The 53,130-nt window shown below is 42.9% G+C and overlaps 1 protein-coding gene across 6 annotated transcripts; it reads left to right on the top strand.

Annotated features, from left to right (window-relative positions):
- The first annotated feature begins 11,024 nt into the window (after positions 1 to 11,024).
- Positions 11,025 to 42,221, top strand: LOC147375279 (cytochrome P450 4A11-like). Of its 6 annotated transcripts, none has more exons than XM_086387004.1 (15): positions 11,025 to 11,115; positions 11,615 to 11,684; positions 21,432 to 21,547; positions 31,291 to 31,432; positions 32,740 to 32,784; positions 33,217 to 33,344; positions 34,290 to 34,414; positions 34,764 to 34,918; positions 35,365 to 35,471; positions 35,556 to 35,746; positions 35,844 to 35,977; positions 38,097 to 38,161; positions 38,306 to 38,382; positions 41,213 to 41,385; positions 41,746 to 42,221. In XM_086387004.1, exons 4-15 carry the CDS (start codon positions 31,363 to 31,365, stop codon positions 41,751 to 41,753), a joined length of 1,278 nt encoding a protein of 425 aa, XP_086243130.1. In that variant the 5' UTR covers positions 11,025 to 11,115; positions 11,615 to 11,684; positions 21,432 to 21,547; positions 31,291 to 31,362; the 3' UTR covers positions 41,754 to 42,221. The 6 variants fall into 6 exon arrangements, with proteins under 6 accessions (XP_086243130.1, XP_086243140.1, XP_086243121.1 ...); XM_086387014.1 differs by lacking the exon at positions 11,025 to 11,115 and adding an exon at positions 20,925 to 21,000; XM_086386995.1 differs by lacking the exon at positions 11,025 to 11,115 and adding an exon at positions 20,925 to 21,114 and having other exon boundaries at positions 11,636 to 11,684.
- The last annotated feature ends 10,909 nt before the right edge of the window (positions 42,222 to 53,130 follow it).

Here is a 53,130-nt window from a genome sequence, read left to right as displayed (position 1 = left end):
AGATGCTTGTGACAAAAAGGCCCATTAAAATGGTTCCATCTACCAGTGACCCCCCCCCCCAAAATAGTTTTGTCTTATCCTAGCTTGGTGACACAATTATAAAAGGTAAAAAAAAAAAAAGTAAAACTTTTTTTTTTTAAGTAACAAATATAGTGATTCCATTTAATAATGATCAACTACAATTTCTTTTACAAAATAGTGATGATTGACAAGTTGCCCTGATAGATTTCAGGGGTCAAATTTTGTTTCATTTACCCTCAAGCCCCCTTTTTACATTTTTTAAAAACACATTCTGTGATTTTTCCAAAAAAATTTTCTATTCAACCTTTGGATGGGGCAATTTTAGTTTTCACAGATGGCTCCTCTAATGGTAAAGCAGTTACAATTTTAATAAAAAAATCCCATGTTCAGATAACTAAAGAGACATCTGCCCAAAGAGCTGAGTTAAGAACAATTATTTGCGCTTTTCAACATTTGAGAGACCATACCTTCAATCTTTTGACTGACTCCCGATATATTGTAGGGTTGTTTCCTCATATTGAGACTGCTAATATCCCCAAAAATAAGACTACCATCTTCTCCTTGTTGTTTAATTTACAAAAAGAGATTAAACATAGAGATAAAAAATATTTTGTGGGACATATTAGAGCCCATTCCGGCTTGCCCAGCCCTTTACATTAAAAAAATGTTTTGACAAATACATTAACTAAGGTAATTGCTTTAAACTTACATAAAAAGATTGACAAGGCCAAAAATTCTCACAAAATTCACCATCAAAATACAGTTGGTTTAAGGTATAAATTTCATATCCCTAAGAAGACAGCTAGACAAATAGTTATGTCAAATTGCCTAACATCTACTCCATCTCTACCATTAGGAGTAAATCCCCAAGGCCTTAGGCCTAATGCTCTCTGACAAATAGACGTAACTCATTCCCTGGTCTTTAAAAAACTGTCATTTGTACATGTTACCGTAGAATACTTTTTCTCATGTTATTACAGCCTCTGCTAGATCAGGTAAAACAACAAAAGATGTAATTCAACACTTGTTTCAATGCTTTTCCCAAATAAGACTCCCTAAACAGATAAAAACAAATAATGCCCCAACTTATACTTCTGCTTCTTTTAAGAGATTTTGTCAACAATTTTCTATAGTACATTCAACAAGAATACCTTATAATTCCCAAGGCCAAGCCATAGTAAAAAGGACACACCAGACTTTAAAAAATCAAATAACTAAATTAAGGCAGGGAAAATTTAAGTATTCTTCTCCACATCATGTTCTACACCATGCTTTGTTTGTAATTAATCATTTAAATGTAGACACATAGGGACAGACTATAATGATGAGACACTAGATTCCTGAAGGGGCTACGACTTGGCCCCTGGTCAAGTAAAAAGACCTCCTTACCAAAAAGTGAAAAAGGCCAGATGTGCTGTTAACTTGCGAGAGAGGGTATGCTTGTGTGTTTCCACAAAATTCCACTTCTCCTGTCTGGATTCCTGACAGACTGATTTGACATGTCCAGTCCCATGAGATCTCCAAGATCACAAAGACCCCTGAGGTCACTGAGATCCCTGGAGTCCTAGAGTCCAAGAAAAAAGATGTGGAGATCAAAAGCTCATCGAGTCCAGACCTGAGAGAGCCAAAAAAAAAAAAAAAAAAGGCCGAAGGGCGAGTGACCCTTCACCTGAGGCTTCACCACTAATGCATCACTTCAGACACCTGGTGCTTCAGGAGAGACATGCTGATCGAGTCGAACTGTATTCTGCTCCATCTCGTTGCCATCATTGTACTCAAACAACTACCTCCAACACGGTGCCAACTTGGGGCCAGCTAAAACATCCCGCTCAACAGGCTGAAAAATTAATACAAAGGGAGACACATGAGGCCACTCCTATGGTAATGTTTGTGGCTATGCTTGCTGTGTGGGCTTGTCAGCTGAGGCCCTCCAGCACAGAAAAATTTCATTGGGCCTATTTGCCTAATCCACCATCTTTCCAGCCTGTTGATTGGATAAATGAGCCCATTCGTGTGTTTTTTAATGATACTCATCTTTTGGGCAGGGCTTCCATCTATCCTAATAATGCTAAAACAGTGGTCAGCGCTCCCTTCAATTTTTCAGTCATGTCCATTTATCCACCTATTTGCTTTGCCATACCTTCCTCCTTACAAGGATCAGCTCTGGTTTTGAATGGATGTGTTAGCACTTCCTTAAAAGGCATGCTTACTGATTCTCCGAGAGAGACAATGGCAAAAGACTTTTGGTCCTTACAGCTGCTGATGCCAGGGACACACACACAAAAAACCAATATGATGCCATAAAACAGACAGCCCCTCATTTAAAAGACTTTCCAAGTGGTACACTGCCCCCTCCAGATTCTGATAAACGAAGACTACAGGCCTAAAAAAACATGAACAAAATTTCTGGCTTTCCTTGTTAAAAAAAAATACATGTATACCCTAAAGTTATCTATTCCCATTGTTGCCACCAGACATTATCTGATCAAATGGGGGTGTCCCTATCTTTTGGATCAACGATTAAACTTGATTTTTAAAAAAACCTTATAGATCCATGTAAAATGATTCATTCATCCCTTATCCTTTAGCAATTACTAGGTGACATGTTAATGGATGGTTTCCTCCTTGAGTGAGTTTCGATGAAACAGGTCCCATACAACCTAAATTATGGAAAACATTGGCTGCTATGACACCTGTGATTTTACATAGACCTTTAAATGAACAAAGATATATTGTACGGGCCTGTGTACATTCTCCCTACACCTTTTTGTTGGCCAAAAATCAGAGTGATTTGGGAGTTTTTAAAAGAAAAACTGTTTATAATGTCAAATGTGTAAATTGTTTTATATCAAGTTGTGTTGATAGAAATGATTATAGTAATTATAAGACTGTGATGATTGTAAAACAACCACCATATTTGATGGTTCCTGTAAAATTAGAGGGACAATGGTTTGATAATTATGCATTAAAAATTTTGTATGAACTTAATGGCTTAATTTCTTGATCTAAGAGATTATTACAGCTCTAATTGTGGAAATAACTGCCTTGATTGCCATAATTGCTTCAGTTACAGTTTCTGCTATTGCTCTGTCAAAAAAAGTACATACTGCCTCATTTGTTGATCAGCTGTCCAAAAATGTCTCTGTAGCTCTTACTACACAAAAAATTATGGATAAAAAAATAAGAAGTAAGGTCAATGCTTTAGAAAAAAACAGTCCTGCTTATAGGGCAAAAAATTACAAATTTAAAAATTAAGTTGTCTTTAAGGTTCCATGCTGAATTTAAATAGATGTGCGTTACCCCTCTACAAGTAAATAATTCCATACATTCTTAAAAACACATTAAAAATCATATTTTAGGCGTCTAAAATCATTCAGATTTTAGTATTGATATTTCTAAGTTACATCAAGATATTCAAAGCATGAAACAGGCAGAGTCTGACTTTTCCTCTCAATGGCTTTCTAATTTCCTTTTTAAAAATCTAGAGGGGTATCTTTCCCATAGATCCTTTTTTACAATAATGATCAATGTGGCCGTGTGCTTATGCCTGTTGGTTCTGATTTGTGTAATAGCCCCGTGCCTTTTCAGAATACTCAACCAAAGTGTTTCTGCTTTATCTACTGAGTTTCATACTTATGCTCTAAAAAATAAAAAAGGGGGAGATGTTGGGAGCCACGTTAGACATTACTGACAAAATGGAGGCACGGCCCCAGCCCTCTCTCCTCATTCCGCAGGCACGGTCCCAGAATAAAAGAGTTAAGTTTTGTGATCTTGACTTGTTCTTTCCTTTCTTCAGTTGAGTTGGCTAGAAAGAATGTTAAGGTGCTTCTTGTTCTTGAAAAAAAAACATGAGAAAACACAAAGCCTTCTGCAGTTGTGCCCAGAAAATAATCTATAAAGTAACCATTGACATTTGTTCAAAGATTTTTACAAAAAATGTCCCAAGATGAACAGGTAGGCCACAGCTTGAGGCCATGGGAAAGATTGTTATCTGAGACCTGTTTGTGAGGAAAGTGTTTATGGCAAAGGAAGTTTGCTGAGTTTAGGGTTTAAAAATAATTTAAAATAATTTTAAAATAATTTAAAAGCCTTTTTAGGAGATAGTGAGCTTAAGATACTAGGGGCAAACAAGATTTAAAAAAATAAACTGAAAAATGTGGTATGTGGCCCAGACATAAACATGAGTTACAATGTAATCACAAGTAAACACGATTCTGAGAGAATCGCTGAAACAGGAACTCTGAAAGACAACAAAGAGATAATAAATCTGGGTGAGGGGGAGCTAAAAATGTAAGACCTCTGACCTAATACTTTTGAAAAAATAAAAAAAGACCTGATGCTTAAAATAAACATGTAGTCCAGTATCTCGAATCAGAGACTACATCATTTCCCGCAGACATCACTCATCCCTTCAGGCTGATTCCCTGGCTGCTAGAGCTACACTCTGACAAAACATCACTCATTATCAGAGAAATGCAAATCAAAACCACAAGGAGGTACCATCTCATGCTGGTCAGAATGGCTGCTATCAAAAAGTCTGCAAACAATAAATGCTAGAGAGGATGCAGAGAAAAGGGAACCCTCTTACACTGTTGGTGGGAATGCAAACTAGTACAGCCACTATGGAGAACAGTGTGGAGATTCCTTAAAAAACTGGAAATAGAACTGCCATACCACCCAGCAATCCCACTGCTGGGCATATACACCAAAGACACCAGAATTTAAAGAGACACGTGTACCCTAATGTTCATCGAAGCACTGTTTACAATAGCCAGGCCATGGAAGCAACCTCTAAGTCCATCTGCAGATGAATCGATAAGAAAGTTGTGGTACATATACATAATGGGATATTACTCAGCTATTAAAAAGAATGCATTTGAATCACTTCTAATGAGGTGGATGAAACTGGAGCCTATTATACAGAGTGACGTACGTCAGAAAGAAAAACACCAATACAGTATATTAACGCATATATATGGAATTTAGAAGGATGGCAACAATGACCCTATATGCAAGACAGCAAAAGAGACACAGGTGTAAAGAACAAACTTTTGGACTCTATGCGAGAAGACGAGGGTGGGGTGACTTGAGAGAATAGCATTGAAATACGTATATTATCATATGTGAAATAGATTGCCAGTCCAGGTTTGATGCATGAAACAGGGTGCTCAGGGCTGGTGCACTGGGATGACCCTGAGGGATGGGATGGGGAGGGATGTGGGAGGGGATTTCAGGATGGGGAACACATGTACACCCATGGCTAATTCATATCAATGTATGGCAAAAACCACCACAATATTGTAAAGTAATTAGCCTCCAAATAAAATAAATAAATAAATAAATGTAAAAAGGACTGCACTCAATATATCAGCAAATTTGGAAAACTCAGCAGTGGCCACAGGACTGGAAAAAGTTGGTTTTCATTCCAATCCCAAAGAAGCGCAATGCTAAAGAATGCTCAAACTACATACCATCATGCTTATTTTAAGATTATGCTCAAAATCCTTCAAGTTAGGATTCAGCAGTATGTGAATTGAGAATTTCCAGATGTTCAAGCTGGGTTTAGAAAAGGAAGAGGAATCAGAAATCAAATTATCAACATTTGCTGGGTCATAAAGAAAGCAAGGAAATTTCAGAAGAACATCTACTTCTGCTTCATTGACTACGCTAAAGTGTTTGATTGTGTGGATCACAAAAATCTGTGGAAAATCCTTGAAGAGATGAGAGTACCAGACTACCTTACCTGTCTCCTGAGAAACCTGTGTGCTGGTCAAGAAACAACAGTTAGAACTGGACATGAAACAATGGACTGGTTCCAAGTTGGGAAAGGAGTACGTCAAGGCTGTATATTGTCACCCTGTTTATTGAGTTTCTATGCAGAGTATATCATGCAAAATGTTGGGCTGGATGACTCACAAATTGGAAACAAGATTACCAGGAGAAATAACAACTTCAGATATGCAGATGATACCACTCTAATGGCAGAAAGTGCTGCTGCTGCTAAGTCGTTTCAGTTGTGTCTGACTCTGTGCAACCCCAGAGACGTCAGCCCACCAGGCTCCCCCATCCCTGGGATTCTCCAGGCAAGAACACTGGAGTGGGTTGCCATTTCCTTCTCCAACGCATGAAAGTGAAGAGTGAAAGTGAAGTCACTCAGTCGTGTCCGACTGTTAGCGACCCCATGGACTGCAGCCTACCAGGCTCCTCTGTCCATGGGATTTTCCAGGCAAGAGTACTGGGTGGGGTGCCAGAAGAGGAACTAAAAAACCTCTTGATAAGAGTGAAAAAAAAGAGTGAAAACACTGGCCTGAAACTCCGTGTTCAAAATACTAGGATCATGGCATTTGGTGCCATCACCTCATGGCAAATAGAAGTGGAAAAAGTGGAAGCAGTGACAGATTTTATTTTCCTGGGCTCCAAAATCACTGTGGATGGTGACCACAGCCATGAAATTAGAAGATGCTTGCTCCTTGGAAGGAAAGCGATGATAAACCTAGATAGTATATTAAAAAGCAGAGACATTATTTTGCCAACAAATATCCATATTGTCAAAGCTATGGTTTTTCCAGTAGCCATGTGCAAATGTGAGAGTTGGACTTTAAAGAAGGCTGAGCACCGAAGAATTGTTGCTTTCAAATTGTGGTGCTGGAGAAGACTCCTGTGAGTCCCTTGGACTGAAAGGAGATCAAACCAGTCAATCCTTAAAGAAATCAAGCCTGAATATTCATTGGAAGGACTGATGCTGAAGCTGAAGCTCCTGTAGTATCACTACCTAATGTGAAGAACAGACTGATTGGAAAAGACCCTGATGCTGGGAAATATTGAGTGCAGGAAGAGAAGGGGGTGGCAGAGGATGTGATTTTTGGGTACCATCACCAATTCAATGGACATGAATTTGAGCAAACTCCAGGAGAAAGTGAAGGACAGAGAAGCCTGGCATGCTGTAGTCCATGGGTCGCAAAGAGTCAGACTCAACTTAGCAACAGAACAACAACAACATTGCTACTTCATGCCCTAGACTGCCTGTGTCCTCTTTACCATTGACCACATAGTCGTTAGTGTCTTTCCAACTGCTTCTATTAGATAACCAGTTCCATCCAGAAGCCAATTCAGGAAACTTATCCTTAAGATTTTGCTCCTCTACAACCATTATGGGTAGCAAAATCTGAGTTATTCTGAGTTCTAACAGAGAAACAGAACCAGCAGAATAGACGTCTACACAGGGAAAAAGACAAATGCAGCAGGAAAAGGTGCCTGAATACTGCTTCTCTGCTCAGCCACGAGCTCTCCTACCTCCTTCTCTGTCATCCCACTAGGAAGCTGAGCAGCTGAGCTTAAGAAGGGACCATGGGGACCAGGCAGTCCGGTGGATCAGATGACTGACTGAGTGGGAAGGGCAGGGCAGGGAGAGACAGGCCAGGCAAAGATCCTCCTCACACAGCACCAAAGGCGAGTGGGAAGGGCAAGGAAGGCAAGTGCTCACTCACCAATCCGCTGGAAGAAGAAGTCATGTATATCTGGGCCTTAGGATCTTCAAGAGACAGAGAAGACTGAGTCAGGCAGAGACTGAGGGATTCCCAGAGGAAGCCAGGTGATAAATAGGATGGGGACATCCCCTGCCTAGACTTAAGGTGCAGGCCCAGGATCCCTCCCCACATGGCACCCTGAGCCCTTTGCTCTCACGAAGCTTCAACTTCTCCCAGGAACCCTTACCTCCTCGAGTGTATACAGCTTTGGCATAGTTAGTGTCATATATGTTCAGGAAACCAAGGAACTCTCCAAACCAGAGTGGGTGGAGGTAGGGGAACTGGTGATCCCAGAACAACATCTTGTTCAGCCTCCTGGAATGCTGGATCTGAAATAGCAACAGAAAACCTGGCCACTCAGGAACACAGTGTCGCCAGTGAAGTCAGCAGGGAAAAGAGGAGGCTGCCTGGGAAGATGCAAGGAGCACCCCTTCTTCCTCCTTCATGCCCCTCCCAGCCAGTCACAGTCCTACACATCTTTGGGCTCAGTCCCCCACCCAACCCATAGCCACTGCTCTAAATCCAAGTCACCCTCACCTGGGTGAGCTTAGAGACCCCAAACTAGCCAACCTACTTCCACCTGGTACCTGCCACCATCCCCCATCTCCACTGCAGTCAGAAAGATATTTTTTTTCAGCATCAAAGTTTTTCGTTAGAAAGAAAATTCCAGATTATTGTTCAATACAGAAACCACCTTGATCTCAATTCTGTTAGGTCATGGGACACATTTTTATTGAGGACCTACTATATGCAGAGTACTGTCTAGATGTCTTGGGGAATAAGATAAACATGGTCCTTCCCTTTCATTCTGTGAGGGGAAGACTGATAACAAATAAGCAAACAATGAAGTAAAATGACTACAGACTAAAGTGAGTACTAAGAAGGAAATAAGCACAGTGCTGGGAGAGAGACTAACACGGAGGCCCTGCTGGATAGGGTGACCAAGGATGGGGTCTTATTGGAGAGGACATTCATGGTCAAACTGAAGGATGTTAATGGAGCTGACCCTGTGAAGAGTAAGAGAAGAGCGTTCCAGGTAAAGGGAGCCCCAAGCAATGTCTGGAATAGGAAAAAATGTGGTGTCTCCCAGGAGCTGCCACTAGATGGGGCAGTGGCCTGAGATAAGTTTGGAGAGATTGTCCAGAGGGTGGTGTATGTTCTAGGACAGAGAGTATAGAAAGGATGATATAGAGAAAGAAGCTGGCATCATGCCAGCACATAGCAAGTAGATACAAAATGAATGAGAGTCAAATATTAGCAAAGTTGGAGTTAGAAATTTAAGGTGATGGTCTTAATTCTGACACTTCATTTGCGTCTTGAAAAGTGCAGTATCCCTGTTTTCTTGTCTGTAAAACAAGGTTAATAACACCTGGTAAACTGAGGAGTAGTTGTGATTGTGCTTTGGAAAGTATAAGCACTATGCAAATATTGAACAGAGAGCTTTGAAACCTTTACTGCTTTTACTCCCAGAATCGTGCAGGGTACAGGATTACACCGTGTAGGAGTAAGGATAACTCGCTTTCTCAGAATCATTTCTGTATTTAATTCCAGGCAGACAGTGGTGATACAGATTTGTCATCGTTCAGTGTCTGACTCTTTGAGACCCCATAGATTGCAGCATGTCAGGCTTCCTTGCCCTTCAGCATCTCCTGGAGCTTGCTCAAACTTATGCCCATTGAATCAGTGATGCCATTCAACCTTCTCATCCTCTGACATCCCTTTCTCCTCCTGCCTTCAATCTTTCCCAACATCAGGGTCTTTTCCAATGAGCCAGTCCTTCATATCAGGTGGCCAAAGTACTGGAGCTTCAGCTTCAGCTTCAGCATCAGTCCTTCCAATGACTGATTTCCTTTACGATTGACTGGTTTGATCTCCTTGTAGTTCAAGGGACCCTCAAGTGTCTTCTCTAACACCACAGTTCAAAATATCAATTCTTTGATGCTCAGCTTTCTTTATGGTCCAACTCTCACATCCAAAAATGACTACTGGAAAAACCATAGCTTTGACTTTACGGACAGTTGCTGGCAAAGTACTGTCTCTACTTTTTAACATACTGTCTAGGCTTGTCATAGTTTTTCTTCCAAGGAGCAAGTGTCTTTTAATTTCATGGCTGCAGTCATCATCCAGAGTGATTTTGGAGCCCCCCCAAATCAAGTCTGTCACTGTTTCCTTTGTTTCCCAATATATTTGCCATGAAGAGATGGGACCAGATGCCATGATCTTTATTTTTGAATGCTGAGTTTTAAGCCAGCTTCAATGGGGGTGGTATATATGACCACAGGCTAAATAGAATTGTTCTGTGACTTCCACTGCATGGTGAAAGCAAACAAATATATAGGCTTGAAATACTTCTCCTGGAAGTTGCTGTCTTTATATGAGCACAAAAATAAACAAGATATGATAACTCGAATCAGCATCAAACCCAACTTTCTCAAATGCAGAGAACAAGAAGTGCTTGTGACCTCCACATAGCAGTAATCACTTCAAGTGGCTGTCTTGAGAATCGACTACATTCCCTCTTCACCTTTCTACTGCCTATAACCTGAACCAGGAAGCATCCTGAAATAAAAATATTAAGTTCCTTGTTAAAATATGGCACTAAAACTGACCCGTCTGCTGAAGATGATGATTTAACAAGTCCAAAGTTACACTTCCTCCCTCTTTCATTCATTTATCAAATCAGTAAGTGTTGGGAGCCGTGTTAGGCATTACTGACAAAATGGAGGCATGGCCCCAACTCCCTCTCCTTGTCCTGCAGACATGGACCCAGGATGAAGGAGCTAGGTCTTGTGATTCTGATTTGTTTTTTCCTTTCCTTGGCTGAGTTGACTGAAAAGAATATTAAGGTGCCTATTGTTCTTGAGAGGAGCATGAGAAGGCACAAAGCCTTCTGCAGTTGTGCTCAGAGAATAATTCATAAAGTTAATCATTGACATTTGTTCAAGGATCTTTACAAAAGAGTGTTCCAGGATGAGCACATACGCTGCAGCTTGAGGCCATGGGAAAGATTGTTATCTGAAACTTATTTGTGAGGGAAATGTTTATGGCAAAGGAGATTGCTGAATTTAGGGCTTAGGAATAATTAAAAATAGAAGCTAAAGATTTAAGGAATGTTGTAATGTTAGCATATTTTACTATAGCTTATAGAGATTAGGAACCTTAGAGAGATTAATAGCTAGAAGCCTTTTTAAGAGATAGTGAGTTCAGGATACTAGGGGCAAACAGGATTTAGAAAGATAAGAAATAAACTGAGGTTTGTGGTATGCAGCCCAGATATAAGCACGAGTTACAATGTAATCACAAGTTAAAGTAAACACAATTCTGAGAGAACCGCTGAAGCAGAAACTCTGCTTGAAGGACAGCAATGATTTATGGAGACAATAAATCTGGGTGAGGGGAAATTGAAAATGTCAAACCTCTGACCTAATGCTTTTGTCAAAGTATAAAAGAGAATCTAAAGCTTGAAATAAACATGCAGTCCAAGAAAACTGAGAGGCTGCATCATTACTCGCCAACACCGCCCATCCCTTCAGGTTGATTCCCTGGCTGCTGGAGCTGGACTCCGCAAGTAAGTATTTATTGAGGATCATCAGTAGGTACTGTCTTCTGGTCCAGGTTATGGAAATTATAAGGACATAGAATGCTTAGTGACAACTTTCAAGGAGTCCTTGGTTGGGTTAGGTGAGTACCAAATGAATGGGAAAAATATTCACTGGTTAATAAATATTAACCACAGCTGACATACTTTTTTTAAAGAATTTAGCTCATGCTCTACAGTTGAATAGTCTCACTTTGTAATAAGCTCATCGAAAATTCTCCACAAACATCATTTTCAGTGATTGCTACATCTAACCACAGAGTTTGCCAACACTTTCTCACAAAGGCAGCCCTGAGTAGTGAGGCTGAATTTATACCAGTACATGGAACTGATAACCTGAAAGACTCTCCTGCTACTCGGATCACTGGAAAACAGATCAAGCATGAAACACTCTTGGAAAATTAGGCTGCATTCATATATGGATGGCAGTTCAACCCACTCATTATCTTTTTATGCTCATGGCTAACAGCAAAGTCTCTGGAGCCAGACTGCCTGAGTTTGAATCCTGGTTCTACCTCTCACCAACAGAGTGACCCTGGGTAAGCAGCCAGCCTCTTAGTGCCTTCATTTTCTTGTCTAGACTATGGGGATTTTAAAAATGTGTCTTATCTATCCATAGGTGTGAGTGGGGTATTAAAGTCTCCCACTATTATTGTGTTATTGTTAATTTCTCCTTTCATACTTGTTAGCATTTGTCTTAAATATTGCGGCGCTCCTGTGTTGGGTGCATATATATTTATAATTGTTATATTTTCTTCTTGGATTGATCCTTTGATCATTAGGTAGTGACCATCTTTGTCTCTTTTTACAGCCTTTGTTTTAAAGTCTATTTTATCTGATATAAGTATTGCTACTCCTGCTTTCTTTTGGTCCCTATTTGCATGGAAAATCTTTTTCCAGCCCTTCACTTTCAGTCTGTATGTGTCCCCTGTTTTGAGGTGGGTCTCTTGTAGACAACATATGTAGGGGTCTTGTTTTTGTATCCATTCAGCCAGTCTTTGTCTTTTGGTCGGGGCATTCAACCCATTTACATTTAAGGTAATTACTGATAAGTATGATCCCGTTGCCATTTACTTTATTGTTTTGGGTTTGAGTTTATACACTGTTTTTGTGTTTCCTGTCTAGAGAATATCCTTTAGTATTTGTTGGAGAGCTGGTTTGGTGGTGCTGAATTCTCTCAGCTTTTGCTTGTCTGTAAAGCTTTTGATTTCTCCTTCATATTTGAATGAGATCCTTGCTGGCTACAGTAATCTGGGCTGTAGGTTATTTTCTTTCATCACTTTAAGTATGTCTTGCCATTCCCTCCGGCTTGAAGAGTTTCTATTGAAAGATCAGCTGTAATCCTAATGGGAATTCCCTTGTGTGTTATTTGTTGTTTTTCCCTTGCTGCTTTTAATATTTGTTCTTTGTGCTTGATCTTTGTTAATTTGATTAATATGTGTCTTGTGGTGTTTCGCCTTGGGTTTATCCTGTTTGGGACTCTCTGGGTTTCTTGGACTTGGGTGATTATTTCCTTCCCCATTTTAGGGAAATTTTCAACTATTATCTCCTCAAGTATTTTCTCATGGTATTTCTTTTTGTCTTCTTCTTCTGGGACCCCTATGATTCGAATGTTGTAGCGTTTAATATTGTCCTGGAGGTCTCTGAGATTGTCCTCATTTCTTTTAATTCATTTTTCTTTTGTCCTCTCTGATTCATTTATTTCTACCATTCTATCTTCTAATTCACTAATCCTATCTTCTGCCTCTGTTATTCTACTATTTGTTGCCTCCAGAGTGTTTTTAATTTCATTTATTGCATTATTCATTTTATATTGACTCTCTTTTATTTCTTCTAGGTCCTTGTTAAACCGTTCTTCCATCTTCTCAATCTTTGTCTCCAAGCTATTTATCTATGATTCCATTTTGATTTCAAGATTTAGGATCAATTTCACTATCATTATTCGGAATTCTTTATCAGGTAGATTCCCTATCTCTTCCTCTTTTGTTTGGTTTGGTGGGCTTTTATCCTGTTCCTTTGTCTGCTGGGTATTCCTCTGTCTCTTCACTCACACCTATGGATAGATCAACTAAACAGAAAATTAACAAGGAAACACAAACTTTAAACGATACAATAGACCAGTTAGACCTAATTGATATCTATAGGACATTTCATCCCAAAACAATGAATTTCACCTTTTTCTCAAGCGCACATGGAACCTTCTCCAGGATAGATCACATCCTGGGCCATAAATCTAGCCTTGGTAAATTCAAAAAAATGGAAATTATTCCAAGCATCTTTTCTGACCACAATGCAGTAAGATTAGATCTCAATTACAGGAGAAAAACTATTAAAAATTCCAACATATGGAGGCTGAACAACACGCTGCTGAATAACCAACAAATCACAGAAGAAATCAAAAAAGAAATCAAAATTTGCATAGAAACTAATGAAAATGAAAACACAACAACTCAAAACCTGTGGGACACTTTAAAAGCAGTCCTAAGGGGAAAGTTCATAGCAATACAGGCATACCTAAAGAAACAAGAAAAAAGTCAAATAAATAACCTAACCCTACACCTAAAGCAACTAGAAAAGGAAGATATGAAGAACCCCAGGGTTAGTAGAAGGAAAGAAATCTTAAAAATTAGGGCAGAAATAAATGCAAAAGAAACAAAAGAGACCATAGCAAAAATCAACAAAGCCAAAAGCTGGTTCTTTGAAAGGATAAATAAAATTGACAAACCATTAGCCAGACTCATCAAGAAACAAAGGGAGAAAAATCAAATCAATAAAATTAGAAATGAAAATGGAGAGATCACAGCAGACAACACAGAAATACAAAGGATCATAAGAGACTACTATCAACAATTATATGCCAATAAAATGGACAACGTGGAAGAAATGGACAAATTCTTAGAAAAGTACAACTTTCCAAAACTGGAACAGGAAGAAATAGAAAATCTTAACAGACCCATCACAAGCATGGAAATTGAAACTGTAATCAAAAATCTTCCAGCAAACAAAAGCCCAGGTCCAGACGGCTTCACAGCTGAATTCTACCAAAAATTTAGAGAAGAGCTAACACCTATCCTGCTCAAACTCTTCCAGAAAATTGCAGAGGAAGGTAAACTTCCAAACTCATTCTATGAGGCCACCATCACCCTAATACCAAAACCTGACAAAGATGCCACAAAAAAAGAAAACTACAGGCCAATATCACTGATGAACATAGATGTAAAAATCCTTAACAAAATTCTAGCAATCAGAATCCAACAATACATTAAAAAGATCATACACCATGACCAAGTGGGCTTTATCCCAGGGATGCAAGGATTCTTCAATATCTGCAAATCAATCAATGTTATACACCACATTAACAAATTGAAAAACAAAAACCATATGATTATTTCAATAGATGTGGAGAAAGCCTTTGACAAAATTCAACATCCATTTATGATAAGAACTCTCCAGAAAGCAGGAATAGAAGGAACATACCTCAACATAATAAAAGCTATATATGACAAACCCATAGCAAACATTATCCTCAATGGTGAAAAATTGAAAGCATTTCCCCTAAAGTCAGGAACAAGACAAGGGTGCCCACTTTCACCATTACTATTCAACATAGTTTTGGAAGTTTTGGCCACAGCAATCAGAGCAGAAAAAGAAATAAAAGGAATCCAAATTGGAAAAGAAGAAGTAAAACTCTCACTGTTTGCAGATGACATGATCCTTTAGATAGAAAACCCTAAAGACTCCACCAGAAAATTACTAGAACTAATCAATGATTATGTAAAGTTGCAGGATATAAAATCAACACACAGAAATCCCTTGCATTCCTATACACTAATAATGAGAAAACTGAAAGAAAAATTAAGGAAACAATTCCATTCACCATTGCAATGGAAAGAATAAAATACTTAGGAATATATCTACCTAAAGAAACTAAAGACCTATATATAGAAAACTATAAAACACTGGTGAAAGAAATCAAAGAGGACACTAATAGATGGAGAAATATACCATGTTCATGGATTGGAAGAATCAATATAGTGAAAATGAGTATACTACCCAAAGCAATTTATAGATTCAATGCAATCCCTATCAAGCTACCAACAGTATTCTTCACAGAGCTAGAACAAATAATTTCACAATTTGTATGGAAATACAAAAAACCTCGAATAGCCAAAGCTATCTTGAGAAAGAAGAATGGAACTGGAGGAATCAACCTACCTGACTTCAGACTCTATTACAAAGCCACAGTTATCAAGACAGTATGGTACTGGCACAAAGACAGAAATATAGATCAATGGAACAAAATAGAAAGCCCAGAGATAAATCCACGCACATATGGACACCTTATCTTTGACAAAGGAGGCAAGAATATACAATGGATTAAAGACAATCTCTTTAACAAGTGGTGCTGGGAAAACTGGTCAACCACTTGTAAAAGAATGAAACTAGAACACTTTCTAACACCATACACAAAAATAAACTCAAAATGGATTAAAGATCTCAACGTAAGACCAGAAACTATAAAACTCCTAGAGGAGAACATAGGCAAAACACTCTCCGACATACATCATGGCAGGATCCTCTAAGACCCACCTCCCAGAATATTGGAAATAAAAGCAAAAATAAACAAATGGGACCTAATTAAACTTAAAAGCTTCTGCACAACAAAGGAAACTATTAGCAAGGTGAAAAGGCAGCCTTCAGAATGGGAGAAAATAATAGCAAATGAAGCAACAGACAAACAACTAATCTCAAAAATATACAAGCAACTCCTACAGCTCAACTCCAGAAAAATAAATGACCCAATCAAAAAATGGGCCAAAGAACTAAATAGACATTTCTCCAAAGAAGACATACAGATGGCTAACAAACACATGAAAAGATGCTCAACATCACTCATTATCAGAGAAATGCAAATCAAAACCACTATGAGGTACCATTTCACGCCAGTCAGAATGGCTGTGATCCATAAGTCTACAAGCAATAAATGCTGGAGAGGGTGTGGAGAAAAGGGAACCCTCTTACACTGTTGGTGGGAATGCAAACTAGTACAGCCACTATCGAGAACAGTGTGGAGATTCCTTAAAAAACTGGAAATAGAACTGCCTTATGATCCAGCAATCCCACTGCTGGGCATACACTCTGAGGAAACCAGAAAGGAAAGAGACACGTGTACCCCATGTTCATCGCAGCACTGTTTATAATAGCCAGGACATGGAAGCAACCTAGATGCCCATCAGCAGATGAATGGATAAGAAAGCTGTGGTACATATACACAATGGAGTATTACTCAGCCATTAAAAAGAATACATTTGAATCAGTTCTAATGAGATGGATAAAACTGGAACCTATTATACAGAGTGAAGTAAGCCAGGAAGAAAAACACCAATATAGTATACTAACGCATATATATGGAATTTAGAAAGATGGTAACAATAACCCTGTGTACGAGACAGCAAAAGAGACACCGATGTATAGATCAGTCTTATGGACTCTGTGGGAGAGGGAGAGGGTGGGGAGATTTGGGAGAATAGCATTGAAACATGTATAATATCATGTATGAAACGAGTCGCCAGTCCAGGTTCGATGCACGGTACTGGATGCTTGGGGCTGGTGCACTGGGATGACCCAGAGGGAGGGTAGGGGAGGGAGGAGGGAGGTGGGTTCAGGATGGGGAACGCGGGTATACCTGTGGCGGATTCATTTTGATATTTGGCAAAACTAATACAATATTGTAAAGTTTAAAAAAAAAAAGAATGAAAAATGAAACAAACCTGAGGGACATTAAAGATTGTCAACAGATCTGAAATATAATTTCTTAGAAAGATAGAGATTACCAAATTGTGTGAGGAAAAAGGAATTAAGCAATAAACATTAAATGAAAAATAAAATAAAATAAAAATGTGTCTTGTAGGATCCTTGTGACATAAAACATATAATGTTCTTTGCTTAGTGCCCAGAATGTAGGAGGTGCTCACTAATGTTAGCTACTATCAAGCATTTTGAGCCCAGCTGTATAGAAGAAGCCAAGGACTGAGGGAGGGAAAGGGTAATAACCAGAATTCAAATCCAGCTTCTCCCACTTCAGAGTTCATTTCCTTACTGCCCCTATGCTGTGGCAGAAAAGCTCAGTGCTGAGCCAAGTGAGGGAAAGAGTCATAGTCCAAGAGTCCTTGTGTGGGGTCACAGGGGGATGGAAGGCAACCAAAGAACTAGGTGAAAGTGGAGAGGAATGAGTGTAAGCGGTTACATGCCCTGGAGTTTGGACAGAGCTCAGGATTTAGGGAAAAGAACTCTGGCCTCATGGGTTGTGTAATAAATCCCCTGTCTTCAAGATGGGCAAAGGAGGAGGGTGTTGGGAGTAAGAGGTTAAATAGTTCAAAGAGCACGTCTGTAGGAAATGGGGCCCCTTTGGGAAAGCTTTCCAAAGAATCCTTCCTGAAACATGTGGTGTTTTACTTTCTGTGTTATGGGCCTTACATATGACCTAGAAGGAGATAATCGTGGGAAAAGTGAGAGGCGTGTTGAGTTGAAGGTGATGTCCTCACCCCTTGCTTTTTCATGTATGACAAGCATGGATTTGCCAATACTTGGAAAATTTTCCTAGCGTTTGCCAACTTGTGTTCTCCTATCCAACCTCCAGACATCTTTATTTTTTAATTTTCTCCTTCCCCAGTGGCTCAAGCCTACTATTCATTCCTTCAGTGCATCCTTTATCATATTTCATTGAACTAATTCATTTTTCTGTCTTAAGGCACCAAACTGTGAACTCAAAAGATACTAATTTTTGAGTGAATGAATGACTCTGAATGAATGAATAATTGTGTGAGGTATTCAGAGAAAGGATTACCATCCTACCTTTATTAGTTTTGCAGGAGAACTGTAGCAATTTACCAGAAACTTGGTGACTTCAAACAGTATAAATTTATTTTGCTATAATTCCTGGGGTCATAGTATGAAATCAGTATCACTGGGCCAAAATCAAGATATTGGCAGGGCCATATGCTCTGTGGAATCTCTAGGGTGAATTCATTCCCTTCCCAGCACCACCCCCATAGCTGCTCCTAATGTACCAGTTGTAGGCATATTTTGAGTCTGAAGCTCAGTCTGACCTTAGGATGGAGTACAGAGCTAATTTGTTATTGGTAGAATAAATCACATCCTAAATTTTATATTAATTAATGGATGTGGTATGGGTAGAAGAATTCAATGTGTTAATATTATGACAAGCAATGAACTGATGCAATGGTAAATATTAATACAGAGGAAGCTCATGGGTATAATAATTATTTAATAATTTTATAGCCTCATCAATTAGTATTGGTATTCCATAGAAGACAATACACTAGATCCTTTGTGAAGTTCTGCACACCCTAAACCTTGTGTACCATGAATGTTAGGAGTCTATGGTAATTAGACAGGAATAGCAGTCACAGGGCTTCCCAGGTGGTGCAGTGGTAAAGAATCCGCCTCCCAGTGCAGGAGACGGCAGGAGACAGGTTTGATCCATGGGTTGGGAAGATCCCTGAAGGAGGAGATGGCAACCCACTCCAGTATTCTTGCCTGGAAAATCCCATGGACAGAGGAGCCTGGAGGGCTATAGTCCATGGGGTTGCAAAGAGGTGGTCACGACTGAGTGACTTGGCACACTGGAGCACGCAGACAGCTAATAACATGTCATTACTAATGAACATATTGTTAAGAGGAATTGCCCCTCTGAATAGAAAGGTTTAAGTGATATACAATTACCAGGCTTTGCTACCCTAACAAATTCATTTTGGAGTATAGCTAATGTATTGTTTCTATTAATATGATTTCACCTATTTAATAAAAAACTTTCAAAAGATAGGCCTTACTTCTGTTGCCCTTTTTAAATATAGAAGCCTGTCAGGAATGGTATGTCTGTTAGTGCTAGATTTCCAATATTTAGCAAACATATAGGCAGAGTTTTAAATGATCATCCTATTTTTTGCAGATCTTTCTCATCATTTAAATTACGAATAATGCATACAAAGCATAATTTAATCCACTGGAGTGGGTCGCCATTTCTTCCTCCAAGGATCTTCTCAACCCAGGGATTGAGCCAGAATCTACTGCACCTCCTACACCTTAGGATTTACTTATTTTATAACCGACAGTTTGAACCTTTTGACTCAACCGATTTTGCCTAACTCCCATTCCCACCTCTGGCAACCTCCAGTTTTTTCTCTGTAAGTCCAGTTGTTTTACTTTATTTTGGATTAGACATTTAAGTGAGATGATGTCTTACTTGGTCTGACTTATTTTTGTTAGCATAATGCCCTCAGGTTTCATCCATGTCACAAATAGCCAGATTTCCAATCTCTTTTATGTCTGAATAACATTTCAGTTATACATATATATATATGTATGTATATACATATAGTCACTTCAGTCACGTTTGACTCCTTGTGACACTATAGATGGTAGCCTACTAGGCTCCTTTGTCAATGGGGATTTTCTAGGCAAGAATACTGGAGTGTGTTTCCATGCCCTCCTCTGGGGGATCTTCCCAACTCAGGGATCGAACCCATGTCTCCTGTGGCTCCTGAATTACAGGCAGATTCTTTACTGCTGAGACACTAGGGAAGCCACACCCCCTCTTTATATATATATATATATATATATATATATATATATATATATATATATAAAACGTCTTTTATCCATTTATAAACATTTTCTGTATTCATCCATCCATCCATTAATACTTGATTGTTTCTGAAACTTGATCGTTATAAATAACATACTGTTTTCCATAGTGGTTTCAACAAGTTACATTGCCACACATAGTGCACTAGTGTTCCCTTCTCTCAATATCCTTGCTAACACATTTCTTGTCTTTTTGGTAATAAGTATTTTAACAATTTGAGGCAATCATTCATTGTGGTTTGACTTGCATTTCCCTGATGATGACTGATATTGAGCACCTTTTCATGTGTCTGTGAGCCATTTATGTTTTCTTTTGAAAAATGCCTATCCAGGTCCTCTACCAATTTCTAATCAGATATATAATTCTGCTATTAATTTTATGAATTCTTTATCCATTTTGTATACCAACCCTTTATCAGATTTATGAATTGCAAATATTTTCCCCATCTGGTAGGCTGCCTCTTCATTTTGTTGATCACTTTCTTTGCTGTGCAGAAGCTTTTCAGTTTGACTTATATGTTATATCCCACTTGGTTATTTTGCTTTTGGTGTCAAATCCAAAAAATCATTTCCAAGACCAGTGTTAAGGAGGTTATCACCTATGTTTTCTTCTAAGGAGTTTTAGGATCTTTTGAGCTTATGTTCACGTCTCTAATCTATTTTCAGTTAAGTGTAAGATAGTGGTTCCATATCATTATTTTGCATGTTATGGTCCAGTTTTCCCAACACCACTTATTAAAGAGATTGTCTTTTTCCCATCGTATATTCTTGACTCCTTTGTCATGAATTAATCAACCTTATACATGTGGGTTTATTCCTGGCCTCTCTGTTCTATGTCAATGGTCTATGTGTCCATTTCTATGACAATACTGTATTGTTTTGATTACTACAGCTTTGTATTCTGGGCTGAAGTCTGGGAGCATGATACCTCCAGATTTGTTCATTTTCTCAAGATTGCTTTGGGTATGTGGGGACTTTCATGCTTCCACCTTTTAAATTATTATTGAATTCAGTTTGCTAATATTTTGTTGAAGATGCTTGTGTCTATGTCCATCAGATATTGGCCTGAAAGTTTCTTTTCTTGAGATATCCTTATTTGGTTTTGTTACCAGGGTAATACTGGCCTCATACAAAGGGTTTGGAAGTGTTCTCACCTATTCTATTTTGAGAAGAGTTTCAAAAGGATCGGTATGAATTCTTCTTCAAAGGTTTGGTAGAACTCACCAGTGAAGCTGTCTGGTCCTAGACAATTTGTTTATCGAAGGTTTTTGATTACTGATTCAATCTCCTTACTACTAATCAGTAAGTTTAGATTTTCTCTTTTCTTCATGTTTCAGACTTGGTAGGTTGAACAATTTTAGAAATTTATCAATTTCCTCTAGGTCATCAAATTTGTTGGCATGTAATTGTTCATAGTATTCTCTTATGTAGCTTGTATTTCTGTAGTATCGTTCTAACATCTTTTTTTTTTTTGGAGAGTCTAGCTAAATTTTCTCAGAAGAAAGCAACAAGTTTTAAGATATAATTTTTTTTGTTGTTTAAGAACAGATTGCAACAAACCGTATTAAAGGTTCCAAGGAGTGTAAAATCCTTAATTAAATAACTGTTTTCTTTCATAGTATAAAAGGGAATTACTAGAACTACTCCTGCTACAAGTGTAGTACTTCAGTGAAGTAGGACTGAAACTGGTGTTGGATCCTCCAGGGTTGATGGAAAGTGAAGGGTGTCGTCCAAGGTGAGCACATTTTCTGGTCGCAGCTCAAAATAAACCTATTAGTAGGAAAATACCATAATTAATATCAAGGATAAAACTTTGTTGAAATTCTCAAGTATCTGAATGGAGAAGTAATTATGTATTGATATTGGAAAACCAATCATTCCAATGTGATCATAGGGCTTCCCTGATGCCTCAGACAGTGAAGATTTATCTGCAATGCAGGAGACCCAGATTTGATCTTTGGGTCAGGAAGATCATCTGGAGGAGGGCATAGCAACCCACTCCAGCATTCTTACCTGGAAATTTCTATGGACAGAGAGGCCTAGTGGCTACAGTCCATGAGGTCACAAAGACCCAGAAAAGCCTTGCATGCCTAAGCGGTCATTGCAATGTGATTATAAAAATGTGCTTAGAGGTTGTTATTTAGCCTCAGTCACAACCAGCAGGTAGGTAGCAGGGGAAGAACAGGGGACTGAGAGGGGCCAAATGGCTAGGTGCTTAGAGTAAAGCAGAAACATCACTTTGCCAACAAAGGTCCGTCTAGTCAAGGCTATGGTTTTTCCTGTGGTCACGTATGGATGTGAGAGTTGGACTGTGAAGAAGGCTGAGCACCGAAGAATTGATGCTTTTGAACTGTGGTGTTGGAGAAGAGTCTTGAGAGTCCCTTGGACTGCAAGGAGATCCAACCAGTCCATTCTGAAGGAGATCAGCCCTGGCATTTCTTTGGAAGGAATGATGCTAAAGCTGAAACTCCAGTACTTTGACCACCTCATGTGAAGAGTTGACTCATTGGAAAAGACTCTGATGCTGGGAGGGATTGGGGGCAGGAGGAGAAGGGGATGACAGAGGATGAGATGGCTGGATGGCATCACTGACTCGATGGACATGAGTTTGGGTAAACTCCGGGAGTTGGTGATGGACAGGGAGGCCTGGCGTGCTGCGATTCATGGGGTCTCAAAGAGTCGGACACGACTGAGTGACTGAACTGAACCAAACTGATTGATGGTCAGCAAGCCCACAGGACAAAGTCTTGTTGTGTAACAATCACATGGTTCCTGGGGAAAAGCCAGCTAACCTCTCAGGTCTTAGCCCCTCACCCAGTCCTGGGAGCTCACTCCTCTTCAGGCCCTGTGCTGACAACCTCGGGTCTGTCAGACACCCCTTCCTTAGGGAAATCTCAGGCTGTCCTGACAGCCCGGCCCTTTGAAGACAACAGCTGTTCCTTCCTGAGTCTCCCTGTTCTCCAGGCTGAGCACCTTCAGCTGTTCTCACAGGCATCTGGATGCTTCCCTGCCCATTCTTCAATCCCACCGTCCCTGCCTGGACCTGAGCTTGCCTTGGACACAGACATCAGTCTGATGGGCCAGCCCTGTGGGTCCACTGTGTGTGGAGACAACAGACAGGAATCTAAGATGGTGTCATGTCAAGGAAAAGAAGCTCACCTGCTGTGTGGGGCGTTTTGTCAGGTAGAGCAGGCCAACTGGCTTGATTTTGTGGAACACAGGACTTTGCTTAAAACTGACATTCCCAGACAGAATGACCAGCCTCAAGGATGGCGTCTAGCAAAGGGTGTTGATATTTGACTTGTGCCCTTAAACTGGGTCTGGTTATCTCTGGGTGTTCTTCCCTCATACAGTGTGCTGTGAGTTTCCTGGGGCTGAGGTATCATCCCCTCCCTGTACCCTTGAACTCAGCACAGAGACTGACCTGGAGGGATGCTCAGCCCAGGTGTGTGGAGAGAGAGAGGAAGAGAGAAATGAGCCGCTTGCAGGCTGGGGAAGCGCAGCATCGACCCCCTGAAGGAGGCAGCACTCAGCCCTGTGGCGGGTCGGGGCTGGGGGGTAGAGGGGGGGAGGGCACACTGTGGGGCAGGTCTTTTCAAGAGAAGGAGTCTCAGTCATTATCAGCAGAGTGGAGGCAAGACGGGGACTGTTAGAATCAGCCACAGGGAGATGCCAAATCCCAGTTTGTTCACAGAAGTTGTTGTATTAGATTTCCAGAGTATTTTGATTTTGAGAAACTGTGGTCTTTTCTTGGTGCAACTGTCACATTTCTGAACTAAGGGTTGACACATGAAACCACTAAAACACTTCCATTGCTGTTCCCATTTCACTGTTTGCCATTACATAATATTTAGACTCTGTAAGTAGATAATTTCTCCTTTGTCAATTGTACTATTCATGGGGCTTCCATAATGGCTCAGATGGTGAAGAATCTGCCTGCAATGCAGGAGACCTGGGTCTGATCCCTAAAATGGGAGGATCCCCAGAAGAAAGGAATAGCTACCACTCCCTTATACTTTGGATATATTGGAGAATTGCAATACTTACGAGAATTCCAGGGATACAGGAGCCTGGCAGGCTGCAGTCCATGAAGTGGCAAAGAGTAGGACACAACTGAGCAACTAACACACACACACACACACGGTGCTTAATCATCTCTCAATTTCTGCTGGTCTAGTATAGCAATTGCAACCAAATATTTCTAGCTGTTATAATACACAGATTTTTTCAATACTTCTGTTATTGGCACAGTTAGGAATTAGAATGCCAATTTAATTGGGTAGAACAAAGGACATGACCAGGAAGAAGAATTTGCAGGCATCTGGCTTTCTTGGGCACCAAGCAATCAGAAAAAATGTCCAGGACCTCTGGGTCCTCCAGAGGAGATCCAAGAAAACTAGGTAACATAGCTGGAATTTTAAGAAGCTCCTAAAGGTCAGTCCATGCACTGGATGAGAAGAACAGGACAGAATAAATAATGGTCATGACTTTGGAGCACAGAGCTGCCCTCAGAATGCACTCAAGCAGAACATGTCTCAGTTCAGGGCAGGATTGTCAGCCCCCACTAGAACAGGAGCTCCATGAAGGCAAGGATTCTGTTGCTCACTGCTGAATCTCTAGCTCCTAGGATGGCAATTGATCCAAAGCATGTACTCAAGATATAGGTATCAAATAAATGAATAACTCAGCTCCTCTACCCACCCAGTCTTTCATGTACTTGACATTCACTATGGTGGAAACATTATGGGATGTCTGCCCAGCTCACTTGCTCCGAGATCTCTTCCCTCAAGAGGGTGGGCCTTTGGAAGGCCTTCACCCCAGCCACAGTTGATTGTAACAGGTGGACACCTTGGCCATGATATAAGAATCAGAGTCTTAGAATAGTATTCAACAGGTCCCCTCAGGCTTAAGGGTGGCAGAATGGGGAAACGTGCCAACCCCAGAAAGGTAGACATTCTCTCCTCCACCGCCCAGACCCACCTGTGCAAGGATAGGAACTGTTTCTGTTGATTCATGACTGTATCATCAACTCCTAGAACAGTGTCTGTTCAAAGTAGAGCCTCCGTAGACACTTGCAGAGGGATGACTGCGTGGATGTACAGAGAGAAAGAATGGGAGACACAGTCCTGGCAGCCCTCCAGTCCCTGATTCTTCCCTTCCACACCCTGGCTGCCTCTCCCCTTGTGCTCTATGAGATGCCCCTAAGCCCCAGCTTTATTTTTGTGCTTCCTTCTTTCCTACATTAGCTCTGATTCTATCTGACACTTGCAAACAGAATTTTGTATTAAACTCACTCATCACTCCTATATGTACTCATTTCTTCTTCATGAACTTATTGCTTCTTTGAAAACTGAGGCTTAATCCCTATGAACATGCTCTACACTCACTCTAAAAACAGATATGAAAGGTAAGCCTATGAACACAATGCTAAGCAATTAGAATATTGAATGGAAACGTGATAAGAGAGGCACCCAGGGAGTCTTGGGAATCCTGGGAAGGGACACCTTGGGGTCAGCAGCTTTGGGTTTAAATGATCTCACCTGGGTATATATCCTTTACATGGGTTTCCTCATTCTTCAGTGAAACATGATTGAGTAATAATCTCCCCTCATACAGGTTTGCCTTGAGTTTTACATAAGCCTATGAAAATGTTTTGTACTCCATGGAGTTAATCCCTGAACATTTATCAAGCATTCACTGTGTTTAAAGTTCTAATGGCAGTTCTGAGTGAGAAACAAACAAGGAAACTAAATCAGATCTTAGGAAACTAAATTAGAAACAAAAAGGAAACTAAATTAGATCTAAATCAGATCTGCAGGCCAAGTTCTGGAGAGATATTAGAAGTCTGGATCAGAGTCTGACTCAGCAGTTCTAGTCTTTGATCTCTGTGGATACCTTCAGAACCATCCCACCATGCCTGTGCAAACATTCAGCCTTACCTCAAGCACTTGACCTTAAAACAGAGTTGCTGCTGTTTTTTATTTTTTGCTCTTTTTATAGATCCAAAGGATAGAAACAGCAACAACTTCTGAAAAGGACAGAGAAATTCCCATGTATTCCTGTTCAGTTTCTGTGGGTGAGCAATTTAGCCCTGTGACTCTGACCCTGACAACATGAAGGTGGTCCTGTGAAGGACAGGTGGAGTGAAACCCACATGCCAGCAGGAGCAAATCTTCCCTCTTGGGTACATGCCCTGGGTCTGGGAAATTCCTACAGAGACTGGCCCTTCAGCATCAGTATGTGACTCTCTACCAGCCATCCTTGAAGCCTGAGAGAGTCAGGGATGGGAAGCAAGTTTGTGGTGACTGAGACAGATTGATAGCTGAGAGTCATCAGGAAGGGAAGGCAGTTCATTGTATTATTCTTATTAAAAATAGTCATGATAGTAGCAACAACCCTCTGAAGTATTTTCTAGGATCTAAAGAAGAAGAGATAACAAGCACTCTTAGTAACACGAACTCTTCTTATTAAGTGCCAGATGAGTTCCCCCACCTGCCACAAATAGTGAAAGCCTGCATGTAGCAACGAGGATCCAGCACAACCAAACATAATAAAATAAATAAATAATTTTTAATTTTAAAAAATGGCCCTGTATGCTGCCCAATATTATTCTTCATATACTAGAAAGGAGGAGATTGTTTCATGCCTATCACGATGGATAAAACTTCTGAGATGATCGGTTTTCTTACTTTTTTCTGAACAATGAATAATTAATAACAACTACCAAAGGGAAGAGATTATTAAATGTTTTCAGAGTGTGACTATATTTCAAATATATACGAGTTTTTATAACTTATTGTTAAAACCTTTTATTGCCATGTCATTGATTTACCCTGTTCTGCAGTGTTAGGTGTACAGCACAGGGATTCAGATCCTTTTCCCTATAGGTTACTACAAAATATTGAGTGTAGTTCCTCATTTTTTACTGTAGGTCCTTGTCTCTCCTACTCTTTTTTACCCTTTATCTGAAACTGTCACATCTTAATGGAACAGCCATTTTGGAAATTCACTTTCCAGAAATGTACTGGCCATGCTGAATTTTCTCGTGCCATATGGCCTTCTGACAATCTTGGTTCCTCCTATATAGTCCCCAGTCACCTCTCTGGTCCAGTCTCCCCAACACACACCCATCTGTGGCCTAGGAAATGGTTCTCTCCTGTTGGAGGGGCAGATGTGGTTCCAGTACCAGTGGATGCTGACCCCAGCCTTCTACCATGACATCCTGAAGCCCTCCATGGGGCACACGGCCTACTCTGTCAACTGATGGTGGTGAGTCTACCTCTGTTTCATCTGCTCATTCTCACACCAGGCTCAACCCACAGTTCACTCTCAAGCAGATATATCTATCAAACATCCATCAGACACAGCCCCCTAGAATAATATGCTCAATCCCAGAGACAGGCACATTAGACACTATAGTGCATAAACACATTGTCAAGTGCTGAAACTCCCTTCTACAGCCAAGCCTGTTCCCTCTTTCAGAAACATGGACATATTATTACCCATCTTATGTGGCACACACCTCAACATACGTGTGCTACTGCCACATGGAGATAAGAATTTGGGGCTATGGTGGGGCTGCATCTGGGCCCCCAGAGTCCTCATCCCTAGCTAGGAACCACTGTTCTGGGACAGATGCAGTGATCAAGGAGAGGAAGGCTCACCTGCAGAAGGAGGGACAGCTAGAGAAGGAGAAGACTAGGAGGAATGTGAACTTCCTGGATGTCTTCCTCTTTGCCAGAGTGAGTGTGGGCAGGAGAGGCCTGAGCCTTTGGGCAGAAGCACACAGGAAGGGATACGTGCACTCTGGCCCTGCCTCCGTAGATGGAGAATAGGAGCAGTTTGTCTTACGAGAATCTGTGGAAGTTTCAGTTGCCTTGGATAAATGAAAATGATTCATGTTGTCAAGCAGGGTATTTCAAGGCTATTTATACTAGAGAATTAAACCTGATTCTGAACAATATCACACTGTTATATAAGACATCACAGGGATATGCTATTCAAGAAAGCTTTTTTCTTATTTTTAAATCAGTTTGTTTGTTTGTTCTTTAACATTTTGTATTTTTTACTAAAATGAAAGTCGCTCAGTAGGGTACAACTCTTTGCAACCCTATGGACTGTAACGTGCCAGGCTCCTCTGTCTGTGGAATTCTGCAGGCAAGAATACTGGAATGGGTAGCCATTGCTTTCTCCAGGGCATCTTCCTGACCAAGGATCAACCTGGGTCTCCTGCATTGCAGGCAGATTCTTTACCCTCTGTGCCACCAGCCCAATTTTTATTGGGGTACAGTCAATTATCAATGTGTGATAGTTTCAGGAGAACTCTGAAGGGACTCAGTCATCAGGAAGCTTTTAAAAATATTTACTTTTCTGTTTTATTTCAAACTGTCTAAAGGTTTCAAAAATGTAAGCATATGATAGTTTCCAGTATCCTAGAGAAACTCAAACTCCCATATCAGGTTACAAACATTATCTTCTCTTTATAATACTTACATTTTGTAACAAAAGAGAGATTGGTTTAAGAAAAACAAAAAAAAAGAACAGCAAATCTGGAGGCCCAGGTCTGAGCTCTGCCTTCACCTTCACCCTCCCCCAGGTGGGCGGGGACATCCTCCCAGATCAGGCTGGCTGCTCAGGGGAGGTCAGCCACAGTCAGGGACAGTCAGCGATCCAGAAGCCACTGCACCATGAGTGTCTCTGCACTGAGCCCCTCCAGAGCCCTGGGCGGTGTCTCCGGGCTCCTGCAGGTGGTCTCCCTGCTCGGCCTGGTTCTGCTTCTGATCAAGGCGGCACAGCTCTACCTGCGCAGACAGTGGCTGCTCAAAGCCCTTCATCACTTCCCATCTCCTCCTTCCCACTGGTTCTATGGACACAAGCAGGAGGTAGGATGGAGCTGGATGGGGGAGTGGGAGGGTCGGGAGGGCCGGAGATCTAGAGCATGGTCACACTCAGCAAGTTCATACCTGGCCCTGTGTTTTCCTGAGAGCACAGATGTCCAGTCTGATGGATCAGCCCCGTGGGTTCACTGTGTGTGGAGACAACAGACAGGAATCTAAGAATGTGTCAAGTCACAGGAAAAGAGGCTTACCTGCGGGGTTGGGTTATGTCAGGTGTGGAGACAGAGCGGCTTGGTTCATTCAGACTAAGGGATTTTCTAGTCCGGTAAGGTCAGTGCCAGAAACCCACACCAGAGGCCACACACAGGAGTGAAGTTCCCATGATGGGGCCAGGTGAGGAGAACTGCCTGTTTGGTGTCGTCTTTCTGAACTATGAGCTCTTGGAACTGAGCCTGTAATCCTCCTCACCCTCAGTGCCCAAAACAGAGCCTGCACAGAGCGGTGTCAGTCCATTGTGTGGAGGGACAGGCAGGAGGGAAAGGAGCAGCTTGCAGGCTGGGAGGGGCAGCACCAGCCCACCCAGCACCGGCACCAAAGCCTGGGGGTGGGGGAGCTCAGAGCAAAGTCAGGGGCCACATGGAAATGGGTCACCAAGGGTCTGTGGCTTAAACAAATTTTAGGAGATAATCACAGGTTGCAGAGAGCTGAGGTCTCTCTCAGCAGCACGATTAGAGCAGAGTGGAGCCAAAGACAAGAACTAGAAGCAGCCCAAGCCCCATGCAGGCTGGCCCAGTACCTCTCTCCCCTCTCCTTCCTAATCTCCTGCACCCCAGGTCACTCAAGGTCCTTCCCCCCTGCCTGTGCATTCCAGCCTCTGGGACTCAGCTCCCATGTGCCCTCTCCCCGGAATGATCTCATCCCTCCAATGAGTGTCTCACAAGTCCCATGCCCAAGTCATTTTCATCCTGAATCTCCCAGGAGTGGAGAGGACACTCTTTTTCCCTTGGATGTCCTTCCCTCAAGTCAGTGCTAACTAGATGCAGCTATTTCTCTCTGCAGATCATAGCAATGAGCTTCTTCTGGGAAACCTTGCCTCTGGTTCATGTTTCTATCCTGAAAGCATCTTGGTAAATTAGGAGCCAAAGAAAAAGCAAGTGCAGGAAGACTTCCTAACATCCAGGTCTGAGTTAGGCCCCCTTCCCCAAAGCTTCCTCATAGGCTTTGTCTTCTGTCCATCACACATTCATGATGCCTTCCGCTTATGGCCACTTGCTCTCTCAGTCTATTTCACGAGCCTTCAGGCCACAAACAGACAAGCATCTTGAGCCGCTGCCTAATTTAGTGCCTTCAATCTGTGTCTGGCACAGAGTTGCTGCTCAGTAAACACAAGCTCAGTGAAGGAACGTGACCCAGAGTAGCCAATTTGCCTCAGAGCTGGTGAGTCTTGATGGTAGAAAGATGCTGGTAGAGGTCAGATACCAAAGTGTAGAGGGTTTGATCTGAGTTACACAGAAGCCATTGAAATAAAGATGATGTGACTATTTGGAACTTGCCTGGGATCAACTGTTGACCAGAAATCCAGAGGTAACAAAACAAACTGAGTCTCCAAAGTAGAGGAGAGGCAGTTGCTCTGTGGTAAAGATGACAGGCCACCAGGTAGAGGGAAGAACTTGAGCAAAGACACGGAAGATGAGCAGGTGGACCCAGTGCAGGAAGCGCTGGCAGCAGCATCCTGGGGGCAGAGCAATGGGTCCTGTGGAATCGCCAGCCTGTCAGGGCAAGAAGAGAGAGGGCAAATTCAGAAAGGAAAGGCCTTTGTGGTCCACACTCAGGGGTGTACAAAGATTCCACCACAAGACGGGAAGTGCACAAAAGTTTCTGACAATTAGTCAACGAAAATGAGATCAAAACTCCACATATCAAAATCTTATTTCAATACCATTCTCATATGTGTACATGCCAAATCTGACCTACAACTGTGCACACACTCAAGATGGAAAATTATATCACACACAATGTAATATTTAATTTTTTTCACTTAGCCAAACACATTCCAAACATTCTTTCATACCCATATACATTAAATGTATGCTGGGATAACATCAAACATATATATGATCAGGATGGCAAATGAAACTAATGTATACATTAAATTCTTAAAATATTTATCTCTTCTATAAATAAACCAAATAATATGAAAACTTGCTTACTTTCTCCAGGGGATCTTCCCAACACAGGCATTGACCCAGGTCTCCCACTTTGTAGATAAATTCATAATACCTGAGGTGCCAGGGAAGCCTACAAAGTGATACAAATTATCATAAATTGCTCAAGTAGTTTTCTGACTGTGTGCAAATTATTTCCAAATGTTTCACAAGCCATGGAGTTACCTAAGATTCTGTAGGCAGTTTGTAGTGTTGGCCCATAACTCTACTTGACATGGGACAGAATCCGATCTTAGGAGAATGGTGGACAGCCTGCAAGGTTGGATGAGATTCCAGGTCAGAAGAAATCGTTCTAAACTCTTAGTTCTGCTGATGGCTGCAGAGTGACCACCTGGTGCCCTTGCAGGCCTTCACCTCCACTCCTGCTCTGGAACTAAAAGAAAGAAGTCACTGACTTGTCTTTCCCTTGGTGACAGTACCAAGAGGAGGGCGAGCTGCCACACCTACTGAAAAGGGTAGAGAAATACCCAAGGGCCTGTGTTCGCTGGATGTGGGGCACGAGGGCCTTGTTATTGGTCTACGACCCTGACTACATGAAGATGGTCCTGGGGAGATCAGGTGAGAGGGAAACCCTCAGCCGGAGACAATCTTCCATTTGAGTACATGCCCCTGGGTGTGAAATTCCAGAAGACACAGGCACGTCAGATGCCAAGGCCTGAATTCCTCCAAACACCCTCCCAACCAAAGCCAGATAGGACTACATTATTTACTATTATTAAATGCCTTGCTCCTGGTGGGGCTGGATTCTCTTTTACGTCTCTTTTCTTTTTACAAACAAATTGAGATGATCCCAGACCTGGAGCCAATTCCTTGTCCACACTGTCCTAGGTTGGGCACCTTTCACTGTTGCCTGTCCTAGGTCTTTTTTTTTTTTTTTATTAAATTTATTTATTTTAATTGGAGGTTAATTACTTTATAATATTGTATTGGTTTTGCCATACATCAACATGAATCTGCCACGGGTGTACACGTGCTCCCCATCCTGAACCCCCTCCCACCTCCCTCCCCATACCATCCCTCTGGGTCATCCCAGTGCACCAGCCCCAAGCATCCTGTATCCTGCATCGAACCTGGACTGGCAATTCGTTTCTTATATGATATTATACATGTTTCAATGCCATTCTCCCAAATCATCCCACCCTCTCCCTCTCCCACAGGGTCCAAAAGACTATTCTATACATCTGTGTCTCTTTTGCTGTCTCGCATACAGGGTTATCGTTACCATCTTTCTAAATTCCATATATATGTGTTAGTATACTGTATTGGTGTTTTTCTTTCTGGCTTACTTCACTCTCTATAATAGGCTCCAGTTTCATCCACCTCATTAGAACTGATTCAAATGTATTCTTTTTAATGGCTGAGTAATACTCCATTGTGTATATGTACCACAGCTTTCTTATCCATTCATCTGCTGATGGACAGCTAGGTTGCTTCCATGTCCTGGCTATTATAAACAGCGCTGCGATGAACATTGGGGTACACATGTCTGTTTCAAGTCTGGTTTCCTCGGTGTGTATGCCCAGCAGTGGGATTGCTGGGTCTTGAGATGGCGAGACTACCACTGACTATAGAAAAATCACAGATTCTGTCTCATTCTATGGCACTGAACAGAGTTTATGTTTCAGGGCAATTCACCATCTTAGTCCTGTGGGTGTTCTGCTCTGCAACACTGAGTCTACTTTCCTGGGACCACAGTGACTATCAGGACAGAGAGAATCAGGGATGGGAGGCAAGTGGGTGGTGACTTCAGAGTGAGTGCCATTTGGCAAGCACCAGGAAGGGAAGGGAGCCAAGGTCTAGACCTCAGCTGCTGTAGAGGCTGTCTCCGTGTTTGGTCCCATCCATCTTCCCTCCTTACTTTTCAGACCCAAAGGCTCAAATTATCCACAGATTCATAAAGCCCTGGATTGGTAAGTACATTTAAATAAAACTGCAAGCCACCCACCCGTTAGGTTAACCAAGAGTGGTCGTTTTGCGTAAATGGAGAACAGGTGCCAGGCACCCTCATCTCTGAATCAAACCTCATTTTTCTAAAATAACATCAGTCTTTGTAATGGCGCTGTAGCCCTCCTGAAGCCTAGCTGCTTCTTCATCACTTCTCAGTCTTTTCTAATGTTCCCTGACTTTTTGATAAGTTCTTTTATCACCTGCCCCCTTACAGTTTTTTGACCTCATTGCTGTCATAATCACATGCTATGGACAGACATACTGGAAATTCACATCCCTGAAGTGTACTGGCCTTGCTGACCCTTGCCCATGAGGAGACTTCTCCTGACACCCTTGGTTCCTCCCAAGAGGGCCTTAGCCTCCGCGACACCCATACACACCCATCTGTGGTCCAGGGACAGGTTTGCTGCTATTGGAGGGGCAGACGTGGTTCCAGCACCGGCGGATGCTGACCCCAGCCTTCCACTATGACATCCTGAAGCCCTACGTGGGAATCATGGCTGACTCTGTCCGAGTGATGCTGGTGAGTCCATCACTTGTCACCATACACACTAGAATCCAGGACAGCTGACAAAGTCCACTATCAGACACTTATGTCCCTCAGACACCTATTGAATAGAGCCACCCAGAATGATGCACTCATGACTTAGTAGGAGACAGCACTCATTAAAGCCAGGTGGGTCAGAGGAACATCTAAGCACCAACCTGGATCCATACTTTTCTCCTCACCAAGAGAAATAGGGCCACGGTGTATTCAGGGTCCACTCTTCTCCCATCTCCATGTTTGAACACAGGGGAATAGATCAAGGAGGTCAGCTCACAGTGGCCCTGTCTGGCCTGGGCAATGGCAGCTGTGGAGGCAGAGTGGAAATCCCAGGATGTCACACAGGTGGGCTCTGGCCTGGGTTTCATGGCTTCTGCACATCACTGAGCCACTCATGGGAGGAAATGAGGCCAGGTATACATTCACAGAGCTGGGTCTTCACAAACACCACCTCTGATCCAGACCAGGTAGCACCTGTTCTTAGCTAACATTAGATGAACGAAAGCAATTGAGTAGCTCATGCCCCATTAGAGCCATTTTAGCTTTTCCTTGCCTTGAAATATTTGCTTCCTTGTGTTGGAAATCACCTATCCAGATCTGACATCAGGACACAGAAGTTCTCCCTTTGTCGCCTGAGAAACTATGCTTTCTGCTCTGCCAAAAGTGGTTATTTTCATAAATTATTCCAAATATTCAGAATTACTTAGGATATTAGGGGAGAATATAACTGCATATATAAGAAAGATTCAGAAAAAATAGGCATCACATTACACACGGGTGTTACAGGCCTAAGTTGCTAAAACATGTCTACTTAGAAAATGGAGAAATCTCATCTGAAGATGTAGAGACAGAGAGAAAGCCTGGACCTGGCAGCACAGGTCTTCTAGGGCAGCAGAGCAGGGCCAGTGCCTCCTCCCTCCACAGGACAAGTGGGAGGAGCTCGTCAGCCAGGACTCACATCTGGAGATCTTTGGACATGTCTCCTTGATGACCCTGGACACCATCATGAAGTGTGCCTTCAGCCAACAGGGCAGCGTCCAGACGGACAGGTCAGTGACAGCTCTTCAAGGGCAGGGTCCTGTTTTCCCGAATGGGAAGGACTTACCTGAGAGGCAGTAAGGGCAGTGTGGATGTTTATCAACACAAGAAGTAACATTCTACAGAGAGACATGCACCACGGTCAAATTCCACCCAGACCACCCTTGACTCAGTCAGAGGTCCCTGACTCCTGCTCAGGGAGAAGCCTGGCCTCTCAGGACACCTGTAAAGGACTCCAGGGGGAGGGCTCCAGGGAAATGAGGCAGAAATCACAATGCCTCGGTGTTACCTGAGGAATCTGACCCTCTCCAGGTCAGCGCCTCCCTCGCCTCCAGCCTCTTCTGCATCCTCTCCCTTCAGGAACTCCCAGTCCTACATCCAGGCCATCAAGGACGTCAGTCATCTGATTATTTCCCGACTGCGGAATGCTTTCCACCAGAACGACCTCATCTACAGGCTGACCCCTGAAGGCCACTGGAACCACCGGGCCTGCCAGCTCGCCCATCAACACACAGGTTCCCCTCCTTCCTGGGCTGCTCCCCCACCTTCATCAGGCTCACATGGCCTGGCCTTGACCCCTTAGGCAGATCCCAGACTTCTGCTTCCTCTTCAGGAGCTGGCACAGACCCACCTGCTGCAGGGACTGGGAACCCAGAGGTCAGGGAGTCAGGTGTTGAACAGGGAGTTACAGGAGTCCCCATGTTGGTGATGACTGAGTGAGACCCTATCCAAGCAGCATTCAGCCAGAGGCCCAAGGGCTGTGCTAGTGTTGGGATTCCCGTCTAGAGTAGAATGTGTTGGAACTCTAATTCCTGACATGCTCACCCAGTCCCACACTCACCCTCACCCTCATCCACCTGGCACCAAACTGGGCCTGAGGGGCAAATGGGGTTATGGTGGGTGCAGAATCTGAACTGCCCAGAGTGCTCAGTTCTGGCTGGAAATCACTGCTCTGGGACAGATGCAGTGATCAAGGAGAGGAAGGCTCGTCTGCAGAAGGAGGGAGAGCTGGAGAAGGTGAGGAGCAGGAGGCACTTGGACTTCCTGGACATCCTCCTCTTTGCCAGAGTGAGTGTGGGCAGGAGAGGCCTGAGCCTTTGGGCGGAAGCACACAGGAAGGGCAGACCCTGCACTCTGGTCCTGCCTCCACAGATGGAGAATGGGAGCAGCTTGTCTGACGAGGACCTCCGTGCTGAGGTGGACACGTTCATGTTTGAGGGTCACGACACCACAGCCAGTGGCGTCTCCTGGATCCTCTATGCTCTAGCCTCCCACCCAGAACATCAGCAGAGGTGTCGGGAAGAGATCCAGAGCCTCCTCGCCGATGGTGCTTCCATCACCTGGTGAGCGTCCTGGAGATGGAAGAGCCCTGTCCTACCTGAACTAGAGAGAATCCGTGTTTGTCCAGTCCTGCCTGCCCTCAGATGGGCTTCCTTTCAGGGACCATCTGGACCAGATGCCCTACACGACCATGTGCATCAAGGAGGCCATGAGACTTTATCCACCAGTACCAGTCATCAGCAGAGAGCTGAGCAAGCCCATCACCTTCCCTGATGGACGCTCCTTACCTGCAGGTATGAACTTCACCTCACCACTCAGCTAAGCACTCTGTAGGACCACATGCTAGACCAGTAATCCACCTGTGCATTTCCAGTTCCAGGATGCTCTGGCTCTTGTCTGCCTGAAGATAATATTTATTCTGTAGTTTGAATGAGTTTTAAAAAATGCTTTTCCATAAATCCTAGGATTAATACTACCATATACTCAACAATCCTACTACTAGGAATATACCTTGGGAAAACCAGAATCCAAAAAGCACATGTGCCACAGTGTTCATTGCAGCATCGTTTACAATAGCCAGGTCGTGGAAGCAACCAAGGTGTCCACTGATAGATGAATGGATATGAAGCTGTGGTCCGTATACACAATGGAATATTACTCAGTATAAAATGGAACAAATATGAGTCAGTTGCAGTGAGGTGGAAGAATCTACAGCCTGTTATACAGAGGGAAGCACTCAGAAAGAGAAAAACAAATATTGCATAATAACACACACACGTATATATAGAATCTAGGAAAATAATGCTGATGAATGTATTTGCAGAGCAAGAATGTAGATGCAGACATAGGGAATGGACTTGTGGATGCAGGAGGGGAAGGAGAGGGTAGGATGATTTGAGAAAGTAACATCGATAGATAGACTATCATGTGTAAAATACTAGTATGTATCTAGTGGAAAGCTGCTATATAAAAGGAAAGTAAGAAAGAAATAGAGTGAAGTCCTCAGTCGTGTCCAACTCTTTGCGACCCCATGGACACCAGGCTCCTCCGTCCATGGGATTTTCTAGGCAAGAGTACTTGAGTGGGTTACCATTTCCTTATCCAGGGAACTTCCCGACCCAGGGATCAAACCCAGGTCTCCCACATTGTAGACAGACGCTTTACCGTCTGAGCCACCAGGGAAGTCATATAAAAGGAAAAAAGGAAAGGAAAGGAAAGCGAAGTGGCTCATTGTGTCCGACTCTTTGCAACCCCATGGACTGTAGCCTACCACGTTTCTCCGTCCATGGGATTTTCCAGGCAAGACTACTGGAGTGGGTTGCCATTTCCTTCTCCAGGGGATCTTCCCAACCCAGGGATCAAACCCGGGTCTCCCGCATTGCGGGCAGAAGCTTTACCGTCTGACCCACCAGGGAAGTCCTATAAAAGGAAGCCCAGCCTAATTCTCTGAAATGACCTAGAGGGGTGGAATGGGAAGGGGGAGAGAGGTGCAAGATGGAGGGGATATAGCTGTTGTTTAGTTGCTAAATCATGTCTGGATCTTTTGCAACCCGATAGAGCATAGCCCACCAGGCTCCACTGTCCATGACATTTCTCAGGCAAGAATACTGAAGTGAGTTACCATTTCCTTCTCCATATATATAGATACATAACTGCCTTATTTGCACTGTAGTATGGCAGAAACTAACACACTGTTGAAAAGTAATTAACCTCTACTGAAAGAAAAAATGTTTGACACAAAACTTGAATGCAACAAAGCTCAACAAATAAATGTTGGCCCTTCTGTGCGATCAGAACTAAAATTCTGATTCTTGAATCATGACGGCAGAAGCAGAGGGAGGCATGGTGCTTCCATATGGGGTGTAAATACGGGAGGGAGCTCAAAAGACTCCACTGTCATGGGTCAGAGGCTCTAGTCTCTGAGGTGCCCTCTGCTGGGTGGCAGAGAGCAGGTGATGATGAGGTCTGAGCCCTGCCATGGCTGGAGGCTACCCATTGACTCAGCACCCAGTGGGTCTGAATCCCAGCCCTGTTCCCTCCTAACTGTGGGATCATAGACCCAACCCTTAACCTCTCTGAGGCTCAGGTGCTTCATGGGCTTGTGGGGACAGGAGTGCTTGTGTGAGGATTCAATCCCAGCTTCATGATGGCACTTGATAAATATGAGTTGTCACCTGAGCTGCTCCTAAGTGTAACCTTGCAATTCTTTTAATTCTCAGTCCTGGGCTGTGGTCACCTACCCCTAATCTGTGATCATGTGCTTTGTCATGCCCCGCCCACCTGTCTTGCAAGAGCATCATTTCTTTCAGAGTGACCGGGGGTGCTCCCATGATGGCTCCCAGGACTTTTGTGAAGCCGCTCATCCCCTGCACTATGGGACCATCAGGCTTCTCTCTCTCCTCTGCCCCACAGGAATCTTAGTCTCCCTCTCCATTTATGGGCTTCATCACAACCCGAAGGTGTGGCCGAACCCAGAGGTACGATGGACGTGGGAGGAGGAGATGGGATGCTCTCTCGACACCAAACCCTTCCCCTGCTCCCTCTCTGGGATTCTTATCCCCCAGTGCATTCATGTGAGGGGTTTGACCCCAAATGTCCTGGCCCTGATGCTCTCTCTACAGGTGTTTGACCCAACTCGGTTTGCGCCAGGTTCTACTCGACACAGCCATGCCTTCCTGCCCTTCTCAGGAGGATCCAGGTGAGGCCTCTGTACTGGGGGAGGCAAGTGTCACTGGTTGCTACCCGATGTGTGTGACTGTCTACCTTCATATGAGGAGCATGCAGTTCTGTCCTTGTCTGTTGATGTGCTGAGAAGGAGGCATGGGTCTCCATGTACAAGAAGGTCTTCAGGGCCCTCCACTCTGACACTGACCTCCTACTGTCCACAAGGATTGACCTCATTTCCATGTCAGTGGCCAATCCAAAGTATCAGGGTTTTCCTCACTTTAGGAGTATGACATTTGAGCATTACAGGTCTTCATGAAATTTAAACTACACATGTTTGGTTAGCACAATTTCAGTCACCTTAAAAGATGATTTTCTCTGTTCCCGCCTTTCTAGTCAGCCCACTGTCTTTCTGCTTAATTCACTTGTCACTGTATTCGGCGTGCTTGTCTGGATTGGGAATTCCATGTCCTGAGGCTTCAAGTCATGTATGTGATCAGTTACAGTTGTAGTTTGAAGAAAGTTTCACAGTCATGAGTGTGTTCTCAATTCCTGCAGTATATCCGACATAGATTTGACTGTGTATTAGTATAACTGTGACATATATTTTCTGTTGCCAAAATTATTTATTAAAAAGCAGAGTTTAGACCGTGTGGTCCCAGATTATACAGAGTAATGTTAGTAAGAAAAACTTTAAAGTGGAGGACAATCAAGCCTGCTTTGGGAAGTCTATTGCTGATCCTGCTCGTGATGCCAGTTTCTCACTGTTCATACTGTGCACACTGTTTGCTGAACCCAGGATAGATGTAAAGCGTCAGCTAAGAGGCTGGAGGAGGACTGGAGGAGCCATAGGAACTGCAGACACATTTATTCTCTCCTGGCTGTGTTATGGCCGCCATAACACAGCTCTGTCCTGCCTGACGCAGCCACTGTAGCAGCAGCCATAAAAACCATAACATAGCTAGAACATAACCTCATATAATATAACCATAATGTTGCTCCAACGTGGCCCCAATGCAGCAGTAACCAGGGCTTTCATAGTCAAACTCATAAAGGCATACCACACACCTCCCTCAGAGCTTTTGCAGGTGGAGCTTATATAACAAAAGTAGCCAGAGTCCAAGCCAGTACCATGTGACACACATACGCAGAGCTATACGTGGTCTAGCTGTTCCATAATCATTAGTTACAAACCCTGAGGCGACAGTGAGAGACCGCAGGGAGAGAGCGCCTGACAATGCCATCTTGGCTAATTTGCTCTTTCCCTACATGGGGGAGAGTATTTTGTGTTTCACACGTGCATTTGAAAAATCTATTGCATGTAAAACATAAAGCACCCTTGAAATAGCTGTTAGCCTGATTGATACACTCCTAATGATTGCTGTGAAGATCTTAAAGGGCACAGAACCTCCCCTGAAATAGTAACTACAGTGACTTGTAACTTAGTAGAAACAAGTTTTTTCTGACTGTACAGATCTAGGAAACTTTCAGTTGGTGAATCAACCTTAACAGAAGAGTGTTGAAGTAAACTGTCTTCCTGAATTGATTCTAGGATTTGGTTTATACCAGGGTCCAGTCCTCCTTGTAGACATGGCTGCAGGTCATTCAGTTGCTACTAGAGGGCAGGAGGGACTCAGCAGCTTGATTCCTACTTCAAACTGAATATTTCTTATATTCTCATTCCACTTGAGTTGTTTTCAATTCAATTACTATTGTTTAAATATGAAAGTATGTATTATGCGTGTCTTCGTGTGCCAAGACCTGTGCTAGGAGATGGGAACACAGGGATGATAACGCTATCCTCCCCCAGGGCTCACTGTCAACAACATGTCTCCTCAAGACAGACATCATTCACACATCCACTCTTTCACTCATTCATTCCTTGAGCAGACTGTGGAGGATCCAGGATCCGGCGTTATGCTGGGCACTGGATGTGCTGTGTCCTTGAGTTACACCCATGGTGCCTTGAGGGTCCAGAGTGGGAAGAGGTGCAGCCAGCAGAGGGGGTGAGGGTGGTGGTCACTGGATGGAGCCTTGAGCATGAGGATGGCAGAGGCGAGGGGAGGGGACCTCAACCGTCCCTGAGTCGGGAAGACGAGAGGGACAGATTCAAGATGAGTGAGGAAGAATCCAGAGAGGGCTGTGATGCCGCTGAGGCACTGGGACATGTGCTCCCTGTGATGCGGAACATAGCAGGCCTGGAGCTACTGGGGCTTTAGAGGGAAGGGGAGGAATGGAGGCTGAAAAGGCCAGATGAGGAGCCCAAGTGATTGTTAGGAGGGTCATTTTTGGATTAGAATGGAACATTCCAAAGGTAGATTGACTGAGGGACTGAGGGAGACAGGAAGCAAGACCATTAACTGGGAAGGAATGGGTCCAGTAGGTTCAGGGTCATTAACCCTTGTCCTCTCCAGGAAGCCTCCCTGTTGCCATTCTGATTCCTTGCACAGCCCTGTCTTGTCATCTCTGGGGACTGGGCAGCCTGTCTGTCCACCGTAGGTGGTAAGGTTCTGAGAGGCTGTCTGCCCTGCCCCTACAGTGCCCTGGGCTGACCTGAAACCGGGAATTGCCAGTGGACGAGTGAATAAAGTACTAGTTCACAGTCTTGATCCACTTGACTTGACTCTGTGGTTTAGAGCACTGATGCTCCCCAGGTTTTCCTGCTGAGAGCAGGAGTATGAGTTAGGAGCTAGTCCTTAGAGAGGTGGGCTTTGTCATCTGTCAGGGGGAGAGCTTTGCTGGCAAGTTCAGTGTGTTGAGTAAGGAAGGGATTAGGGCTGGGCCACCTCTAGGAGAGCCCTGATTCCCTGTGCTCAGCAGGGGTTAGAAGCCTCTGCTTACTTCCTTTTTATCTCCGAACGTAGGAACTGCATCGGGAAGCAGTTTGCCATGAATGAGTTGAAGGTGGCCGTGGCCCTGACCTTGCTTCGCTTTGAGCTGTCACCAGATTCCTCCAGGGTCCCTGTGCCCATGCCAGTCATTGTGCTGAGATCCAAAAATGGGATCTACTTGCAGCTCAGGAAGCTCTCTGATCCAGGTGGGGACAAGGACAAGCCCTGAGGGCCCCTGCCCGCCATCCTGTCTTGCTGTCACTCTCCCTGTCCTTGCCCCTTTGCCCACTTCCAGCTTTGATCTGCCCACCTGCCAGCTTGCCTCATCTCCTGCCTGCTGCCCAGCAACTGACTTGCTGCCCTTCTCTCACCTTTCTCCAGGCTCCCTATCTGCTTGTCTCTCCATCTGTCTCTGACCCCCTGTATCTCTCACTGTCTACCGGAATCCTCATCACCCAACACCCTCCTGTCTGTCTGTTCTCTCCTGTGTTTCTCCCCTTCTGCCTGCCTGTCTGTCCCTGTATTTACTTCTGTTTTGATGGTAAAATGAATTGTCTCTGCCTTAGGGACTTAGAACAACACAAAGTTATCCTCTGATGGCTCTGGAGTGAGAATTCTGAAAAGGGTTTCCCTGGACACAACCAAGATGTTGACTCACCCCTCATCCAGGGACCTGGTACAGGATCCTGCTTTTTGCCATTTTTGTATCTAGAGCTGCAATCCTTGCATTCCTTGGCTCCTGGGCCCTCCTCCACATTCAAATCCAGCAGCATCTTCAAATGTCCCTCTGCTTCTGTCTTCATATAACCTTCTCTTTCATCAAGACTTTGTGCTTACCTGGGCAACTCAGATCAAACAGGCTTATTCTGGGTTTCTGGGAACTAGGATAAGAACACCTGGGGAGCCATCACTGGACCTGTTAAATCCTGTGTGATTCCTTCACCCTGGGCCACTGCTCTCTCCTGTGTGAGATGGGTCTACCCCCGTTTCACTCACATGGTTTCCTCTTTCCCCATCCCTGGATAAAGTGTGCAATATCATATGGAATGTGTGCGTCTTGTCTGAAAGGAGTTGGATGAAGCAGAAGAGAGAGAAGGGGAGGGAATAACAGTGGGGAGGAGGAGGGGAGACAGCACCTGCTCTATGGGGCCAAGACCCTAGCAGGGAGAGCATGTCCAGCCCCTCTGCAGCTTCACACTCTGGAGTCAATCAAGCCCCACATCCTGCCTGGCGCCTGAGGCTCCCAATGACAGCTGAGTCAGGAGAAAGGCCTTGTCGCCTAAGGCTCAGAGGGAAGACGCTCACTCCAACACCTGTCAAAGAAGGAGCCTGCCTCTTCTTCTGTGGTAGCTTTCTCACCACATCTGTAGAGGGGCCCAGCCAGTGCCCACCCTGTGCTGAGCAGGGGAGACTTACAGACTTGGTCAGGCACAAGGGTCTCCTTCACCCCAGAAGAGATTTGAGAAGAGCCCAGACTGGCCATGTCACCAGCCCCCTGGCAGCCCTTCCTCATGGACAGGACCTGCAGGCTTCTCAGATGCCACAAGGGGTGGGGGCGTGTGTGTGTGCAGGAGGGCCTGGGAGGAACCAGCTGGGCACAAGTCTTGGCTGCCAAGCAGGGAGAAGCCAGGCCCCTCAGGACACTTGTAAATACTGAGCTTCTCCAGAGGGTAAGGCAGAAATGACAATGCCTCAGTTGGGAATGCAAACTAGTATAGCCACTGTGGAGAACAGTGTGGAGATTCCTTAAAAAGCTGGAAATAGAACTGCCGTATGACCCAGCCATCCCACTTCAGGGTATACACACTGAAGAAACCAGAATTGAAAGAGACACATGTAGCCCAATGTTCATTGCAGCACAGTTTACCATAGCCAGGACATGGAGAAACCTAGATGTCCATTGGCAGACGAATGGATGAGGAATTTGTGGTACATATACACAATGCAGTATTACTCAGCTGTAAAAAAAGAACGCATTTGAGTCCATTCTAATGAGGTGGACGAAACTGGAGCCTATTATACAGAGTGAAGTAAGTCAGAAACAGAAAGACCAATACAGTACATTAACGCATATATTTAGAATTTAGAAAGATGGTAACGGCAACCCTATATGGAAGACAGCAAAAGTGACACAGATGTAAAGAACAGACTTCTGGACTATGTGGTAGAAGCAAGAGTGGGGTGATATGAGAGAATAGCATTGAAACATGTATATTACCATATGTAAAACAGATGACCAGTGCAAGTTCAATACATGAAGCAGGGCACTCAGAGCTTGTGCTCTGGGACAACCCAGCGAGATGGGGTGGGGGGGTTCAGGATCGGGGACTCACACACACCAATTCACAGTCGACGTATAGGAACAACCACCACAATATTGTAAGGTAATTAGCCTCCAATGAAAATAAATAAATAAATAAAAGGAATGGAGGTGGTGTGTAATAATTACAAAATAATATGAATGAACTTGTTTACAAAACAGAAATGGACTCACAGTCATTGAAACATGCATTTGCTTACCAAGGAGTAAGGGAGAAAGGAATAAATTAGGAGTATGGGATTAATCCTGAGAAGGCAATGGCACCCCACTCCAGTACTCTTGCCTGGAAACTCCCATGGACAGAGGAGCCTGGTAGGCTGCAGTCCATGGGGTTGCTAAAAGTCAGACACGACTGAGCGACTTCACTTTCACTTTTCACTTTCATGCATTGGAAAAGGAAATGGCAACCCACTCCAGTGTTCTTGCCTGGAGAATCCCAGGGACGGGGGAGCCTGGTGGGCTGCCGTCTATGGGGTCATACAAAGTCGGACACGACTGAAGTGACTTAGCAGCAGCAGCATGGGATTAATCAATACACACTACTGTGTATAAAGTAGATAAATATCAAGATTTTACTGTATAGCACAGGAATCTTATTCAATATATTTTGATAGCCTATAATGGAGAAGAATCTAAAAAAGAATATGTATGCATATACTGCATATATCTGAATCATTTTGCTGTACACCTGAAAGTAACACAGTATTGCAAATCAACTAGAAGTCAATAAAGTAAAAAAAAACAAAAAAACAAAAAACAAATAGCACCATACATTGGCCTTTAATTTAGAGCATTTACCCTCTCCTGGAGAACCTTACCTCAGACATGCCAGTTATTGCCACCTAGAGGTGCTGTATACCCACCCCTCCTAAAGTTATTTTTCTGGTTCTGGAATGCATAACTAGAACACATATATTCATCAGTTGGTAAAGAAGAAGTAGCTAAATTTAGGGTTTTAATGTTTTGAGCTTCCCTGGGATCTTCCCATATGTCCCCATTCCAATGTCAGGTTCCCATTACTTCCCAATAAATGCTCACACTTTGGCAGAAGATTGAGAAATCAATTTGCATGTAATTCAGACACTGACAGGATGAGACTCTGGATTTTGTTTTCACAAATCTCAGCCCTGGCTGACGCCCTGTGACTACAGGAAACAAAGGTTTCTTTCAGGTCAGATATTGAAGCTTTCTGGTCAATTACATGTAGTTTGGCCTGGGAATTTGAATCCCCAACCTCATCCATTTCCTTCAGTGCTTTCACCAGTACAGCTAGGACCAACCAGCTGGTCTCACTAAAGTCTTAAATTTGCCTGAAAAGTTCTAAGATATTGAATATATGGTCATCAGAATTTTCCTTTTTATGAAAATATGGTTAGTAACATCCAGTGATGATGTTTTATGTATCTTTATTTAAAATCCTCAAAGATGATGCTCTTAAAGGACTGCCCTCAATATGTCAGCTAATTTGGAAAACTCAGCAGTGGCCACAGGACTGGCAAAGGTCAGTTTTCATTCCAATCCCCAAGAAGGGCAATGCTAAAGTATGTTCAAACTACATATCCTTGTGCTCACATTACATGCTAGCAAGATTATGCTCAAAATCCTTCAAGCTAGGATTCAGCAGTATGTGAATCAAGAATTTCCAGATGTCCAATCTGGGTTTAAAAAACAGAGGAACCAGAGATCAAATTATGAACATTCGCTGGATCATTGAGAAAGCAAGGGAATTCCAGAAAAACATCTACTTCTGCTTCATTGACTATCCTAAAGCCTTTGAGTATGTGGACCACAACAAACTGTGGAAAATTCTTTGAGATGGGAGTACCAGATCACCTTACCTGCCTCCTGAGAAACCTGAATGATGCAGGTCAAGAAGCAACAGTTAGAACTGGGCATGAAACAACAGACTGGTTCCAAACAGAAAGGAGTACATCAAGGCTGTATATTGTCACCCTGTTTATTGAGTTTATATGCAGCATATATCATGTGAAATGTTGGGCTGGCTGAGTCACAAACTGGAATCGAAATTGCTGGAGAAATACTGACAACTTCAGATATGCAGATGATACCACTCTAATAGCAGAAAATGAAGAGGAACTAAAAGCCTCTTAATAAGAGTGAAAGAAGGGAGTGAAAAAGCTGGCTTGAAACTCAGTATTGAAAATACTAAGATCATGGCATCTGATTCCAACAATTTATGGCAAAAAAGGCAGAAAAAGTGGAAGCAGTGACAGATTTTATTTTCCTGGGCTCCAAAATCACTGTGGATGGTGACTGCAGCCATGAAATTTGAGACACTTGCTCCTTGGATGGAAAACGTTGCTAAAACCATATAGCACATTCAAAAGCAGAGACATTATTTGGCTGACAACGATCCGTATTGTCAAAGCTAAGATTTTTTTCAGTGGTCGTGTACAGTTGTGAGAATTGGACCATAAACAAGGCTGAGCACCGAAGAATTATTGCTTTCGATTTATGCTGCTGGAGAAGACTCCTGAGAGTCCCTTGGACTGAAAGGAGATCAAACCAGTCATTCCTAAAGGAAATCAACTTTGAATATTCATTGGAAGGACTGATAGTGAAGCTGAGGCTCCTGTACTTTTGGCTACCTGATATGAAGAACAGACTCATTGGAAAAGGCCCTGATCCTGGGAAATCTTGAGTGCAGGAAGAGAAGGGGGTGGTGGAGGATGTGATTGTTGGATACCATCACCAATTCAATGGACATGAATTTGAGCAAACTCCAGGAGAAAGTGAAGGACAGAGAAGCCTGGCATGCTGTAGTCCATGGGTCGCAAAGAGTCAGACTCAACTTAGCAACGGATCAACAACAATATTGCTACCTCATGCCCTAGACTACCTGGGTCCTCTTTACCATTGACCACATAGTCATTAGTGTCTTTCCAACTACTTGTATTAGAGAACCAGTTCCATCCAGAAGCCAATTCAGGAAACTCATCCCTAAGATTTTGCTCCCCCACCACCATTATGGGTAGCAAAATCTGAAGTCTGAGTTCTAACAGAGAAACAGAACGAGCAGAATAGACGTCCACACAGGAAAAAAGACAAATGCAGCAGGAGAAGGTGCCTGCGTGCTGCTTCTCTGCCCAGCCACGAGCTCTCCTACCTCCTTCTCTGTCATCCCACTAGGAAGCTGAGCAGCTGAGCTTAAGAAGGGACCATGGGGACCAGGCAGTCCGGTGGATCAGATGACTGACTGAGTGGGAACAGGGCAGGGAGAGCCAGGCCAGGCAAAGATCCTTCTCACACAGCACCAAAGGGGAGTAGGAAGGGCAGGGAAGGCAGGTGTTCACTCACCCATCCACTGAAGAAAAAGTCATGTATATCTGGGCCTTAGGATCTTTAAGAGACAGAGAAGACTGAGTCAGGCAGAGACTGAGGGATTCCCAGAGGAAGCCAGGAATAAATAAGGTGGGTCCCCACCTGGCCAGACTTTGGGTGCAGGCCCAGGACCCCTCCCCACATGGCACCTTGAGCCCTCTCCTCACGAAGCTTCAACTCAGAATCATTTCTGTATCTGATTCCAGGCAGAGAGATGTGATATAGATTTGTTTTTGTTCAGTCCCTCAATCGTGTTTGAGTCTTTTTGACCTCATGGACTGAAGCATGCCAGGCTTCCTTATCCTCACCATCTCCTGGAGCTTGTTCAAACTCATGTCCTTTGAGTCGGTGATGCCATCCGACCATCTTGTCCTCTGTCATCACCTTCTCCTCCTGCCTTCAATCTTTCCCAGTATCATGGTCTTTGTTAATGAGTCAGCACTTCCCATCAGGTAGCCAAAGTATTGGAGCTTCAGCTTTAACATCTATCCTTCCAATGAATATTCAGGATTGATTTCCTTTAGGATTGACCTCCTCTAGGAGTGACTGGTTTGAACTCCTGGCAGTCCAAGGGACTCTCAAGAGTCTTCTTTAACACCACAGTTCAAAAACGTCACTTCTTCAACACTCAGCTATCTTCATGGTCCAGCTCTCACATCCATAAATGACTACTAGAAAAACCTTAGCTTTAACTTTACATACCCTTGTCAGTAAAGTAATGTCTCTACTTTTTCATATGTTGTCTAGTCTTCTCGTGGTTTTTCTTCCCAGGAGCAAGTGTCTTTAAATTTCATGGCTGCAGTCACCATCTTCAGTAATTTTGGAACCCAAGAAAAAAAAGTCTGTCACTGTTTCCATTGTTTCTCCATATAATTGCCCTGAAGTGATGGGACTGGATGCCATATTAGTTTTTTGAATGTTGAGTTTTAAGCCAGCTTCAACAGGGGTGGTACATATTGTCCAAGGCTAAAATAAACAGAATTATTCTGCGGCTTCCACTGCATGGGGAAAGCAAGCAAATATTTAGGCTTGAAAGACTTTTCCTGGAAGTTTCTGTCTTTATATGAGGGTAAAGGTAAACAAGATATGATAAGTTGCATCAGCATGAAACCCAACTTTTTCAAGTGCAGAGAAGAAGAAGTGCCTGTGACCTCCCCGCAGCAGTAATCCCTTCAAGCTGCTAACTTGGGAGTTGACTAATTTCCCTCTTCCACCTTTCTGTTGCCTATAACCTGAGCCAGGAAGCATCCTGAAACAAAAATATTAATTTCCTTGTTAAAATATGGCACTAAAAACTGACCCTAGCCTGTTGAAGATTATGATTTAACTAGTCCAAAGTTACACTTCCTCCCTCTTTCATTCATTTATCAAATCAGTAGGTATTTACTGAGGCTCATCAGTAGGTTCTGTCTTCTGGTCCAGGTTATGGAAATTATAAGGACATAGAATGCTTAGTGACAACTTTCGAGGAATCCTTGGTTGGGTTAGGTGAGTACCAAATGAATGGGAAAAATATTTACTGGTTAATAAATGTTAACCATAGCTGACATAGTATTTTTAAAGAGTTTAGCTCATACTTTAGTTAAATAGTTTCACTTTGTAAAAAGCTCGTTGAAAATTCTCTGTAAACATCATTTTCAATGATTGCTACATCTAACCACAGAGTTTGCCAACACTTTCTCACAAAGGCAGCCCTGAGTAGTGAGGCTGCATTTATACCAGTACATGGAGCTGATAACCTGAAAGACTCTCCTGCTACTTGGATCACTGGAAAACAGATCAAACACGAAACGCTCTTGGAAAATTAGGCTGCATTCACATATGGACGGCAGTTCAACCCACTCATTATCTTTTTATGCTCATGGTTAACAGCAAAGTCTCTGGATCCAGACTGCCTGGGTTTGAATCCTGGTTCTACCTCTCACCAACAGAGTGACCCTGGGCAAGCAGCCAGCCTCTTAGTGCCTTTGTTTTCTTGCCTAGACTATTGGGATTATTTTAATTTGTCTTGTAGGATCCTTGTGGGATAAAACATATAATGTTCTTTGTTTAGTTCCTTTAATGAAGGAGGTGCTCACTAACATTAGCTATTGCCAAGCATTTTGAGCTCAGCTACATAGAAGAGGCCAAGGACTGAGGAAGGGAAAGGGTAACAATGAGAATTCAAATCCAGCTTCTCCCACTTCAAAGTTCTTTCCCTTACTTCCCCTATGCTGTGGGAGAAAAGCTAGTGCTGAGCCAAGTGAGGGAAAGAGTCAGGGTCCAAGAGTCCTTGTGTGGGGGCACAGAGGGGGATGGAAGGCAACCAAAGAACAAGGTGAAAGTGGAGAAGAATGAGTGTAAGCGGTCACATGCCCTGGAGTTTGGACAGACTCAGGATTTAGGTGAAAAAGAAAAGAACTCTGGCCTCACGGGTTGTGTAATAAATCCCCTGTCATGAGGATGGGTAAAGGAGGAGGGTGTTGGGAGTAAGAGGTTAAATAGTTCAAAGAGCACGTCCATAGGAAATGGGGCCCCATTGGGAAAGCTTTCCAAAAAATCCTTCCTGAAATGTATGGTGTTTTACTTTCTGTGTTATGGGTCTTGGATATGGCCTTGAAGGAGATAATCGTGGGAAAAGTGAGAGGCATGTTGAGTTGAAGGTGATGTCCTCACCCCTTGCTTTTTCATGTATGACATCCATCAATGTGCCAATACTTGGAAAATTTTCCTAGCGTTTGCCAACTTGTGTTCTCCAATCCATCTTCCAAAACTTCTTTATCTTTTAATTTTCATCTTCCCTAGGTGGCCCAAGCCTACTATTCATTCCTTCAGTGCATCCTTTATCATATTTTATTGAACTAATTCATTCTTTTGTCTTAAGGCACCAAACCGTGAACTCAAAAGATATTAATTTTTGAGTGAATGATTGAATAATTGTCTGAGGTATTTAGAGAAAGGATTACCATCCTACCTTTATTAGTTTTGCAGGAGAACTGTACCAACTGACCAGAAACTTGGTGACTTAAAACAATATAAATTTGTTGTGCCATAATTCTTGGGGTCGTAGTATGAAATCAATATCACTGGGCCAAAATCAAGATATTGGCAGGGCCATACTCTCCCTGGAATCTCTAGGGTGAATTCATTCTCTTCCCTGTCCTCACAGCTGCTCCTAATGTACCGGTTGTAGGAATATTTTGAATTTGAAGCTCATCCTCACCTTAAGATGGAGTACAGAGCTAACTTGTTATTTGTAGAATAAATATTAGCATTAATCTTATATTAATTAGTGGATGTGGTATGGGTAGAACAATTCAATTTGTTAATATTAAGGAAAGCAATAGAACTGATGCAATGATAAATATTAATACAGAAGAAGCTCATGGGTATAATGATTCTTTAATAATTTTACAGCTTTGGCAATTAGTATTGGTATTCCATAGAAGACAATACACTAGATCCTTTGTGAAGTTCTGCACACCCTAAAACCTTTTGTACCATTAATGTTAGGAATGTATGGTAATTAGACAGGAATAGCAGTCACAGGGCTTCCCAGGTGATGCAGTGGTAAAGAATCTGCCTCCCAGTGCAGGAGACGGCAGGAGACGGGTTTGATCCATGGGTTGGGAAAATCCCTGAAGGAGGAAATGGCAACCCACTCCAGTATTCTTGCCTGGAAAATCCCATGGACAGAGGAGCCTAGAGGGCTATAGTCCATGGGGTCACAAAGAGGTGGTCACGACTGAGCGACTTGGCACACTGGAGCACGCAGACAGCTAACAACACGTCATTAGTAATGAACATATTGTTAAGAGGAATTGCCCCTCTGAGTAGAAAGGTTTAAGTGTTATAAAATTACCAGGCTTGGCTACCTTAAGAAACCCATCTTGGAGTAAAGCTAATATTTTTGGTTTTGATTAAGATGATTTCATCTATAATAATAGAAAAAACTTTCAAAAGATCGGCCTTACGTCTGTTGCCCACCTTAAAATACAGAAGCCTGTCAGGAGCTGTTTGTCTGTTAGGGCTGCTGCTGTTGCTGCTGCTGCTAAGTCACTTCAGTCGTGTCCGACTCTGTGCGACCCCAGAGACGGCAGCCCACCAGGCTCCCCCGTCCCTGGGATTCTCCAGGCAAGAACACTGGAGTGGGTTGCCATTTCCTTCTCCAATGCATGAAAGTGAAAAGTGAAAGTGAAGTCTCTCAGTCGTGTCTGACTTTTAGCAACCCCATGGACTGCAGCCTACCAGGCTCCTCCATCCATGGGAGTTTCCAGGCAAGAGTACTGGAGTGGGGTGCCATTGCCTTCTCCAGTCTGTCAGGGCTAGATTTCCAATATTTACCAAAGATATAGGCAGAGTTTTAAGTGATCATCCTATTTTTTGCAAACCTGGCTCATCATTTAAATTACGAGTAATGGATACAAAGCATAAGACTAACCCACTGGAGTGGGTCGCTGATTCCTCTTTCACAGCATCTTCTCGACCCAGGGACTTAGCCAGACTCTCCTGCATCTCCTGCACCCCAGGATTTATTTATTTTATAACTGACAGTTTGAACCTTTTGACTCAACCCATTTTGCCTAACCCCCACCCCCCACCTCTGGCAACCTCCAATTTTTTCTGTGTAAGTCCAACTGTTTTATTTTATTTTGGATTAGACATTTAAGTGAGATGATGTCTCACTTAATAAGACATAACTAAGTGAAATATTGGCATAATGCCCTTAAGTTTCATCCATGTTGTCACAAATAGCCAGATTTCCTTCCTTTTTTATGTCTGAATTACATTCCAGTTATATATATGTATATATGTGCTCAGTCGATTCAGTCATGTTTGACTCCTTGTGACACTGTAGACTGTAACCTACCAGGCTCTTCTGTCCATGGGGATTCTCCAGGCAAGAATACTGGAGTGGATTGCTATGCCCTCCTCCGGGGGATCTTCCCAACTCAGGGATCAAACCCATGTCCCCTGCGGCTCCTGCATTGCAGGCGGATTCTTTCCAACTGAGACACTGGGGAAGTCTCTCTCTCTCTATATGTGTGTGTGTGTGTGTGTGTGTGTGTATAAAACATGTTTTATCCATTTATAAACATTTTCTTATTCATTCATCCATCAATTAACACTTAGATTGTTTCGGTGTTTCTTGGCTGTTATTAATAACATACTGTTTTCCGTAGTGGTTTCACCAAGTTACATTGCCACACATGGTGCACTAGTGTTCCCTTCTCTCAATATCCTTGCTAACACATTTCTTGTCTTTTTGCTAATAAGCATTTTAAGAGTTCTGAGGTGATAACTCATTGTGATTTAACTTGCATTTCCCTGATGATTACTGATACTGAGCACTTTTTCATGTGTCTGTGGGCCATCTATGTTTTCTTTTGAAAAATGCCTATCCAGATCTTCTACCAGTTTCTAATCAGATATATAAGTCTGCTATTAATTTTATGAGTTCTTTATCCATTTTGTATACCAACCCTTTATCAGATTTATGAATTTCAAATATTTTCTCCCATCTGGTAGGTTGCCTCTTCATTTTGTTGATCACTTTCTTTGCTGTGCAGAAGCTTTTCAGTTTGACTTATATGTTATATCCCACTTGGTTATTTTGCTTTTGGTGTCAAATTCAAAAAATCATTGCCAAGACCGATGTCAAGGAGGTTATCACCTATGTTTTCTTCTAAGGAGTTTTAGGATCTTTTGAGCTTATGTCCACGTCTCTAATCTATTTTCAGTTAAGTGTAAGATAGTGGTTCAGTATCATTATTTTGCATGTTATGGTCCAGTTTTCCCAACACCACTTACCAAAGAGATTGTCTTTTTCCCATCGTATATTCTTGACTCTTTTGTCATGAATTAACCAACCATATACATGTGGGTTTATTCCTGGCCTCTCTGTTCTATGTCAATGGTCTATGTGTCCATTTCTATGACAATACTGTATTGTTTTGATTACTACAGCTTTGTATTCTAGGCTGAAGTCTGGAGGCATGATACCTCCAGATTTGTTCATTTTCTCAAGATTGCTTTGGGTATGTGGGGACTTACATGCTTCCAACTTTTAAATTATTATTTAATTCAGTTTGCTAATATTTTGTTGAAGATGCTTGTGTCTATGTCCATCAGATATTGGCCTGAAAGTTTCTTTTCTTGAGATATCCTTATTTGGTTTTGTTACCAGGGTAATACTGGCCTCATACAAAGGGTTTGGAAGTGTTCTCACCTATTCTATTTTGAGAAGAGTTTCAAAAGGATCGGTATGAATTCTTCTTCAAAGGTTTGGTAGAACTCACCAGTGAAGCTG

This window comes from Bos grunniens, chromosome 3 (assembly GCF_055505025.1).
Source record: "Bos grunniens cultivar Pamir isolate PY7600 chromosome 3, Bosgru_T2T1.0, whole genome shotgun sequence".
Classification (NCBI taxonomy): domain Eukaryota; kingdom Metazoa; phylum Chordata; class Mammalia; order Artiodactyla; family Bovidae; genus Bos; species Bos grunniens.
The sequence above is the reverse complement of the archived record's forward strand: the minus strand, read 5'-3'. Positions and strand labels throughout refer to the sequence as shown.

Excerpts from the sequence above, each read along its gene's own strand:
- LOC147375279 (XM_086386973.1), top strand. The coding sequence starts at position 28,500 with ATGAGTGTCTCTGCACTGAGCCCCTCCAGAGCCCTGGGCGGTGTCTCC. Across the intron at positions 32,785-33,216 it reads ATTCATAAAGCCCTGGATTG|GGACAGGTTTGCTGCTATTG; the intron begins GTAAGTACATTT and ends TCTGTGGTCCAG. Across the intron at positions 35,978-38,096 it reads TGGACGCTCCTTACCTGCAG|GAATCTTAGTCTCCCTCTCC; the intron begins GTATGAACTTCA and ends TCTGCCCCACAG.